The sequence below is a fragment of the Mytilus trossulus genome, chromosome 3, assembly GCF_036588685.1.
Source record: "Mytilus trossulus isolate FHL-02 chromosome 3, PNRI_Mtr1.1.1.hap1, whole genome shotgun sequence".
Lineage (NCBI taxonomy): Eukaryota > Metazoa > Mollusca > Bivalvia > Mytilida > Mytilidae > Mytilus > Mytilus trossulus.
Window position 1 is genome coordinate 77,721,678 of NC_086375.1, and position 64,207 is coordinate 77,785,884.

General features: G+C 32.0%; 4 protein-coding genes across 6 annotated transcripts; 3 read left to right on the forward strand and 1 right to left on the reverse strand.

Moving 5' to 3' along the window:
• The first annotated feature begins 7,890 nt into the window (after positions 1–7,890).
• LOC134712494 (uncharacterized) lies at positions 7,891–28,542 on the forward strand. 3 transcript variants are annotated; one of them, XM_063574099.1, is made up of 4 exons: positions 7,891–8,025; positions 13,372–13,475; positions 19,666–19,738; positions 25,032–28,542. In XM_063574099.1, the coding sequence occupies exons 3-4, from the start codon at positions 19,669–19,671 to the stop codon at positions 26,225–26,227; spliced, it is 1,266 nt and encodes a 421-aa protein (XP_063430169.1). In that variant the 5' UTR covers positions 7,891–8,025; positions 13,372–13,475; positions 19,666–19,668; the 3' UTR covers positions 26,228–28,542. The 3 variants fall into 3 exon arrangements, with proteins under 3 accessions (XP_063430169.1, XP_063430168.1, XP_063430167.1); XM_063574098.1 differs by having other exon boundaries at positions 13,415–13,475; XM_063574097.1 differs by lacking the exon at positions 13,372–13,475.
• Positions 28,543–30,086: 1,544 nt separating this feature from the next.
• Positions 30,087–42,000, reverse strand: LOC134709743 (mannose-P-dolichol utilization defect 1 protein homolog). The gene is made up of 6 exons (XM_063569891.1): positions 41,929–42,000; positions 35,344–35,462; positions 33,839–33,904; positions 31,857–31,989; positions 31,050–31,254; positions 30,087–30,323 (listed from the first exon to the last, which is right to left on the reverse strand). The coding sequence occupies exons 2-6, from the start codon at positions 35,441–35,443 to the stop codon at positions 30,102–30,104; spliced, it is 726 nt and encodes a 241-aa protein (XP_063425961.1). The 5' UTR covers positions 35,444–35,462; positions 41,929–42,000; the 3' UTR covers positions 30,087–30,101.
• Positions 42,001–42,746: 746 nt separating this feature from the next.
• Positions 42,747–48,328, forward strand: LOC134709744 (galactose mutarotase-like). The gene is made up of 8 exons (XM_063569892.1): positions 42,747–42,895; positions 42,993–43,123; positions 43,565–43,722; positions 44,765–44,974; positions 45,332–45,413; positions 46,474–46,618; positions 47,719–47,890; positions 48,154–48,328. The coding sequence occupies exons 1-8, from the start codon at positions 42,831–42,833 to the stop codon at positions 48,229–48,231; spliced, it is 1,041 nt and encodes a 346-aa protein (XP_063425962.1). The 5' UTR covers positions 42,747–42,830; the 3' UTR covers positions 48,232–48,328.
• Positions 48,329–59,998: 11,670 nt separating this feature from the next.
• On the forward strand, positions 59,999–60,664 carry LOC134709746 (uncharacterized). The gene is made up of 2 exons (XM_063569893.1): positions 59,999–60,379; positions 60,528–60,664. The coding sequence occupies exons 1-2, from the start codon at positions 60,133–60,135 to the stop codon at positions 60,623–60,625; spliced, it is 345 nt and encodes a 114-aa protein (XP_063425963.1). The 5' UTR covers positions 59,999–60,132; the 3' UTR covers positions 60,626–60,664.
• Positions 60,665–64,207: the final 3,543 nt, after the last annotated feature.

The following is a 64,207-nucleotide window of genomic DNA, read 5'->3' on the forward strand; positions in this document are numbered from 1 at the left end:
CAAAAGTGATGATTTCCATTTCTAAGTAGCAACATTCCGGCAGCACCTGCATGCGGGGTGTATATCTCCCAATTGATACGATATTCCCGTGCTTGCATTTCCTATCATGATTTTCTTGATAGAGGGTTACTGCTCACAAGGAAGCTATTAAACCAAGAGTTCCAAATGGTGAAGTTGAAATCATTCCTTCGTAAATTTTACGGACGCCATCACGAGTTGGTTGACCGTTATGGAATAACCGTTTCACAAATGATATCGGATATGTTCCTTACGTCGTAACTACAATCCCCTTCCCTTTCATGAATTTGACCTACCGAATTAGACTATTTACCGGATTTGTAATCACATAAGCAACACGACGGGTGGCGCATGTGGAGCAGGATCTGCTTACCCTTCCGGAGCACCTGAGATCACCCCTAGTTTTTGGTGGGGTTCGTGTTGTTTATTCTTTAGTTTTTTTATGTTGTGTCATGTTTACTATTGTTTTTCTGTTTGTCTTTTTCATTTTAAGCCATGGCGTTGTCAGTTTGTTTCAGATTTATGAGTTTGACTGTCCCTTTGATATCTTTCGCCCCTCTTCTAATCGCGCTTTTAAACACTGAACGATGTTTTTGACCTTGATTATCTAGCTAGACATTCTAACTATTTGTAACACATTTTCTTCATAGAGTGAACTAACCTACATAAAATAATAAACTTCAAGGGCACTACCGTCAAACTCAAACTTGTGTAAGGCAAAATAAAGTTCGGAATTAACATGAAGATATATTAACCGGCGTGTGGAAGCAGACAGATTTGAGAAGATGTTTTGCTTTCATTCGTGTTCTGAAATTTTATTAATGTTGTTATGTTTCCTTTTTCTATGTAGATTGTAGAGGATATTTGTTATATTCCTTTATCCTCTGTAGACTAAAGAAGATCTTTGTTATGTTTTTATCCTCTGTATTTATTTGAGATTTTTTTCATATTCATTTATCTTATTTGGATTTAAGGTGGTACCAAACACCTTAACTAAAATTAATTTGAGTCGTTATATTTTTCATAAACGGTCCTCTAAAATCTAAAGTATTCTAGAGAATGTTTGTTATGTTTCGTAATGCCCGGTAAATTTTAAATTATCGTTCTAATCCTAATTAGAGATTCTAGTGTATCTTTGAGATATTTAATTGAGCTCTGCATAATCTTGTACCTTTATTGTAAAATGCTCTGTAGATTCTAAAGGTTGTCTTTCGTATTTCTCCTCAGATGATGCTAGTGTATTTTCTATATATTACACTAGGCTCTGTATCTTGTTTAATATCATTATGCTCGGTAAATTGTAAAGGATATTTTTTGCATTTCTTCATCCTCGGTAGATGCTAGTATATTTTTGAAAAAATTACATTAAGCTCTGAATATCTAGTTTATCTTTGTTTTTTATCGTTGTGTTCTGCAGATTCTTAATGACCTTTTTTTGGAATTTCTTCATCATCATTAGATGCTATTGTATTTTTGTTATATAACATTTAGCTCCACATATTCTAGTTTATCTTTGTTTAATATCAGTATGCTCTGAAGATTCTTAAGGATTGTTTTTCGTATTTCTTCATCCTCAGTAGATGCTAGTGTATTTTTGATATATTACACTTAGCTCTTTAGATTCTAGTGTATCTTTGGTAAATATTATTATGCTTTGTAGATTCTAAACTATTTTGTTTTTGTATTTTTTTCATCCTCGGTAAGTGTCAGTGTATTTTTTTTTTTTATATTTTACACTTAGCTCTATAGATTCTAGTGTAATTTTGTTTTATATCATTATTTTTTATAGATTCTAAAGGATTTTTTTTGTATTTTTCATCCTCGATAGGTGCTAGTGTATTTTTAATAAATTGCATTACGCTCTGCATATTCTAGTTTATATTTGTTTTATATCATAACGCTCTGTAGATTCTAAAGGATATTGTTTATTGTAATTCTTCATCCTCAGTAGATGCTAGTGTATTTTAATTTTATATATTACACTTAATTCTGTAGATTCTAGAGTATCTTTTATTTATATAAGTATTCTCTGTATATTTCTATTGATCTCTTTGATATTTATTCATCCTCAGTAGATTCTAACGGTTAATTTTTATATTTCTACCGTGTCTGTAGATTCTAAAGATCCTTGTTTAATAAAACGGTGTCTTCCCGATTGTCCCACTTTTTGAAATTACAGGTAAAAAGGTAGTAAAATTGTGTGGGACAATCGGGAAGAGTTGTGTGGGACAATTGGGAAGTTTATTTGTGGGACAATCGGGAATTGTTTTGATTGTGATTAATCTGTTTTTTATAAACTGCACTAGGAAATTACAGGTAACTAATCATTTTTCTTGTAAAATATGAAAAAAAAAAGAAAATAAATTGATATTTACGTAATTTTATATCTTCATTAAAGAATGATAGTGGGTTTCAATCAAGCATTTTAAAACACAATGACAAAATAAGCATAGATATATTGTAGAAGGTACAACAACAAAGCACATATAAAAGATCATAATACATAAGTACAATAATATAGCATACACAATACATAAGAATACCATCAAAGTATAATCATACATAGCACTAACATCATACAACTGCAACTTTAGTCCAAATGTAACAAATAGGAGGCAGTGTCAGCAAACTGAAATACAATAATTTCACCATTCTGACGTTGATCTTTACGTTGCTGTAGGCGTTGGTTGAGTTGGGCGTATTCCTTCTCTTTGTTGGTCGTACTCCCCCGGTGTTGTACTGGATATGAGTAATCCCGTTAAATGCCTGCTCTTCTTTTTAACGTTTAGATGTTTTGGTGTGGCATTCGGATCATCTTTTTAAAGCTGCTGTGCCATCCTTCTAAGTGGTTTGTTGGCATTGGTCCTCCTGTTTGGTAATGTACGTTGTAACGTAATCTGTAAACGGTGTTGGTCAATGTTTAGTAGAGATGATGATAGATGGGGTATAATGTACTCTCGCTGACGATAAAGACTGGACTTCAGATAAGGGAAAGTTGGTAGCTGTTCAACCATCCGTTGAGTATCATCATTCCATTCTGGTGTATGAAACTTGGCTATTTCCTGTTTATGAATTGCTGGTACAGGAGTAGTCTCTATCTTTTCTCTATGTATTCACTGTGTATCATCGCCACCGGAAATTGGGTACTAACGAAGCGGAGAGAAATAGAAAAAACAGTAAACAAGTTAAGAATTCATTCAATTTAAAGCATTTCCATGTATTTGATGAGAGTGTCGATTAAGAAATGATTTTCTGATATATAATTCTTTAAAGTATTAGGCCGATAAGTACAAAATTAATAGAAGAATTTGTGTAATACTCCAAAACTTGCCACTTAGTACCGGAAAATTTCGAGGTCGATCGTCCTCTGTCGCCCCATTCTCAAGATATTGAACTGTTTTTCATTATTTTTTCAGACACGTTTTTAGATAATAATAGTGTGTCATATTTACTGAAATTTGTTGTCAAAAACATGTTTTTAAAAGAATATGGACAAAAACATTGTTTGTTTGTTGTACGGCGAATTGCAGGACGTTGTACGGCGAATTGCAAAATAACAACTTTTGTCCGTACGGCGTCTTGCAATTTATTATAATGAAATTAATCACTGTTTAGATAATATCAAGTGACGATATTTTGTTGATATTAAAGCTTTATAGGCTTACAAATATACAAAATGAACTTATCAAATATTATTAAATATATGCCGTTAATTTAGTTCAGAAGTCCTCGTTGCGTACCTCTTTTCGATTTTCAACAACGAAAACTCGTACCTTATACATGTTATAGTCGGCTATGAAAAGCACCGACCGAAAAATGTGGAAGGACTCAACAAGAAAAACTAACGGCCTAACTCATAACAAAACAATTTATGAAAACAACAAATTAGATAGAGATGAAGCAACGACAACCACCGAGGGTCCGTTAATATGTTAACAACACCTCGATTTTGACCCCAACAAAATAAAAAAAATTAAATACTGATAAGAGTTAACAGTAACTTTAATTAACCCTTTTTCCAAACGAACACAAAAGCAATGAAAAGGGAAAGTGCATATCTTCAATGTATTCAAACATTTGAAAACCACTGTACAAAGTCGCAGAAATGCCAGGCTCCATAAGGAATCTTGTATAAAGCTGACCAATTTTCAGGATACACACGTAAGTACCATATTTTTTTTATTGACACATGGACAGACAATTGAACGGACGGAAAAGCAGACGGAGTGATTGACTTCAAGTAAAAGGACACTACATGAATAATCGAAAATGCTCCAAACAGCAAAAGGGATTCTTCTTCTGGTTATAAATATTGTTGAGTAAATGTTTTATGTCAATCAGTCGTAGCAAACTTGGGTTATCGTCAAGACGTAGGAAAGGGTTGTAACAAACAGATAAAATGAGTGAATACTATAGGGCGCGAACATTATTTTTTTTTATGGCGGGGGCTCTTATAGATCATGGTTACATCTCAGTCAGGGTATTCATACGACTCATTGCTTACATAATTTTATTAAAAGGAATTGCGAAGGTTTCCTATTTTTTATTTTAACTCATCAAAACCAGTGTATAAAACAGAAAGTAGCATGTAAGGTGTCACAAGTTGAAGCACTCTTTCATCTCCAAGTCCTAATTAACAACTCTGAGTTGATATATAAAAAGCCTAGGCCCATTATTTACATTTCTGAAGTCTTAGACTAGCAAATTTGACATCAATTTGAGAACCAAGTCCTCATTTTTCGGCCTCTTCTACCAGGCCAAACTGTTCAGTTATTTTACGAATGGTAAATTAAAAAGGTACTTTATTTTTTCACAATTCCGTCTAGGTACTCTGGGTCAATATAACTTATCAAACATTCCATATACATCTTAATTATTTTCATCATAGGACTGACCAGGATTTTAGCTGGATAAGAAGTGGCCTTTCCTTTTAAAGTTTTGGATACATTACAAATAGAAGTCAGAAATAACTCATTGGTAAGACATATAAAGAAGGGCATGAGGCCTACGTGTTAAACACTGCCGCATTTGTTGCACCTGCGTGACCCAACTTGAGTCCGTAACCTTTGTATTTATTTCATTTTTTAAATTTTGGTGAATTTATATATTTCAAGAAACAAAAATTGAACTTCTACCCCATTTTTGTAGTTAAATGATTGCTCACTTGGGAGACAGCTTCAGGTATACCAATACACAGTTACAAGTTTAGTTTCGCATTATAGTCATGGTAAATTTTCTAAATATAAAAGTTTTTGTACAATTGAATTGATTTTTAGAAAGTTGAATATTAATACAATAGCCTTCCTAGTGGGTTAATATGAACATTTAGATTGTTTTTAGCGTGTTTTATACGTCATTGTGTATTGTTTTTCAACAAAGATTTGACGCTCGATCTTTTCAATTCTATTTTATGAAAAAAACAGCAGTAATGCATATGATTTTTTTTCATCTCTTGATAGATATATGTCTATGGTTTCAGGAAAGGTATCACTCTTATTGATTGAAATTTTCCTTTGGACCAAGTTTTTGAGATCTTTGTGACATGTTCAACCCCCTATTTTGCAATATTTGGTATCAAATATATGCTGATTGTTGCCATGGTTTCACAAACAAATAGAGATTATATTTCACCATTATTACTATTGAAATCAAATCTATGGACGATTCTCTTTCCATAAAAATGACAAAAACAGTTTAACATAAAAAGGTACCCCCACCTTAGATATTTGAACTTAATACTTTATTTTCTTTGAAAGTACGGTAAATAACTATTCTAAAATTAGCAAGTTGCCATACAGTTGAAAACAAGTTGCCATACAGTAAATTTGTCAACACGAGCAAGTTGCCGTACCCTAGACTTTATTGTTTATGGTCTATATTCTTTAAAATACATCTTTTTGACAACAAATTTCAGTAAATATGATGCCTTACTATAATAATCTAAAAATTAGTCTGGAAAAATAATGAAAAACAGTTCAATATCTTCAGAATGGGGCGACAGAGGACGATAGACCACGAAATTTCCGGTACTAAGTGGCAAGTTTTGGAGTATTACACAAAATCTTGTATTAAATTTGTACTTATCGGCCTAATACTTTAAAGAATTATATATCAGAAAATCATTTCTTAAGCGGCACCCTCATCAAATGAGTGGAAATGCTTTAAATTGAATGCATTCTTAACTTGTTTACTTTTTTTTCTATTATTCTCCGCTTCGTTAGTACCCAATTTCCGGTGGCGATGATACACAGTACTTTGGTCAGCTCTAGTTTGGCTGGGTTTGGTGGATGATTGCAACTTAATTAATTGTATGCATTATTCTAATATTTATTTAGAATTTATATTTCATAAACATTTTAGTTATATATTATAAATAAGAAATATTATCTTATTTAATGAAAAGTACAGAAATCTGATGTTTTAATCACTCAGAAATATGATACTTTTATCATTGAAAAGTGCACTAATTTCATAATTTAAAATAAATAATCATATTTTATAAATAAATAATAGTTATCAAAAGTACCAGGATATAATCTAAAACTTTGAACAGGAAATAATTAATTCTTGTTTTTTAACAAAACAAACATCAAGTCTATTGTTTATTTAGAACATTTCACACCACTAAATAATGTGGGACAATCAGAACTTTCCATGTGGGACACTCAGAACTCTAAAATTTTAAAAAGTGGGACAATCGGGAATAAACCGTTAAAACTTTAGTATATTCTTTCAGGCTCTGATGATTCTAAATGATCTTGGTTAAATTCTTATATGATTTAAAGGGTCTTCAAAGTAAATCACAAAAAATACCGAATTCCAAGAAAAATACAAAAAAGGAAAGTCCCTAATCAAATGGCAAAATCAAAAGCTCAAACGCATCAAACGAATGGATAATAATACTAATATTCCTATATGCTTTGTAGATTCTTTGTTAAATTCCTTAATGCATCTTAGATTTTAAAGAGGGTTTTTGTTATGGATTCATTCCTACCAGCTCTAGATTTAAGAGGATTTTTGTTATATTCCGAAATGCTCTGTAAATTCTAAATGAGTTTTATTTTATTATTTTATTCCGGGTTGTTTTTAGAGAGGGCTTTTGTTATATTCCTCCCAACTCTTGGTTTTAGAGGATTTTTTGGTATATTCCGACATGCTCCGTAGATTCTAAAAGAGTTTTATTTTATTATTTCATTTTTAATTGTTTTTGGAGAAGGCTTTTGTTATATTCCTCCCGGCTCTTGATTTTAGAGGATTTTTTGGTGTATTCCGTCAAGCTCTGTAAATTCTAAAGGATTTTTGTTATGTTCCTTCATGCGTAATAGATTTAAGAAAGGCTAATCCTCCCGGCTCTCCATTTTAGAGTGGTTTTGGTATATCCCGACAGGCTCTTTATATTCTATAGGGTCTTTGTTACATTCATTTATACACTATATTTAAGTGACTTGACTTTTTGATACTCAAGATCTTTGTTATTTTCTTTTACATATTGTATCGCCAAACTGGCTACTTTATTTATTAATTTTTCACAACTTGCACCACACAAATGGTCATTAAAAATTAAAGTATCTCCTAAATCTCATCTCGTAAAAGTTCTTACAGGATAAAAGATGATAGATAAAAAGATTAAAAAAATGAAAAATTAATGGCATTGCTGTACCTATATCATCCATTTGTTTGCTCCTATAAAATATAGAAAAATATTTTTAGTTTTGACAAAAGACCACATCGCATCGTTGAATAATTATTCTTTTCAATTTTCATCTTGATGGATATTTAAATTTTTCAGTAAAACAAATTTGTCGATGTTCAAACGGTGTTAATTGTCATTATAAATTGACATCATTTATAATTAATACCGTCATTGGAGATGTCACTGTGGAAACAAGTATAACAAGTTTACCTGGATTTCCTGGGATTATATCTACCACAATAAATTTAGTCATCCAGAATGGGCCTATGATACTGATGGATATAACATAACAGTGAATAAATTGTCCAATATTTGTAAGTATATATACTTTTAATTAACGAATGGAATGTTTACATTGACATGCATTGATCTCTTTTTATTATTGTCTTTTTTAAAGGTTTTTCCACAGAAATCAGACTATTTTCAAATATATTGATATAAAGAGTAATGGTCTTCTAATACATTTTCCCTTGTAATTGTAATATATCGAAGTAGAGAATTGCACAGAATTGTCAAAGTAACACTTAGTGTTTGTTAGGAACAAAAATGATAACCATTTCCAAATAAGTTGCTGTCAGAGACATTATAATTTAACTTTTCCTCATTTAAACATTTTATGGACGTTCATCAAATACATCTTTTGTGAATTAAATAGTCGTTTATACTTTGCCTTCCAATATTTTTTTTTTATTCGAGCGTCACTGACGAGTCCTTTGAAGACGCAACGCGTGCCTGGCGTCTCAGATTGTTAGCCAGGTATAAATGAGGATTTTTTTTACATTAAGAAAATTACCACTTTTTTCAAACATTTGAAGTCCTATTATTCGTAAATGGATTGAATAAAACTATATTTTATTTTATTCATTTTATTATTTTTGTAATTATCAGTTTAAAAATTAGAGCCGCTCTTGTCCTTTTGCTTACATCAAACTAAATTTACCATTAAAAAACGATGCAAATATATGAATAAAGTTGCCACAACGTAGTAATATTAAACGGAAGTTTTGAATTCACAACGTTTTCATACCGATTCACTGCGACTGAAAGGTTTTCAACTACACGTACACTGTTTTTTATTCAGCATTGTATATTAACACGGGTTCTGAAGTTTACAATTCCATTCTGCACTAAATAACTGTGATGAATTGTGCATTTTATGTATTGCGAGATACGACGTTTATGTCATGCATTGTTTCCTGTACGTACTGTACTTAATGACTGATTAATGATGGATACAAAGCAGTGTTTATATCCACTTTAATCTGTTGTTTTGATAAGTGTTTTGTTTTTGTTATATTGACGTTTTTTATTTGTTTTGTTTCGTTTTGTTTGTAATCCGGATTTGTTTTTTTCTCAACCGATTTATGAATTTCGAACAGTGGTATACTACTGTTGCCTTTATTTGTACATCCGTTTTTAATGTATTTTTATGTGTATGACGTTTTTCTTTGGGCATATAAGTACTATTTTGACTAGTGCAGTGAATATCAAATATATAAGAACGTATTTCTCAATCATAACTTTATATAAATTGTCCAACAAAGGGAAGGAGAATGGTACTTACTTGGATGATGAAATGAGTATATCTGGTTATGGTTGTGGTTGTGGTTAATATAAAGTTCACATCTATTCATAAAAAGTAAAATACGAAAATAACAAAATAGGAGGAAAATTCAAAACGTAAAGATCCTAAGAAAATGGAGAGATCAAAAGCTCAAACACATATGCTTATCGTTGAAAGTTGTTTCATTGTCAGTCACAAAACATCTTCTTATTTTGATTTTGGAGGTTTCAGACAAAAAAATGTGAATTTAGTTAAAAGTAATATGCAGTACTACTATAAAGCTCTAATGCAGTAATATAACATACTAAGACAAATTAAGCACTGATTATAAAAATAGTAACGCAAATTTAACACAAATACGAATAAGTTGCTCTTCTATAGTCCTCAAATTGTTAAATAAAACATAAAAAAACACAACAAAGCACATGTATAACTAGCATTTTTAATTTAGTTAAAGATGTTCTAAAATGAGCCAGCAACTCATTCCATAGTTTGGCTGCAGAATATCTGAATGATTTCAAACCATTCCTTGTAGTTCTATCTATAGGCATTTCAGATATATAAATTTTGTTATAAAAACCAATAGTTTGTTTTATAAATTGTTTTTGGTAGTAAGCTATACTGAATTTTTCTTACTTATCATTTTCTGAACTAACAGAAAACCCTGACCGTTTTTGGGACAGCTTTTTTATCTTTTGGTCCTCGATGCTGTTCAACTTTGTACTTGTTTCGGCTTTCAAACTTTTGTATCTGGGTGTCACTAGTAGGTCTTGTGTGGAAAAAAAGTACTTCTGGCGTATTATGAATTTTGAACTTGTTGCCTTTTGTTGGCTGTTGTTCGCGTGTTTTTTTTGTCAATTTGTGTTCTCCAATTTATTTATATTGTAGTCCTGTGGTGTTGAGTTGTCATTTTGATGTTATATTTCACATGGCTATAAAAGAGGGAGGTTTGGCATGCCACAAAACCAGGTTCAACCCACCATTTTTTCCTTTTAAAATGTCCTGTACCAAGTCAGGAATATGACCATTGCTATATTATAGTTCGTTTCTGTGTGTGTTACATTTTAACGTTGCGTCGTTTGTTAGTGTAAATTCACATTGCGAAAAGACGTGTTTTGATGTTATATTTGTTATTCTCGTGGGATTTTGTCTCTGATGCTTGGTCCGTTTCTGTGTGTGTTACATTGTAGTGTTGTGTCTTTGTTCTCCTCTTATATTTAATGCGTTTCCCTCAGTTTTAGTTAGTTATCCCGATTTTGTTTTTTGTCCATGGATTTATGAGTTTGAACAGTGTTATACTACTGTTGCCTTTATTTAACAACCTAAACAGCGCATCACATCTTAGCATACATATTATAGGTTCTTATGTTGCTACATATGTGGAGAAACAAAGCATAACCTTGAAATTAACAAAGACTTTACAGATAAATATTCGTTTTGTCATCGAAACTTCTATTGTCGCAATGTTTATTCCAATCGCAAAAGTAAGCTAAAAAATCCAAAAGTATTCAAAACGCATTCAATTAAGATAATGATAGTCACGATCATGTACTTTTTATACGCAATATAATTTTTCTCCCAAACAAATGGAGTTGGTGCTCTACTTTTGTTGTTGAGTACAGTTCTAAGGCCATCTATTTTGAGTAATATTTTTTTTTTATCAATAGTGAATCCTCATAGGTGACGTTGTAATATTTGTAATCAGAAAGTAGTATTGCCTTGGTTTAGAAATACACGAAAAGGGAGCAGTAATTTAAACTAGACATTATTAAAGAGTAGTTTATTGTTAATTTTCACAGTTTGTTTATATATTTTCAATGTGGTTTTGAGACATTAAGTTGTTTGATATTATAAATGAAAAAAAACACAATGATTGGCTTATCAAAATATCATTTCAATTAGTACCATTTTTTTTAAATATTGTGCTTTATTCTCTTTTATTGTTAAGTTTTATGTATTAGTGACCAGGAAAATAGGAAGACCCATATTATATGTGACAAAACACATTCATTATTCTACATTTGTAAATATCTATCACGAACTTTATTATGCTCCTTTTCTGGAGTCTAGCTTACATTGACTATTACCAAGTTCAACATATACGATATTAAGTATAAATGCATTAGCTTAAATGTATGTGATATCATGTCAGCAACAGTCCTGAAAATCTGTAAAAGTTGTAAATTACGAGACATCTGCACTTAACTATAACACTGTACACTGGCTTAGACATGTTACATCGGGTTTTCCTTAGTAACCTTATCATAGTATTAGATATGTATCAGCAAATTTAAATTAAACCTTTTTCCTTTTGATCCAAAAATGAATGTATTACTTTTCAACTGGAATAGACACACTACGGAAATGTGCCATTAGAAAGATTAACTTAAAGTTATTTGCTTTTATTTTAATTAAGAATCATGCCAACAAAACATGCATATCACGATCAAACATTGTTAATTACTTCCTTAAATCACTTGCATTCGTCAATAATGTCATCATATTGTCTCAAATCTCTTTTTTTTTTAAATTTAGCATCTATTCAATGCGTTAATAACAACACCACGCGTTTTCGTGTGTCATATAGCACTTAAATGTAGCTCGGGATATTGGAATGAAATCTGTAAAGGTGCCATTATGTCTGTTGATTGTTTCTATCATTTTTACAATTCAAGTAAAGAAATGTTGAACGAAATACGAGAAAGCAGAACAACTTCAAGCTCCTTTAATGTGAACTGGAATTTTTACCAGTAAACTATGTTATCGTAAAAGCAAACTATCAACTATTTTTTTTATATTTTAATATTGCCTATGTTGTATATAAAAATTAGAAATATAATAATATTATATAAACATAAATTTTGAAATTTCAAATTGACATTAATAAGAATTATAAACTATTTTATAAATTTTGCTTATGTAGAGGAGAAAGGATTTAACTTTATCCTTTGCATATCTTTTTGGGTAAGTGATTGAATATAATTTCCTCCATCATTAAACATTATGTTATGTTTTCATATCTCTAATCTTCTATAATATAATTATATATATGATATCCTCCTAATGGTATGATACACTGACTCATCCATACATCGGTTAACAAAAGTTCTGTCAAACTTAACGTGTCAGTATTATGTTTGTTAAACGCATCATTAACTCAATGATTTTCAAAATCCTTTCAATGAGTCAAAAATTTGTCTGGAAAAAAATAACAGAAGAATATACCGAAGGGAAAAACACAAGGCAAATGAAAACAGACTATACAATGGCAAAAAAAATAGTTATCAAAGGTACCAGGATTATAATTAAGTACGCCAGAAGCGCGTTTCGTCTACATAAGACTCATCAGTGACGCTCATATCAAAATATTTATTAAGCCAAACAATTAAAAGTTGAGGAGCAAAAAGAAAAGAAAAGAAAACAGACGAACAGAAAACGATAATTCCACAACAAAAAAAGAAGAAAAAAGAAAAAAAAGAAAAGGCAACACAAAACTAATACAGAATCGAGGAAAATTACAGCAGAGTTACTTTAAACATAGTTATTACTCTGTAAGAAAATGTACAATATCTTTAATCTTTTCTCCCTATACAAAATAAGATTTTATTTGTCTTTATTATTGTGTATAATATGAACAGGTTATTTGCTAATCGTAATTATATTGACGGTACTTACTTTTCTGGATGCGTATTTCAACAATCCCAAGCTATTTGAAAAGACACTTACAAAAAAAATTAACAGCTTATAAACCAAATCTGTCAAAAAGAGTAGCTTTAGAAAATAAAAAAAGAGTGACTTAGGAAAATAGCAATATCATGATAACAAATCTATTTATTATAATAAGATAATAGTTCAGCTGAAAACAATGATTCATTTCAAACAAACATAGTTTTTGTTATATCCAATACTTTCAATCGAATAAGAAGTGCAAATATAAAAATGTTAACTTATAAACCGTGTTGTTTTTATAATTTCATCGACAGTTGTTACAGTAACAGCCAGTATAACATTACAAACTATATTTTTTTCTGATTCGTTACGGAATGACATTCTCATATGACTAATAAAACCTTAATGAGTTTCAAATGCATTACAGTTTCAGTGACAAATTCAATCTGCTTCTTTTAATGCACACGTAGGAAAATGAAAGCAATACCAATATTTACTTAATTCTGTTGCTCGACCCCAGTTAATATCAAGGTAAGATTATGATTCTGTTATTTAGTATGAAAGCGCTGTTTAATCTTTGTCCATAAATACGTTTTTAATGTTGAATAAAATATTCTTTAAGATAAAAGCACAATATACATGTAGCTTCAATAATGATAAAAGTGGAAAGGAAAATTGAAAAGGCAATAAAATTAAGTGACTACTAGCTTTTGTTCTGGTATTTGATAAGAGAGGCAAAAGATACTAAAGGAACCACATAAGTCGACTTAAACAAACATGACAACGCAAAAAAAAAAAGACTGGAATCCAACCAGTCTTTTAAACAATTTTATAAAACTGGTACACAACATATGAATAAGTTGTTTTTGTTATTGAATTTATATATCAATACGTAGTAGGTCCGTTACCAGTTTGATATTGGAATCAAATTTTCTTTTTACACATCATTCAATACTATCCATAAACTTAAATATATGTACAGATTATAACATGCCCTTTTCCATATTGGCCCTGGTATCATCCCGAGACTCCCATATCAGCCTCGAGGCTTTAGTCACGGGCCGATATGGGTTGAGGGATGATACCAAGGCCAATATGGAAAAGACATGTTATAATCTATTTATCACATATTAAAGGTGAAAAAAGTTCAACTACAACACCGTCATTGTTTGCCGTTGTCGTTAAGAACGCAATGACGTCACGTCATTTGGAATCAGGGCACAATATCAATATACTCTTTTGTGCCCCAGGCAATTTTAAGGTAATTGCATATGCAAAACCTAAGGTATTCATAATAAATATGTGATAAACAACTGTTCTTTGCGTTCTAAAATTAAGCCTCCTTAACTATTAATATGTATATGTAGCAGATGTAAATTTATACCGTTTAAATTTGTAACAGGTTAGGAACAAACTTGTCTTTTTGTTACCAACTATAACACTTGTTCAGTACAATACAACTATTAAAGCTTCTTCTTGTAAAAGTCCGTAAATAAAATAAAGTTTCTCAAGAACTTTAATTGTGTAAACTTTCGAATATATGATACATTATCATCACATAATGACTATTGGTCTTCTATTTTTACAGTATGATAATTGCATTTATCTTTTTTTTTGGCCAGAAAGTTTGAAGTAAAAGAATGATGTTTATTATTTCATCTTTAAAATTCGTTAACACCATTAGTAAATTGATAAATATATCAATGATAATGAATTTTTAATTGGGTTTCCACTTTTAAAGTGGAGAATATCATTTAAGATTAATTGTGACATACATTTGGTATGTGATACAGATTAATGGGAAATATGATATTGATTAGATTCTGTACATGCAATGACTGAAAAATTAAACCATCGGAGTAGGTTAATAGTGTCCTATCAAAATGTGAAACAGTATATGTTCCAGTGGATGAAATAAGGTTATCATATTCGTAATGGAAAGGCTCAGATACCTTCCTTGTTTAATCAATGTCGGAAAAGTTCGAGAGTGGTGAAGAGTACGTATCTCTTTAAAGGTTGCAAGTGTAAGCACGAGTGAAGTTCATCAGAATTGGTGTAGATAGAAATAGAAAAATAACCAAGTTTCAAATCATGTTTATAATGTTGATTTATATGTATATGAAAGAAGAAAATACACAGTTGACAAAAAAAAGAAGTAAAATCACAAAAATACTGAACTCCGAGGAAAATTCAAAAAGGAAAGTCCCTAATGAAATGGCAATACGAAATGATAAAACACATCAAACGAACAGACACCAACTGTCATATTCCTGACTTAGCACAGGCATTTTCAAATGTAGAAAATGGTGGATTGACACAGACAACTATCTATTATTTGTGGTGGTTTTTGTACATTTTTACTTTATCAATCTTTCTTGCTTTACGGAGAATCATACAATTGTTTTAATAAACATGATTGAATTTAAAATCGTCTAATTTCTGATTTGAATTTATACCAGGAAAAATTTAATCTACCGCACCATTTCCAATGATTTTAAGGTTTGATGCTGATTAATTAAAAAAAAGTAATCAGTCGGAATAGTTCAAATGCACTTTTTTGAAAATGAATTATATATTTAAGGCATGAAATATAAAATTTCAGTTTGCGAAGATAAAAAAAATCGCTTTGAATTAATAATTTGTTTCAATTTCCTGTTAAACATAACGAAAATGAAATGTTTTTAATAAATCAAAAAGTGAGTTTTTTATCCGAATATAGAAGTCACTACCGAATATTGCCCAAATGATTATAAACACATTGTGCACCGCAATAATAGAAAAAACGAAAGATACCAAGTGGATATTGCAACTCATAAGTCGAAAAGAATTGGACAACACAAAATAAATCAACGAAAATATGTACAAAAAAGAATTGCGAGAAAAAAAACCCGAAAAACTACAAGTCAACAAAATTATACCTTGATGATATCAAGCCTGTAACCTAGTTTAACCAACGAAACTTCAATTTCAAACATACCAAAGAGAATATATCGTGAAACACTATATTATATCTGACAGTCGGAGTAACTCTTTTTTTTTTATTACGTCACGAGAAAATATGAAGAAATTATATGTCAATCAACTTCTTAAAATTACAGTTAGCTTCACCAAGCAAACAAATTCCGCCTTGTGGAATGGCCGTAACGACCAAATCGAGCAAATTCCAAAAACAAACCATGTAACGCTATTATACAACAATTAAAAAACAAATGCTACAAGAACCATCTTTAATAGAGAAAATAATATCACATTTTACGGGTACCCTCACGCATTGGTCTGCCGTTCTGGAATATCTGTTTCACAGTTGACGACGGATATTTTCCAATTGTCATAAGTGCAATCTCGGCCCCTATCACGAAAGTGACCTACCAAATTAGACATATGACAGGAGTTGTACTGCCGGAGCACCTGAAATTAATACCAGGTTTTGATGGGTTCGAGATGATCAGTCTTTCGTGTTCCATGTTTGTTTTGTTTTATGTAGATTGTGTGTCTTTTTCTTTTTATCCATGGCGTTGTCAGCTTATTTCGACTTATTATAAAAAAGAAGATGTGGTATGATTGCCAATGAGACAACTATCCACACAAGACCAAAATGATACAAACATTAACAACTATAGGTCACCGTACGGCCTTCAACAATGAGCAAAGCCCATACCGCATAGTCAGCTATAAAAGGTTCCGGATAAGACAATGTAAAACAATTCAAACGAGAAAACTAACGGCCTTATTTATGTAAAAAAAAAGAATAGTCAATATAAAGATCTGATCAAAATTATGGCACATAATGACCGCGAAAATATGTTGCTAGTGAGTTGAGACACAATTAAAATAAAAATCATTTACTTAAATCAAATAATATATATTTTTTAACATGAGTAGTTTTGAAACATGCAGAAAAATGAACTCTGCGTGGAACTGCTGTTAGTCAAAACATTAATCTAGACTTTATACCGAATATTTTCTAATAACATAAATTGTTCATTTCTGTAACATAGGTCATCTTTATTATATAGAAGCAAATCACTAAAAATGAAAAAGATGGCACCTCCCCTTTTCGTTTATCAAGAAATTAGATAAAAGTTTGAAGACTAGAACGAAATATTCGGAAGACGAATCGACTGAATTAATAACTAAAGCCAGCTCTTTAAATCAACTACAGAAGAGATTAAAAATGTAGAATTATACAGATAATTTCCACAGACAATTCATGTATTGAAAATGATACATTTAAACATCAATAAAAAGACAATAACTAAATAATATCGCACTTTAGATGAATTCAAATAATCACGAATTTCCCACAGGATCATTTATAAACCAAAATACGACTTAAATCTAAATCAAAACAGGACAAATGGTTTCAATAAAAATGAAGATTGTGATGATATGATAGTTAAAATGTTTGATCTATGCTTCACGTTGGTTAAGTATATTTTCTTAACACAAACCTAAAAATCACGCAATAAATGGATTTGAAAACAATACAGTATAGTCAGTTTATAACTGTACTATAACGTATTATATTTGATGATTATTTACACATGTAACATGTGCTTTTAATAAAAATATATATTTAATTTTTATTTACGCAATATAAATTTTGATCTTATTAAATTGAATACTGACAGGTTCATTGACAAAAGAAATGCGAGAGAACTAGTTCATAGTTTCGATATTTTCAAATAAAAATCTATTCGATACATAAACTGTCTCCCTAATTGGTATACATATTGATCAGATCAGAACATTTAAACAATAAACTTTGATTGATTTAAATGTAAAACTTCATTAAAAACATGTTAGTCATTGTCGTGTTGGAACTGAAATTAAATTCACGTATGAAAAAAATAGAATAACAAAAAATACCGAACTCCAAAACAATTCAAAACGACAGTCCTTTATCTAATGTCAACATCAAAAGCTGAAACATCCAACGAATGGAAAACAACTGAGAGAGAGAGAGAGAGCGTTGTTGGTTATTTTTATTGATACTTACGTTGGTGGCCTTGATCTGAGAAAGAGAGAGATTGGTTATATTAATTGATACTTACGTTGGTGGCCATTAGAAATTTGTCGCCCATCTGTACCTGTGCAATCTGTAGATAAGTTTGATCAGGTACTGTAGGATTAATAGCAAACCGTTTGTTCTAGACCATATAGGTATTTGGACTGGTCGCGTACGGTAGAATTATACGAGTATTCTAATACGGTCTAAAACAATCTGCACCATATATGCATTTGTACAATATGGGCTATTTTTAAACAAACATTTAGCCCATTCTTTTATTGAGTTTTAAAAGTTAATATTTTTACCAAAAAAATATTAGAGTGAAATAGAAACATTTTGCGTGTCAAAAGCGTTTTTGTCACCCATAAACTAATAAAAGTTTAATATGCCAAATTCTCATGATGACAGTTTGTATACCGATCAGTGTATATCTATTGTTCGGTAGATTACCAAAGAGATTTATAAAATAAAACAGCTACGTTTTGGATGATGTGATTAGAAGAAAGCATTATTGCCCTTTTCCTTCTATTGGCTTTCAAATATCCATACATTGTTTTTGCAAAACTAACGTTACTTAATTTAAGACAAATACAACTTTGTTTGAAACACGTTTTATGAAAAAATAACCCGGCAATTAGATATCTGGTTGAACCAAAAAAAAAATAAAGCCAACAAAGAGAGTATATAGCTTTTCACCACCCTTACTAATCCCAATTTTATCATGAACATCTCACTCTTAGAATAAATCACTCAGACTGATTTATGTTAAACAGCCCACTTTCTAAACAAGAATAAACTGAAAAACAACGTGCCACTTATTAAACTAGAATAAAGGACAGTGCTCCACATATTTTATTTGCCTATGGGCAATAACTTAAAATAATCTATTTACTATCAAATGAACATTTTTCAGAACAGTTAGTCGGCACTCTTCCCAGACCGTGCTGATATCAGCCTTTGATTTAAACTTCATAAAAATCGACAGGAAATGTATGTGGAAAGGTGCTAACAATGCAATGTTCAATATAATCAATGTGTCTCTAGCATGTCAATACTGTAGTTTTTATTGGAATGAGTTTTCATAAAAATCTGGCAAGAATTGTACACACCAACGCTTTCCAGCCCTGACGGTTTATTTTTATGTACCACAAAAGCGACGCGCGCGAAAGACAAAACACATGTGTACGCATATTCATAGCAAATTCCATTGATATTCGGAACCATTTGTATAGCTATTCCAGAAAATATGACTATTTTGACCGTATGCGTATTTTTATTATTTAGGGTCAAGTTGATATTAATGTTAACCAGCTACGAGATGTTACTTGCACCCGACAATCCAGACCAAACACAACTGCTACTTTCTATCAATATATTAGAAAACTATCAAAGCTTATCACATCACTGAAGTTGTCTGTCGGATATACACGTGCGGTCTATTGTTTTCTGTCGCGGTACAATGAAGAGTAGTTATAATAAAAGCGCTTTTTGTTAAGAGAATTATTTATTTCGTAGTATTTCAGCGACGCAAAAGCAGATTTGTTTGGAAGAAGTTGGTATTTACAGTTTTCATTTAAAACTCAGTATTTTACGTCAATTAAGAATAGATATTTTTGTCATAGATTTAAATGTTTACAATCATTGAAATCTTTATAATGAGATTGAACGGGGATTGTTAATTTTTAACTAATATATGTGTTTTCCTTTTAGCTGATGAAAAGAAGAGAGTTAATAGCAGCGGTCATGGAACTTAAAATTTTTATAGTATTTAGTGTTTTGTTTTGTAAGTATTAGTTTTATATCTATACGTATCATAACGAGTGAGAATTAAATATCGATAGGTATTTTATTTCGATATAATGATAAAAGAGCCTTGTCGTTTGAAGTTATTTTAATAAAATAACTTGCGTATTTTCAGAAATTCATAATAATTATAGATGTAATTTTGTCATAAAAATTGTGTATACTGTTGTCTATGTTTTACGTTGTAGCACTGAAAGTGCAATTGTGTACTTTACCAAGGCTCTGAAATCTGAAACCATACCGATAGAATCAATTTTGTTATTTTAAATCCATCAACATAACACGTTCAAATGTTTGAATGGAGTAAGCATAACATGCACTATAAATTAAGAATTAAATATTGATGAGAAATATTAGTTTTAAAATAAAATATATATGGAATTAATAAAAAATACCATTTTAGTTTTCAGAGAGAGGAAAAAAAAAATATTCTTTATTAGCTAAATCGATTTAGTCGTAGGGTTAAAAAGCTAAGATAAACGTTCTTGACGTCATTTGTCCTATGTATAAAATGTTATTGAAGTAATACCAACAACATAATACCTTATTAAAATGTCATTTATAAGAAAAACACTATCTTCTTTATTGCTGCATTTTGCAGCATAGAATGAAAATGACCCCATTTAAATAGATAACTGATAACAAAATAAGGAAAAAGAAAAGAAATAGATGTAAAAGACAAGTGTTTCCGATAAGTCAGATTTTAGAATACCTTGTACATGGGGGAATTTTGCAGCACATAAAAAAAACTCTCATTTCAATTTCAAAATGAATTATTCAAAAACAAATTAAAAAAAAATCGTTGTAAAAGACTTTTTAAAAGATTTGAATTTTAATTGAAACGCAGTCCTTATATGTATTTTTCATTTAAAATATATTAACGAGGAGATATTCTGACCAATCTTTGTAAGATTTTGATAAATTTGATATATATACGTATACAAACATTGCCGGTAACTTTAAGAGCTTCCTAATTTTCAGATTTTTTTTCTTATTCTACGTTTTTAACCCCCAAAAATAAAAATGTTAACGTTTGGAGGCCACTTACCTAAAGAATGAATCTCTATTTAATTAAGGTTAATGAAAAGTCAGACAATTAGAACATACTCACCCTTCTCGTCCAATGAAAAGTCAGTTTTTTGCCCTCTAATTTTCATAGTACATGGTTTTCCATGCACTATGAAATGCTATACATGAATGACTTTTCATTGTCAATCAATTATGAAAGTGAACTCTTAATAGCTGCACTAACAAAGCGTACGATCCCTATAGGCATTTTCCTTGGGAAATGGCTTACTGATTAAACATTAAAGAGCAAAGATTAAAATTGAAAAAAATGAATTTTGCAAAATTTCATGCATTTTCTAGTGGTACACATATATATATAGAATACACCCAAAAAATGGCAAGGATAAATAAAATGATAAATATTTAATTTATATACCTTACATTTGAGGGAATTATTTTACTTTCAAAAAACACAATTCCAGACTGCTGATATATAAAACAAACGATTGTTTTCGGAGAAACACAATACATTTAAATTTATCAATAAAAAGTAAGCATTTAATGTTGAGTATTCTGAATTCAAATATTCATGCAGAGAGTTATATATTTATAAAACAAAATCAAATTTCAAAAAGAGGATTTATATAACATTGTGTTGCTTTTTAAAATAAAAAAAATCTAAAGATGTATGAGTGTTAAATTTTACCTAAAGCAGAAGAAAAACAATTTATCCTTCACAAACTATGTCATGTCATCCATTGAAATGATCATTACCTATGTTTTATATTTGGTTCATTATAAAAAGTGAACTCTTATTTAGGTTTGAATATTACAATGGAAAGGATAATTTTGTAAGGTCACTCGAAAATGTGAATATGTTCTAAATTGGTCAGACAATACCTGGTCATGCTTTATGAAGATTTAAGCCCTCGGCTTCGCCTTGGGCTTAAATCTTCATAAAACATGACCAAGTATTGTTTAACCTATAAATAAATAATTTTCATATTCATTTGGTCTTCTTTAATCCCAATTATCAAATTTGTGAGTTTTTATTCAAAAGGTTGAACGAAGTTCAGGAAAAGTCACTAAATAATCTACAGCATATACCGGTTTTAAAGCAAATCATATTTTGTCTATTAGGGTAATTTAAATTTAAAAAAATCAAACTCTTCAAAGGTTACTGTGAATGACATAATGATTTATATCATGACAACAAAGAATTTAATACATCATATTCGTATGTTGTATACGTCTAATACTTGCAAGAATAAGAGTGATTGTTTAGACAATAAATAAATTGACTTTGTTCCCACTGAGACCGAAGATGAAATGATTATCTCAGATCTAATGATATTGTATCAGCATGTTTGAAAAAACATATGAATATTTTATGAATGTAAAATTTAAATTGCATAGTAATTATCATGTCAATTGTCTTCAATGAATTGCAACACATTTAGCCATTATTTTGTTTTGCATCTTTTTCTTTTTTTGCAACTATTCTATGCATGTAATAATAGAAGCATGTTAACATGAATATTTTATTTAACATCTGTCTGTCTGTACTAGATTGCAGCGGTATTTATCTTTTATTCTTAAAATTTTTTATAAAAAAAAAGGCAGAAGATACCAGGGAATAATAAAAAATAGACTAATATATGTTTACTTTTTAAATGAATTTGAAAAAAAACCGCATCTAACTTCGAGCTGTAATTTATACAACAGTTATTGTTTTCAATTTAAATTACAATTTTAGATTATCACCTCTTATTTCGTCTTATCTGAATATATAAAATACACGAATTTTGACATCTAAGCGAATTGAGACTTCGCTAAAAATATCGATTTGATGGCCTAACAAAGTCATTTGAATGAAACACATAATTATCATATATCCTAATGAATTGTTCTTTCGGTGTTCGCTTTTCTGCCTATCATACATTCACTTAACAGTTTAAATGAAAGAAATTTTGTTTTCCCATCGTACTCATACTGCGGTTGCAAGTGGTTTTTTTTTATAACTTCTTGCTATAATTGATTTATAGCAAAGAAGTTAAAACCATTCTTGTTGCCAAAAACTTATACTCGAAAATGGATTTTTTTTAAGTTTTAGTAGAATCCTGATTTTTTTGTGTCTTTATATATATATCTATGAATACAAGAATGAATAATTTATAGCAACGAAATACCATAAGATCATTTCAATCTAGAGGCTTTGTAGAAGAACAGAAGTATATTTCCAAGAAAATACGTCATTAATTGATAATTGCGACATTCTTTATGTCTTCACTGATGAAAATAAGCAACAAAAACAACTAATCAATTCAAAATAATGTCCGATTTCTACTTGAAATCACTTTTATATGGGAGCATTAATCTGATACAATGCATCTTTTCTGACAGTAACTTGTTAATGAGAAAGTAGATATTTGTAAATATCACGGCGATCTGCGTCGATTTTCATGTCAGGTAATTTACAGGTTAATAAAATATCATCGATTTAAATGTAAATACAATAATGGAATAGAAACAATAACACTTCACTAACCATGACGAAAAAAAAAAGAAAAACAATGATTTCCATCAATTAGCCTATCAGGGTATGCAACTTTTTAAAACTTAATATACTGAGTGCCAATGAAAACGCAACACTTGGTTTTCCAAAAATAAAATTTGTATTAGATATGATAATCTTTCAAAATAATTTGTTCGTGAAAATTAACAGTTTTAACAATAGATCGATATCAAACAAAAATGTTTCATTGTCATCTTTTGGGCGCAATAGGTAAAAGAAACATCCAATGTCGAACCATCTTTATACAATATTTACCATTGACTGATCAAGAATTGAAATTTTGTTTCATTGTTTTCTGACCTAAACACTGTCCGTATTTTCTTCTTTTCTTCCTTTTTTTAATAGAAAAAGTAATCAAGGATACCAGCCTCTTTATTTGAAATGAGACAGTTGAAAAGTTTGAAGAAAAAAAACATTAAAAAAATAAAAAAATCATAAAATGAGTCTCATCTGGTCATTTATGATTTGGAATACAAATTGTCATTGTTTTGAATAATTTGGGCAATTTTGTGGTGAAAATTTTTACAGACCTTATAAATGATAAATTATGTTACACCATCCTCTGAAAGGATTCCATAGTACCTGTATATGCATGGTGTATTAATAGTAAATGTAAGCATCTAAATAGGTTTTCATATAAAGTAAGCAGAAAATTTTTCGTCTATAGAATCGACACAACCGATGTAGAAATTATGATATTGAAATACCACGCGGAATTAATGTGATGCATACGTTACAAATGATATTTAACAGGACTACCTAATTCATCTATTTTGCAAACTTAATATATCATTGAAATTCATTAAGAATTTATAATATTCACAAAAAGTTACAATACTGAACAACACGCGTCTGGCTAACCAACATAAAAGCCTACCAAGTGTCTTTAATGACGTTTTGTTATATTGATATTGTGCCATAGACTCGGAAGCATTCCGTGAAGTTGAAAATATTGCTAAAGTTCCATCAATTGAAATAAAAAAAACTCATAAAATAACTAAAGACTACGAAAACTTCAATCAGATGAAGATATTAAAAACGTCATGAAAGATGACTCAAAAATAAAATCAAATGATCCTCAGTTGAGTTAGAACTTTAATATAACTGTATGTAAATGAAAATTGAAATATAACTGTGAAAGTGTCGCAGCTTGCAAGATTTATAACATAGCCTTCTTATAATTCCTCGTTGATTAAATTTCAAATTATTTATAAAAATGAGATTATATCTCATTCAGGCAAAGTTAGCAATTGTAAGTCCATATTGCTCATATAGTTCAGAAAGTTGATAAGCATACATGCATTTTATTTTGTTTTGTTTTAAGCGCTAGTGAATGTAAATTAAAAAAAGCCCCCTGGGTTCTTCAGATTGATAAAGTGTTTCCCCCATCGGTTCTGTTCTATTTGTTCGAATGTGTCATCAAGTCAGAAATAATTTTCAAATACGAAACTATATGGTATATTTGATGAGTTTATTTCCAAAGTCTTTGGCTTCGAGTTTACAATACATAGAAGCCTGGTATCTAAGATGCATTTTTTCAAGAAATCATGCAAATTGCAATTCAAATTAAGTATTATAAGTGTCAATGTAAATCACTGTATCATCTAGTTTTAGATTCACATATAATTTGTCAACTATCTAATACTGTTTGTAATAGCAAAATTAGTTTATATTCATATATTTTTTTTAGGTTTTGTCAGATGTTTTCCCATGATGGCTGACGCATCTTTTATCGAAAACAATACCTCTGAACAATATAACAAAGATGCATTACTCCACGTATTATTACGTCATAAGAGATCGGCCAATAATACTTCGTCAGATGACGGGAGGAGTGCGATCGAAAAATTCTATGATGATCCAAATAATAAAGCCATGTATTTAGTGTTTCCACTGTTCGTCCTTATAATCAGCACATGTTGTGGTCTTTACTTTTGTGATAGATGTAGGAAGCATTTAAAAAAGAAAAAAGCCGAAGAAAGAAAAAAAGAAAATGAGCTACTTGATAACCTGGAAGAAAACGAAGAAAACAAAGCTTCAACATCAAACAGTGTTAATGGAAAAAGTAGTGATGTGAACAATTCAGTGAAAGATAATGGAGTTGCAAACAGCCCAATTGCATTGGAAATGTCAGGCGATATAAACCGAAATGATACACCACTAGAAGATGTAGAAAATAGTCCTGAGGTTAAAGCGGTAAACGCCGTTCCTATCAAACACAGGGAAACTAGTTTTATGACAGATGTACAAAATGCGAATAAGTATGATGTAGAACCGCAATCCAAAAATTCATCAAGCTCTACCTTTGCCGATGACGTCAAATCAAATAATAGCAGTGTTCCAAATGCTGTTGCCGATGACACATTAAATTCGGATACAAATGGTTATACTATAAAACATGATTCGGTAATAGCTAATAAAGAAAATCTGAAAAAAGAACATGTCGCAAAGAAAATAAAAATGAACGAAAATCTAAAGGAAAACAGGGTCGTTCCGGAAGTATCAAAAAACAATAACTCTGATCAGCAACCTGAAGTGATAAAACCATTACCAACGAAAAGAGAAATAGAAGTAAAGAATACACAGAGACGAGACAGTTTTAAATCAACATCAACTGTACGAAGCAATAAGAGTTTAGATAGAAAATCGAATGGTAAACGATCTAGTGCTGCATTTCATAAGAAAACGACTTTGCCTGATGTTACGAAAAGATATTCAAAAATGGACAGAAAATTCACTGCATTATCAGCTGAAGCTATTGGAGAAATACTGCAATATTATAAAGACAAAAAACATATGCCAGATATTATTCCAGACGAAGATGAAAATGCAGCTCCTATAAGGAAAAGATTTAAAAAGGCAAAATACAAAGTTTTTAATGGCTAGCACTAAATCTTTTATATTGTACAGTTTACACAAGAAAATGATATTCCTTACAATATTGCTTCAGTGCCTTCTGATGCAACTTCGAGTTACCATTAGTTCTGAATTTCAGTATTTGGTACATAATAAACACTCAATAAAATTAAGCAGATATAATGTATCAGTGGCAATCCCATATCCATATGGCGTTTAAGAGTTGGAAGGAATACAAAGTCAGTAATAAGAAGATGTCCATGAAGTCGCCAAAACTGTTATAGGGTATAATATTTTCTGCATGCATTAAATTACAAATTTATTTTTGTATTTAAAAACAAAACTACTTTAAGTATTCATTATTGTTTAATCTTCGATGCTTAATCTTAATTTGTAACTATGTAATGAGTATTGAACATCATCAAACTGTAATTGCGTATTTTTTCACAAAGTATTCTAGGGTCGAATAATACATGTTTCACATTTATATGCATGCTTGTTCGACATATTTGATCAGGATAATTCATGCTTACACTTAAAGAAGTCACTTCTTCTGAGGTTTGACAATTATTTAGTAAGTTTCCACAAAACATTTACCTATTTGTGATTGACTACAAACAAAATCATTATATTAAAAACCCTCAAACTACTTTTTTTTACATTTCAGTATTTTAGTATTAAGGCACATATGAATAGAGGCAATAGTAGTTTATAAAGTAATAAATCCATATTTAGTGTAAAAACGTTTAGAAACCCATTGTAAATAACTCCAAACTGAACATTTTCACAAGTCTATTTAAATACTTTCGTAGCCCGAAATTATAAATTTTGTTTTACATGTTTGGAATAGAGCTAGAAACTACTAGCATTTCGGGAAAAACGGAAAAACAGCCGTATTCATTATTGTTTCATTTTAACATTTTAATTCTTATATTGTATATGAACAACAGCCTTTCCCACAAGTAAATTCCAAATATAAATGTCAATTTATATCTAGCTCTTCTGTTTATATCAAATGTTACCAAAATTGCTAGATGTTATGTAGTCTAATAATAGCATTTACTTATATATTTGAATGAATTAAAGAATGTTTCTAATTTTGCATTTATTTTGTCCAATCTTATTATTTATGTTGCTTCCTTTTGTTTTGCAGATTCTAAAAATTAACGAGCATTTAACATCTTGTATGTTTAAAACTGTTCTAAATATCATATCATGTCATTGATATTACAATCTAGGAGTAAAATATAGTAACAGGACAATTAAACTATTAAGTCAAAAATCGATTACCAACACCATACCAAAAAACCCACCAGAAGACCACAAAAGACACACCAGTATACAATACACAACTGAAAAACTTCATCAAAACCCCACAAAATAAAGCAAGAAATCAAAAAGTTTGTTTAAAATCCACTTACAAATATCGTTCTAGTGAGGTACTGTTATTTGATCATACAGTATCAAAGATAACATATCAATATAACACTTGATGTCATGGCCAGACAACATGTGTCACAAATCATAAACAAAGAAAAAAACAATTCAAACAATGATAATAATTTTTGGTTGTTCTAAATCTTCTATTTGTTTGTTTTTTTGCGTTAATGTTCATTTACAGAAGGCAAAAATCTCTCTTAGATGGAAATAACGCTTAAATATTCATTTATGTTCGTCTGTTTTGTTCTATTTTGTTTACTGTATACATGTGTGTTAACACAGTAAATACTCATAATATTGTACACTTATTTGAATTTGAGCTTGTTGTTTTTGTTATATTGCAATCTCAACCTGTTAAACACTAGAATAATGAACTTTTTCAACTTGTAGGTAACTCTCTTTTAATGTAATGCGGGTGTGTGAGTTTGTTTCACTTATCCCATCTGAAAATTTTACTCATTCCAGCCACGCGCAATTCTTGAAGATAGCTCTATTTTTAAAGATAATATCACGATTATAACAATTTTACTGATAATGATATAAATGGTAATAGTAAGTATTACTTAAGTTTCATGAAAGATAGTTAGATAAATTGTGAATATTAAAACTGAATAGTTAGTCCAAACCTTTGCCATATTACGTATACCATTCTGGATAGTCCAAAATCCAATAAGATTAATGGAAGAATTTTGTCTAAATAAGAGGTCATATTAAGGCACATGATTATTACAATATCTTTACAGTCATCTCTGTTGACGCCTGTAAATAAGTATGGATAGAATATGCAAATTAATGTATACTTTTATTTTATTGCCTCCTATTATAAATCTGCACTTAAGTCTAAAGTGGTAAGAAATTATAAGACACATACACACGGAATGCACAATATGTAAGCATACAATATACCAGTAGCAATTGCTGTGATACATTATTATTGTTTTGTTTCTATAATAAACAAATTCGATATGGTTTAGTTTTATTTTAGCCAGGCTGTGTTCATGTCAAAGTCTGCTGATACCATTTGAAATAGGTGTTTTTCTGTTAGTCTGGGTTTCATTCCAGTGATCACCATGTCTGTTTCTAAAATTTACAATTAGAGCCTAAACTAAAACTTTTTCCAGATAAAATATCGTCTATGGATGTGATGTACATATATTGAAAGTCAAGAACACGGAAACCCTTACCATAAGAAAGAAAGAATAAATCTTCAATGGCCATCAAATATGAACCATTCATACTTATCTTTCGATACTTTTAGTGTTTGTGTCAGTATTTAAAAATTCAGTTTCACAAAGCTACAATAGATAACATATAGTTCCTTTCTTCCACGAATACAAATGTTACCAATCTCGTGGTTAATAATAAAATATCTAGTTAAAGAGGAAAACCCTGTTGACTTTAAGCCAAGTTCAAAGGTCTATGCTATAACATTTCTAAATGACATTAAATAATGTGTGACTAAAGAATTTGGTGCCCAACTTATCAATTTCACGAGTCTATTCACTGGAACAAAGCATAAGAGTTTCCAAATTGAAAAAAAATACACAGTTCACTCCTTTTATTCCTTAAATATTTTAAAGCCACATATACAAATAAAATACAGACATACTTTATGATAGTGCATTCCATACCTTTTAAGAACAGTTACAATTATTCACTGTTATATTCATATTTGTTGTGGTTACAGGTAGAATGATCGTGTATAATATATGTGTAATAAAGTTACAGATAATTGGGAATCGCCAAACCATTAACAACACAAAATAATAACATGGCTTCGATTTTAAGCATTCTACATTATATGCATTGTAATGATTTCTATTTCTGTTTTCCCTGTGGTCAGTTGATGTTTTCAGTGGCATCGATGGCATCCTAAATAGCTTAACATGTAAACTTACATGTTGTTATAGTATAAAGTGCTAGTCATAATGTGGTTTGCAAAAACTGATACTGTTGTTTTTGAAATATTGTAAAGATTCAGTTTCTCCATTAGCGATGAACAAAGTTCACTATTTAGGTTCATTTTCTAGGAAACAAAATTATGTCATTTTTAAAGAGTATTAACAACAATATCAAACTCCAAGGGGAACTAAAAAGCGGAGAAGTCCATAAAACCTGACAAAACAAACATCCGATTGTATTAATAAACAGAACAAATTGAAAACAACCGCCATATACCAGACTTGTATCAGAAATGTCCCGATGAAAATGATGAGTCAACATAACCTTAAAAAGGAAATGCCATCGGATGAATATTGGGTTTTATTTGTCCAATAGAACAATTGAAATATTTGACATTATTTGTGTCAGCAGCTGCGTGAAAAAATCTCCAAATAAGGCAAAAATATTTTAAAACAAATATTACTTTTTTTTTATTTAAAAAAGCATAACAAAGAAAAGAAGATTAACAAGAATATATCAAAGGAACACATTAGTATTATTTTATCAAGTTCAAAAGTAAATATCACTTTAATTTTCTGTTTTTCCTTCTGTAATATATTACTTGCAATGTCAAAATCAAGTTCGATATCAATAACTGAACAAAAGTTAATATAAGAATCCAGTCACGTGTCAATAAAATAGATGTTGATATTCTTCCAAAACTTTGGAAAACACAAAGAACTGACGATGTCCCAGATAACTGTCCCGTGTCATGGTTTTTGTGATTGGTGTATATCTGAATTATCTATAAAAAAAAAATCAACAATTGTTATTAATTATGCATCCAAATATAGCTAAACAAAAATCAAATATATTCAAGTAAAAAATAAAGTCAACAAACGTATACTGCTGTTCAAAAGTAATAAATCAATTGAGAGAAAACAAAGCCAGGTTAAAAACTTAAGCCTAGGGAAACACATCAAACTTATGTGTCCTTTCAATAACCTTCGTATATAGCCTTGTATTAATTAATTCTAAAATTATGATCGTTTCCTGTGTTCTCGGCATGTATTGGTTTATTGGTTTTATATTCATTATTTGGGAAAAAATAGGGTTTAATGTCATTTGTGTCTTTTGTTTTCTGTGTTTTGTTTTGTAAACATCTGATTGTCTTCTTTGTATTCATGCTGTAAGTACTTTTGTCATTTTTCATCTAGTGCCTCTGTATTGGCAAGTTTCAAATGATACATTTTGCTGTACATATTCTTATAGATTTTTCCTACAGCTAAGGTTGCATCTACGCAGGCTTTGACAAATGGTTTAAGTTTTTTTTTTAATATCATACTGTTTGTTATGCTTTACAAAACGTTTATTTTATTTTTCAAGTTCATTGAATTTTCTTCAGACACATATGATGCATATAAGGTAAACCAAATTAAGTTTAAGTTTTGGACAAAACCTTTGCTTCTTGCAGTTTTTCCTTCATTTGATAATATAATAGTACTAATAACAAATGACTTATTATACATACCCTGCTTATACTTAAAACAGGTATACTGCAAATGTTTAAATACGTTATGAATTTCGTTGGCACCAATGGTATAATAAGTGTTAACATTATGATAGTGTAGAATAGCATAAAACACACTGCGCTGATAGGTCTGTCATTGTAACTGAGTAGAAGCAGGACCAATACAACCATTTCCACCATTAGAACTAGATTTTCTCCCCACGCACTAAAAAAACCATAACACAATAGAAACATTACCTTTTGGTTTTAGTCAAAAAATTAAATAATTTTGTTATATTTCAAATGGCTAAAATGAAATCGATAATGATTTAATTATTAAATTGATAGAACTTTGGTACTGTCAGGCTTAACTGGAAATATTATATATTCCAAATTGAAATTAAAGGCTTATGAATTTTGCAATATGATATATGGTTCAAATTCCTTCTGGGAAATCTACAATTGCTAAATGTCAAGTGAAGTATATACTTATATTTATGTTCAATATAAACATAGATTTCCTATGTAATAAACTGTGATAAAACTGTATAGATTTTATATATTCTTTCGTTTTTTCTTGCTTGTTTGCCTTTTTTGTTTGATTAGTCCCCACAAGATATGGTTAAAAATACAAACAATGTAGTTGAAGTTGGAACTGCTGTAGGTGTCCCTACATTGCCATTCGTAAATTCGATAGTAAATGTTCTCCGATGACTTGCCAATTTAAAAAACAAAAAAAATGTAAAAAATGAAAATCCATTTTTTTAATTAATAACAACACTTCATATATGCATTATACATAATGACCTGTCTGAACAATATGTATACCTGAATGTGAAGTTCTCCTGAACGCAATATGCAACTTTCGATGAGGATGCTTGCAACATCAAAATTATACTAACAAAGCTGACACCACTCGCGTTCCTTCTTCGGAGTATTTTAAGTATTTGTGGAATCTGACCTGTAAACAAGATATAAGTTTTAAATAGGATAACTCAAGAAGATGATTTTAATTGTTTTTCTTTTAATTAAGCAATGCAAATTTTTGGTGATCGGTCCTCGATTTGGAATGGGGTATTTACAATCTTATTTGTAGTTGACAACTGGTTGTCTTCATCTTTTCAATGATCAACTCTTGTTGGTCTACCGCAACGGATGTTATATATATTAGGAGAATCCTTGTCATAATGTAAATAAAATGAAATTTTTTGTCATAGAACATGCATGCCAAAACTAGCTCATAATTCTTTTAAGCGAGTACTTTTGTCTCATTTACTAGAACCCTTGTGGACATTAAACTTAAAATATAAAAGATGCAACAAGATTGTTACGTGTTCTGAAATTGGTTCAGGCAACTGTGATTTATAATAAACGCTTTCATTTTGATTTCCCTTTTGTCCGCTGCAATGCATAAGTATTAAATGCCATCTACCCACGCCTTATGTGATAGCATATCACAGGTATGCTAAAACACCCCCTGTTTTGGTGATTTTAAACTCCACTCAATAATATCAAGAATAAAATGAACGAAAGGAAAATCAAACACTTTAATCTGAAAGACACTTAGTCGCAACCATGAGTTGGTTTCCCTTTTCATAGTGTCTCAGTTTTCAAAACTAACGGAAAAGATCTCTCATGTCAACTGATTACATTCTGACATCATATCCGGCGTTATGATGTTTATGGCACTAACCCTTACAACTGGATGCGATTTTGGAATCATGTGGAAGAGTGTTTGCTTGCTTGTTTGTTTGATTGATTTTTGTTTGCTTATAGTCAGGTATCAACGTCCATTATATTATACTATTATTGTAACTTTATATTGTATTATGGAGAAGACTTCATAAGTATGATTTACTTGTGTCTAATCCATTTTGCTTTAACTCAGCAAATAAGATATGTTTAAACTAAACTATCAACGTAACTGTTCTCATTGCGTTTTAGAGTTAATGCTCACTGCCGTTTTTGACTGATCTATACCTACACTTGTTTGTTATTAGATTCACATCCATAACTGATTTTTTTTGTATATAAAATAGTATATTGCTGTGTCACATTTAAACGTATTTTAATATGATATAAACAGATAATCATTTAACGCTTCATTTAAGCGTAACGAAAATAATCAAGTTCAATGGTTTGGACGACTTATATGCCGTTTTCTTGTTTCTCCTACGAAGGTTTCATAGTTTTATTTAGTTATGGTGCTATTGTGCTTGAAATTTATCCTTTTTGTATAAAAATTAATGTATATTACCAGTGAGCGAAAAAATTATGCTTCAATTCTAATAAGGTAAAATGAATTATAAATGAAGGAACCTTGGAACAGTTAAAAATAAGAAGTCAACAATTTATTACATTCTGAAAATGAAATGTCACTAAATATTCATTTAGCAAATTGACCGAAATAAACGAATTACAGTTGAAGATTTGCATTTATGAATATATAAAAAAAAATAGTTAACGTCACTGCATTTTCTATATTTTCAAATTTGCAAAGTGGTAAATATGTGAAGTCTAATTTACTCGAGATGTCGTCAGTCCGGTCGATCAATTTTTGACTAGAATTTCCTTTTTATTCATAAGGCAGATCACAATAGAAGTATATCATACGTACTCATAGGGTATGCATGAATATGAATCATCCTCTTGAGACAAAATAAATATTATTTATTAAAAAAATAGATGGTATTTTAATTACATAATTCATAATCGAAGTAATAAAAACCCAGAGTTTCCAGTAGCAAAGACGTCACGCATAATCAGGAAGAGTACAAATTAATAAATGATGTTTAGTTATTGTTACTTACTGATCGTAACTGTTCCAATGAGGAAATATCCAAAAAATGTCGTCACAAGAGTCAGCATACATTGCCCTGTAATAGTATCGTCAGTATGAATATCTGTTGACATTATATACGAAATATTAAATGAAATGACTTCTAAACAAGAAAGTTCATTTCAATATTAGTTTAAGTATATAGGAAATAGTTTTGACCTACTCATTAGCCTGGTGAATCTATTTATAAGTTAAGTGTAAAAAATTTTGTACATTAACCCTTGTATTTTGTTATAGTCATTTTAGTTGGTTTACAATACTTCCAATGTTACAGAAATATTTGATGTATTATACTGAAGTTGCTTAATGGTTCCTTCTATATAAGTTTAAGTTTTCAAATAAAAGTTTTAGATGCATATGAATATATTTAATGTTCCTGCAATACAATGAAAGGTGGTAAGATCATATTTGACAAAAATGGCAACTTTGATACATTCATATATATATAATCATCTGATGAGTAGAGCCTTTTTCATCTAATTTTTATAGTTCGTCCTTATGTTGTTTCGTTTCACCTCTGTCCCAGATAAGGGGAAGGGCTCAAATCACGCTAACATGTTTAACTGGTAACATTCTTTTTTTTGTACATTAAATAGGCCGTTTGTTTTCTAGTTTGAATTGATTATATAGTTGACTATGCGGTATTGGCCATGGTTATTGCTGAAGGACGTACGGTAACCGATAGATTTAATTTGTGTCATTTTGTCTCTAGTGGAGAGTTGTCTCATTGGCAATCACATCATCTTTTTTATAATTAATACATATAATGAAGTGAGCGCAATTCCCTTTAATCGTGTCTGGTATTGTTACTTTTGGAAAGAAATAATTCTTAAAATTCATGTTATGGGCTATATTCTACATATTTAGAGTAAATGAAACGTTTGTGGCCTATCATTATTATGGCTCCAAACAATACTGAAAAACTGAAAGAAAAAATCAAATAAACCCAACTCAAATTCAACCAAATTGTGACAATTTAAAAAAAATGGTTGAAAATTTTATTTACATCAGAATGACAGAAATGTCACTAAAATGCATATTAGATTTTTTGTAATCTGTAAAATCCCGCTATGTAGAATTGATACTAATTTCATTATTTCAGGGAAAAGAACAGTTTATAAAAACCTTTTGGAAAATGTTATAAATAGTCAGACATGAACGACTCTATGATGTCGTTGAAATATTTTTCTTTTAAAAAAATTTGAACATCACGATTCTTCTTAAAAAACATTTTATACTTGAGGATACACATAAAAGCAAGATTAACGATAAAGTTCTTTAGTTCTAAAAAGAATAGATTAGTATGTTTATGATTTATGCATTTTTCAATATTAATAAATTGTCCCCCGTTTCGATGGGATTGTATAAAACTCAAATAAAACATTGCGATATTTATCTTGTCATGATAATATAGCTATGTTTCACCTGAATTCAGAATTTAAAATGGTTTTAAATATTTAAAACCTATCTACTCACGTTGTGGAAGTCGATGACGTTCAACCAACTCTTGAAAGCATTGAAAATAATGATCAGGATTCCCAGATGGTAAAGTTGTTGTTAAATCCCATCCACCCATTTCTTATGATGTTTCTCAACTGAATCAAGTTATAATGAATTATCTTATATATAATATCATATGTATATTTATAATGAATAAACAGGGACAATGTAAACAATGATAATATTAATCACGCCATCATTAATCGACGCTATCACCGAGTGCATCTTTTTTGATAAAACCGTCTGACCATGTATAAAACATGCAAGTCAACATAAATGTCAGAGGTAAATAAAAACAAAACTTTCACCACCTAATAATATATTTTTGAACATTATCACATTAAATAATAACATAGTATAATAAATAACATCGTTTTCTAACAATATCGCATTACAAATGTACATAATAAAATAATATTACAAATAATATATTTTGTAACTATATCGATTTAATTAATAACATAATATAAATTGGCATAACGTTACTCAATAATTCAAATGTAATAATTTGCTGAAAACAAAAGAAAATAAGAGAAGCAGCATCTATGCGAAATTCTTTAGTTACAACCCCCGATATCTTTTAAAATTATCTTTTAGTTTTTGAAGAGTAGCAGAAGGGAAATTTAGGTCAAATGGTAGAAAATTTGCGAAAATAATTTCCTTATCAAAGAGTTATTGAACGTTTCTGAACATCGTGGACAATAAACATTATTAGTGGGGTTCCTGTTGCTGCGTCTTAAGTTTTCTATGTTGTGTTTTGTGTACTTCTGCGGGTCTTGTTTTTTTTTAGCCATGACGTTGTCTGTGGTTTTTTTTTCGACATATGAGTTTGAACGTCCATAAAATCATCATAGATATCAGGATAACTTGCACCAGACGCGCGTTTCGTCTACATCAGACTCACCAGTGACGCTCGAATAAACAAAATCGTCTGGTATCTTTCACCCCTCTCTTGAGAATTTAATTTTGATTTAAAATATAGTATACTATAACTTCAAATCCCTTACTTAGGACACAAATGAGCATCAAATGATAAAAAAAAAAACAAGAAAATAATTCAAATTTGTTAAATTAATGGCTTAATATTCAGTTGCAAATGCATCATTCCTATTTAGGAGGCAACCACATTAATAGGAATTTAAAACTTTTTAGAATAACTGTGTTATAGCACTAGCTCGATATTACACGCAATGACCGTGCCAATTTTCAGACATAGATCATTGAATATAACCATCCAAAACCCCCATCGGATGTGGCTACCTATTTACACATCCCAAAAACGAAAATATGTCTCAATCATCCATTAAATTAATTGCTTCTGTAAATTACACCTATGGCCGAGCCTCAATTTAAATTTTTTTTTTCTTAAAGGCGCATTATGTACCAAAGTTTGAGGAGAGATATAATTTATGACTTAAAAGACATTTTTCCAAAAATTCCAAAATATTTTCAATAAAACTGATAGATACCGTGTGAGCTTGAGATTTAATCTACTGATCAAGGTTTTGTTCTTACCAATGGCAATTTTCAAACTGAGTTTGGTGAAGCTTTGGTCGAAAAAAATAATCGTGAAACAGAAAATATGTCAAAATTTCAGTCCACCAATTGCTGTTGTTATCAGAAAACCTATTGAGATTTTTTCATCCGAAGCACATCCTTATATATTATTGTTTTTGTTTTGTTTTTGCTGAACAGAAATCGTCAGAAAACAAAAGCAACATTTAAAAAAAAATCAGTTGATTTTGGCACTCTGATATTGAACTATGACCTAGTTGCAAAACAATTATTAGGGATCTTGTTATTTCAATATATATATAGTTAATTCTCAAGATTCTAAATAATAATGTTCTTATCCCAGGCAGACGGTCCGTATTGGGCACAACTTTTTGGAACTTTTGGTCACCAATCTTCAACTTTGTACTTGTTTTGGCTTTCGAACTTTTTTCATCTGAGCTTCACTGGATTGTCTGTCTTGTGTGGATGAAACGTACGTCTGGCGTATAAAATTTTAAACCTGGTACCTTTTGTTAGCTATTATTCGTGTGTTTCTCTGTCCTATATGTTCTCCCATTTATTTGTATATTAGTCTTGCCATGTAATGGTGTCATTTTGATGTTATATTTAAAATTGCCATAAAAGCGGGATATTTTGCATGCCCAAAAACCAAGTTCAATCCACCATTTTTTTTCTTAAAATGTCCTGTTCCAAGTCAGGAAAATGGCCATTGTTAGACTATAGTTCGTTTCGGTGTGTATTGCATCTTTTAAAATGTTGTTTTTCTGTTGTGTCGTTGTTCTCCTCTTATATTTGATGCGTTTTCCTCAGTTTTAGTTTGTAACCGTTTTTCTCAATCAATATATGAGTTTCGAATAGCGGTATACTACTGTTGCCTTTATTTGAAGGTTTGACATATAATCTAAAATGGTATCATCCTGAAACAAAATAATTTTTGTATGTTTGTTCTATCAATTAGTGTAACCTTAACTTTTGACCATCATGTGACCTTCATTCGGTTGCAGTTACTATCCCAGGCGAATTGGGATGAAAGTCAAGAAATAAGTCGCGAACTGTTAATTTATATTTTCTTGTCATGTAACTTTTGGTCATGAAGCTTTTGACGTACTCATACATTTATAGATCCTTGGTTTTTATATTCTTTGTTAATAAATCCAGAAATTAAAGCGCTTCCAAACTATCAAGTGTTATTTTCATGAAAGATACGAAGTAAGGATTACAGGCATATGCTTAATATATAGTACTAGTAATATACATACTTTAGTAAAATTTATGATATTCGCCCGAGATAACTATTATTTACTTGAATGTGAGTATCTAATGAATGAGATGTTTAAATTAGGAAGTCCAAAGTTCAATTTTGCTTTATGAAGTTTTAATAGTGATGTATAATCGTATGATATACATTGTACATGTTTTGTCAACCTTGAACATTGTAATGCCACTTTATATAGCTAACAAATAAAATAAACTCGCCTAGTATCAGGTCTAGACGGACGACAAGATAAACATCACAACCTTGGTCTCTGAAACTTCTCAGGATAAATTGTACTTGAACGTATACTATGAAAACATGTTTATTTGGATTGTTCTTGTTTCTCCAACTTTGATTACGTTGTGTCTACTCTACAATAATTAATGTTTGATTGTTGCGTATAGAATGTAAAGGAGAAAACAGTATATACGTGTAACAAGGGTCTATATGGAATATGTATAAACGGACTGTATGAAGTGCTTGCAAGATTTGCTTGATCTATAACAGTTTGTTGATTTTTTCTATTTAAATAAAAATACGCAAAATTGTTCACCTCTACGGCAGCTATTTTTTTATATGCAGAGTTTCCTTCAATATACTTTCGAATTTATTTTTTTCGAAGAATTCATTTCTTATTTTATAACATGTACAACCTGTGTCACAGATTAACCCTGATGATCATTGCACATCGCAAACTCTAAAGTATACAGAAGAGATATTTTATGCCCAAAAAATGCTACAAGAGAAATAGGGTTTGCGTTAGTGCAATGAAAGTACTAGTCTATACATTTCTAAATATTTAATCAAAATATAAATAAGCTTTACATGGTTTGTGATATACTATCCGATACATGAATAATACATAAATTATGTTCCAATTAAAGGATGAGGATACCGGGGTACCTCTGCACTACATGTCGGGTCAAATCAAAGGCATATTATATTTGTTTTTTTTCTACACAAACAGCGCGTTAAAGAAATTCAAGACATACAAACACAATTTCGAATAAAAGGTCCACTGGAAAATATGTTTTCCTGCAGGGTTTCTGCCTATTCGGGATAGTACGTTAAAAATCCTTACTACGTTTTTCCGTTTGATACAAAGCAGGGTTCGTGTCATGATTAATGTAACCTTGTTATTGCTAACAAGTAAGCTCAATACAAAAAGATAATAGATTGATACATAGTCTAGATAGTCAAGGTGCAGTATCACAGATATGTGTGATTGCTAATGTTATTTAACCGATGTCTGCCTTTTCTCATGCAAGTTCGCTTTTTTTTTGTGTTCACAACATAGAATTCTACTATTGCAGCCTTAGACGAATTGAGCATTGTTCATATCAAATCAGAGTTTTAATGTGGAAAATGATATAACCAGCAAGTTTTACAAGTTATCATAAATGAACCACCTCGTTGATCCAGTGAGGAGTGTATTGCTCGCATCGAGTGCTTAATATCGAAAGTTCCGTCCCCAGCGGGAAAGATAAGCGCTTTTCGTATTGATAATATATAAAATTGAGAATGGAAATGAAGAATGTGTCAAAGAGACAACAATCCGACCATAGAACAGACAACAGCAGGAGGTCACCAACAGGTCTTCAATGCAGCGAGAAATTCCCGCACCCGGATGCATCCTTCATCTGGCCCCTAAACAAATATACTAGTTCAGTGATAATGAACGCCATACTAAACTCCAAAGTATTATATACATACTCATCATGGACACTCAAAGCAAAACCTTCAATGGCTCTCATTTATCATATATTATAATGCTTTTCTTTAGGAAGATTAAATTTGATAGTCTCTTATAAATGTAGTAACCGCTTTTCTTAGACTTTGAGCGATTTATATATTGTTTAGACCAAGTCGATTTTTGAAAACTGTTTATTAACCTCTAGATATCTTTTCGTTGACATCTATTTCATACCTCTTTTCATTAATATACATCCAAGTGAAAATTAAAATAAAAGATCAGTGATAAGTTATAAAATAAATTGGTAAATGGTGCATATAGTTTTGTTTGATTTTTAACAATTATTCATAAGAACTCAAACATTACAAATTTCTTCGGAAAAGGACCAAACATTTAATTTGTGAGATTTTGTGATTTCGGAGGGACAGAGTTAGACGGAAAATGTGATAGTAATAATGATTTTGACCGTAATTTCAATGATATCTTATTTTATTTCATATCGGTTTATAATTACCTTCTCTGATTGGATAAAAACGGGCTACATGACATTCTTCAGTAATAAATTCGAACAAAACAAGAAAATCGGTCGTTAACTTTGACGCGTTAACGACCGATGGGGAGTGGTTTCTCTGTAAATGACCGATAGGACGTGGTTTCTCTGTTAATGACCAATGAAGCGTGGTTTCTCTTTTTAGGGAGATATCCCTATTTTATATTTTATATTTAAGTTGTTTACCATATGTTTTCGTAAATTATAAAATAATAGAAAACTTACTTTAGAATTCATAATGATATACTGAAAAATGCAGTTAAATGAATGGCAGTGACTTAGGCAGCAACCATTTGATTTTCTGGGGGAGGGGCTATGGATTTTTTTCCCAGACAAACTTTATTTTTCGCCTTCTTCTATTTTTTTTCGCGACAAGTCGAAAACCATTTTTTTCTTTCAATTTTAGCATTACATATAGTGGCAGCTAAGGGTGAAACAAACAATATGTTTTTTCTCAGGGTCAAGAACAAATTATTTTTTTCTCCAAAAACTGGAAACAAACTTTTTTCCAAAAAAATCCATATCCCCTGCCTTATGTATGTATTACTACGTCTGTTCGTCACTCTTTGCTATAGAAATCGTTCAATAACTCGAGTTTGCTATGAACATTTTTAATTTATAAGAATTTGTAAAAACATGCTTCCTCAATAAAATAAACATAATAGTTATTGAAGAATTTGTCATTATCGTGATACATGGAGTGCCCGTAGAACAATGGTATAACCTTATTCACTGTAACTGCGGTCCTGAATCTCACGCCTACGACTCAGTCATTATCACTTTCTCAGTCAATACCACTGACTATCCTGTGGGCAGTCCATATTATAGTATACATGAATTTTTTATAATGGCCCTGTTATATGTCCAAAGTCTGTATTAATGGCCGAGGAAGTCTGTAATGGCCCAAGGCAACAAGTTTTCAAATTCCTGCTGTCACTTCCCTTTAAAATCACATGGTCTTCCCTATAGTATATATATGTTAAACATGTATATTGAATTATTGTTTTCATTAAATATTATCTCTTGCTAAGTGCCTCTCTGGATCACTAGAATGGATAATAGTATAATGCACTGTTCAAAGGGAGATAATCTCAGCTCAGCTAAGATTGATGTTAAAATTATTTCAAAATTCGTATATTCCGAAACTCTGAAATGACGGTGGTATATACTGGTTAACGTCTGTCCGTGTTTCCGTCAGAACGTCTGTCTGACCATTACCGGTTTCTCGGAATCAACGTTGTCGTAGTTTGCCGTTATTCACTGTACAGAACTGATATAATGTATTTGAGTACATTCTAACAGTTTGAAAATTTCTACTGGAGATAAAATAGTAGATAAACTTGATTTAACAATTGTCAAACATCAAGCTGCAACTGAACACTGAAATATTCCCCCTTATGTTGTTTTGTAGCTTATAAGTTTCGTTTCATATCTACATTATGTAAATACTCAGCTAAACATATAATGGGTTATTTTGACTTGTGCTCTATAGGTCTTACAACCCTAATTGAACTTAAATGATCTTAAATATATTGAAACAGAGCTTACGGTAGTATTAACTGTTTCTGTTGTGATTTAAATGTCCATGAAAAGCTACTCTCTGTTAAAGTTCATATGGTGTCACTGACAATTATATGATTTCTATACTTAGTAAATATTATTGCATACACTTCGACACGAACTTAGATAAGAGATATTTCTTGTTGAATTAAATGGTCTTTCAATATATCTTGTGAAACTATATTTCTGTCAGTCGAAACGGTTATTCCCTTTCATCATTTTAAAACACTTAAATACATTTTAGAAAATACTTAAAACTGGACATGCACAGAAATGGTTCAAACCATTAGTTTTTGACTGATAATATGCTTTTTTAGTTTTTCTTTATTGGAGAGACGAATTCGAAGTATACTAGTCTATTAGTGATAAGTGTACCGTTTGAGAACATTTTATACTATAATAAAGATAAAACAAATATTCACAATTAATAGACGATTTTTGCTTTTCCTGCTTGTGTATATACAATATATTTTGTAAACAAAATGCAAAAAAAATATTTTCGCCTTTTCGACTTCGCCTTTTCACGATTTCGGGTTTTCGCCTTATAGAATAGGAAAGGCGAAAACGTGAAAAAGCAAAATGGCCTTAACTGGCCACCATACATTACCATGTCCATTCACAGACACTTATCTCTGAAGAAAAATCCTGTCTCTGAAGAAAATAAGAGTACCTAAAAGGATTTTTTTCTTCTGAGACAAGTGTCTGTGAATTGACATGGTAATGTGTTTAAAGTTTAAAACTTTTAGAATGCGGAAAGAATGAACGAGTTTTATACTGGTATATGGTTGTCTACCGGAAAAGATAATAGGTCAATTTGATTAGATAATGAATTCACACAACTTTTATCATACTGTCGTACACTTATTACTATCCTTTTGAATACACACAAAATGTCTACTGTGAATATCTTAGAGGAAGATTTTGGGAAAACAAAGGACGGCTTGTCTGTAAAAAGGCAAGTTTAAAAATATACTAATTACTTTCAACTATGCACAAACGCATTTTAGTGATCACTTTTAAAATATATTGACGTCCTGTCCTATATTTTTCAGGTTTACACTGAAGAATCAAAATAATGTTACAATAAGAATAATCAGTTATGGAGCCATAGTGACTGACATCCTAGTCCCAGACAGAAAAGGCGATGTAAAAGACATTAACCTAGGGTTTGATGATATCAAAGGTATACCTTAAATAGCTTATAAGGTATGATAAAAGACATTGTCAATTTTATCACATCTTCTAACTTTTATTAACATTTACATTGGCAACATTTGGTGGCACATCCAGAGCTTATATACAAAGATGGTTCATATCAGTGATTTTTATTTTAATCGGGTGTTTTAAGTTTATTCCTTTAAACATTATTACCTATACAACAAAATCTGGCTTATCCAGCCTCTTGATCCATTGTAACTTTTACAACAAAATCTAGGTGACCATAGATGGTAAGGCCAACAATCCCCAATCTCGTTTATATTGCATTGTTCCCTCCCACAATATTGACAAACATCCCTTCAGTCAAACTGTTTAATCAGGTTTTGAAATCTTTATTTTTTAAAGTATAGCCCTGCCAAATTGCAAACACCAACATGTTGAATACGTTTTCTGTTTTTTTGCTTAGGATACGAGAGTCCACGTCAGAGATATTTTGGTGCTTTGTGTGGTAGAGTTGCAAATAGAATCGCTGATGGGAAGTTTACATTAGATGGAACTGACTATAAACTTGCGATTAATAATGGTCCAAACCATCTTCATGGAGGTTTAAAAGGTTTTGATAAGGTATTCTAATATGACGTCCTTATTACGCTTTGAAAACAAAGTCGTGTTCTAATGAGCATAAAAAATATGTTTGACACATGCGCACGAACTTACTGTGTATATAAGTGTTATTTCCATCGTTATCTTTAAAATGCAGCAGCTAGCATACAATTTTATTATATCATTTTTATATAACAACATATATTTACCCTGCTCGTGGTTTTTAAACTTATCAAATATGAATTGTAATGCACAGACTCCTCGGGGAGGAAACGGGAAAAGCCAAACGTTTTTATGGTATTTTTCTACGCTCCGATCTATAAAAATACTGCATTTGTCCTATTAGAATCGAAATAATTCCTTCATGTCATGTTCTTTGCTCATTTTAACATGGGTAGGCATTATATTTGACCACATTTTACACGCTCAATGTAAAATATCGACAAATATAATGCCTACCCATGTTAAAATGAGCATAGAGCATGACATGAAGGAATTATTTCTTAATTTTATGCTAATTTTTATGTTATTATATCGGAAAAGACTTCTACGCTTATCAATAACACAATATAAAGACTTTTTAGTCAGCTTTATTATGAAAAATAAATCAAATATCTTAAAAAAAAAGAAAAAGACGATGTTTTATTTCCATTAATACTCACACAGGGAGCATAAAACAACATAAGACATTAATAAGGCAATAACAAAAAGAAACAACAATACATTAGTATACATACAAAGAAAAACCTTTAAAAGGAGGAAAAACCAGTTTAAACATCATGAAGAACACACAGATATAAATACACGTTTACCTCCTTTTACTATCCTCTACTCTGATATGAAAAAAATGCTTTGTACATCAAAAATTTAAATAACCCAATATTATAGTACCATCAATCTACAGTAAGTTTGAGATTCCAACGAACAATTTTATTCTAAATATATATGGTAACACTGTCTCAATGATGAACTTACTGAAATTTTCACAGCTGATAATACATTAGGATTATAATTTTAAATTGATAGAAACGATCTTCATTATAGTAAAAGTATATTCCAACAGGTTGTATGGAAAGCTGATGTCAAAGATTCAAAAGTAGTGATGTCGTACACAAGTCCAGATGGTGAGGAGAATTACCCCGGGGAACTAACTACAACTGTTACATACGAACTGACCAATGATAACGAGTTAATCATAGATTATACAGCCACTACTACTAAAGCCACGCCCATTAATGTAACCAATCATTCCTATTTTAACCTTGCGGGACAAGTAAGTTTAGTAAAGCTCCGTACGCGTGTATCTATTTTATTTTTTCTCTCTCCAGGAATAAATTAAAACAATATTTAAAAGAAGTGGTTATTACAAATTGAAAATAAAAGGTGTATTTCTTGCCAACAAAACAAATAAACAATCAAGCAGGTCAAATCACTGTGATTTCTACTCTGATCTACTCTGTTGGACATATTTTTGTCATTAGATGCATTGCAATTTGTTTTCTGGACACTGAGTAATCATTCTTAAAACGATGTAATCTTAATTCTAGTTGAATTATGTCGATCTACGTCTTTCTTAAGTACGCTGTGTGTCCTTAATTTATTGTTAGTACAACTTTTTATTTTTTTACAGGGTTCTGTTAATATAGATGATCATGTTATCAAAGTAAATGCTGACTATTATACTCCTTTGAACGAAAACGTCATTCCAACAGGTGCGTAATGCTAGCACATATCGCATCGTAAGTACGAGTTATGTGGCAGTATCACTGTAAGCAATGCATTTTGCAGATCTTTGTAAAAGATTAGACAATTTGTTAGTTTTCCTCAATATAAAATTTGAAGCGGGGCGCAGACAAATACATGAACGTTTCCATGAAAAATTAAAAATTAAAAATAACAAAAATAAACTCCGAGGAAAATTCAAAACGGAAAGTCCCAAAGCAAATGGCAAAATCAAAAGCTCAAACACATCAAACGAATGGACAACAACTGCCATATTCCTGACTTGGTACAGGCATTTTTCTTATGCAGAAAATGGTGCTATAGCTAGATAAACTTCTCACTTTCATGACAATCTCAGAAAGTTCCATTACATAGACAATGATGTGTGAACAAAACAAACAGACATGTTATGTAAAAATGGGTAAAAAAATGGGTAAAGCAGTCATCAGCGTGTAATCGATTTCTATTCGGAAGTAGATTGCACAAAGTTTGAATAAATAAAGCAATTACAATAGGGATTATGTAACTATAAAGAATCCTACCAATTTAACATCTTTTATATCATGTTGTTATGTATTTAGATATATATGTTTTAGATATGTGTCATTCAGTTTTATATGTTTTACGGAATTGTACAAGTGATGTCCGGAAACGCCTTTGTATTTACTCTCTCTTTAATTAAATGTCGTCAACGTCAGACGTGTCTTTATTGCTTGAGCTAGTCCCAACCTAAAACTTATAACGAAGACGAGGCGATATCGTTTCATGGTGGGGGACCCGGGCTGTCTATGTGAAAACCAGAAATCCTGTGTCCGGAAACGCCTTTGTATTTACTCTCTCTTTTATTAAATGTCGTCAACGTCAGACGTGTCATTATTGCTCGAGCTAGTACCAACCCAAAACTTATAATAATACGATGCGATATCGTTATAATGTCCTTTCATGTTACCAACCACGCTCTCGATTTAGATATCGCGATACAATTATTAATTTATTAGTCATAATTAAATGATCGTTTATGTGATTTCCCCCCTTATTCTACCTTTTCAGGTGAAATTGCTCCCGTAGAAGGAACCCCATACGATATTCGGACAGCAGTACGCCTAGGAGATCAGATAAAAAAAGTCAACAATGGAAAGGGGTTTGACATAAACTTTTGTGTAGGAAAAACTGGCGAAATGAAAAAATGTGGCAGGTATAATTATATTTTGCTTTGGTTGTTGTTTTAAAAGCAATACACAATCTAGTGGAATACCGAAACATTTTGAATTTAAAAAAAAACTAAGAATCTTCTTGTCCCAGGAATAGATTACCTTAGCCGTATTTGGATCCTCAATGCTATTTAACTTTGTACTTGTTTAGCTTTTTAACTTTTTTATATGAGCGTCACTGATGAGTCTTATGTAGACGAAACGCGCGTCTGGGGTACTAAATTATATTCCAGGTACTTTTGATAACTGATCCAATATAACACCGAATAGAAAACTAAGTTTTAACACAGCAAGCATTATCTAAAATCGTTGCTTCAGTAAAGTAAGCAGTTCATGCTGTATAGTGACACCCATCGTGTTGCTCATAGATAGTAAAATCTGATGACAAGTGTCATTTGGTGGCGTTATATTGGAGGAAAAGAGATTTTGTATGATTTTCAATTTTAGTTCATTTTTATATATTTCGGAGTAGTATGACGTCCACTATTGCTGAACTAGTACCCATTTTCTATTCAGGAGCCAGCTGAAGCAAGCCTCCGGTTGCGAGATTTTCTCGCTGTGTTGAAAACATATTGGTGTCTTTTGGCTGTTTTCTGCTCTTCGGTCGTATTGTTGTCTCTTTGACACATTCCCCATTTCGATTCTCGATTTTACCATGTTAGTCATTACACACCCCAAAGTGTTGATGTCTATAACACGTACGAAATGACAAGTGGGCGTTACAGAACATAACCTGATTAAGTCAGTTGATAACCAGTTACATGAGCGCGCCAAGGAAAGGTCTTGTCCACGCTGTTATACAATGATTCTAAGCGTATATGGAAAATCGTCGAGGAAATAAAATATTTAAAACTTTTCAAAATATTATGAAACATAATTGCCCAATTTAAAAACAGGACAATATTCATTGTAAATATGTCACCTATGTCTACAAATCTGGCAAAAATGATATCAATTGATGACATTAAGTCACCAAAAGAGTTACTCCACTAATTCCTTCGTGAATGTTTTTTGACAATCTAATTTATACTTTTATAAAGTCATGGTTCTTTTTTTAACTTTAGTGTCTCACATAATTTTGTAGAGTAGAACATCCACCCTCAGGACGAGTTCTGGAAGTATCAAGCACAGAGCCTGGTTTACAGGTATACACATCGTACTATCTAGACAATGTCCAGGGAAAAGCAGGTGCTACATACGGACAGTTTAGTGCCTTCTGTTTAGAAACACAACATTATGCTGATAGTGTCAATCATGTAAGTAGTCTAGAATTATTTTTCGTAATCAACTTAATAAATTCAGTCATTTGCCTCAGCTTAGTTTTTCAATTAATTTCCTTCAGTTTACTTATTTTGTTTGCGTCATACTAGATGGCAGAATTTTTATGATGATTTTTTTAGTTTGAATTCTATTTAAAGAAATGAATTGCTCTCATAATTTACCGCCTACAAAATGAAGTTAAGAATAAAGATATCTATATTAGAATATTTTTATTTTTATTTCTTTTTATTTACTTCAGGATAATTTTCCAAGTACGATCCTTAGACCTGGTGAAACGTACAGACATACTACACATTATAAATTCAGCACTATATGAGAGAAACGGTGAAATCGGTACCACATTTGGAATCACTTTTGAAGAGAAATCCAAAATTGTTGTTATTGTAACAAATAAAGAAATTTATGTCAATGGAATTAACCAATTTCCCTGAATTCACCTTTGCACTTTTAATATTATAGAATGTTTCGTAAGCTTCAATTTTATAGCTGGAAGTATAAAAAAAAATTAACTCAACTTGCCTATTCTTGTGTTTGTCGTTTAATGTTACATCAACCCCTCCTCATTGGAGAACTTAAAGTTGATGGAAGTACTTTGATAAGGTTTGTTACATATATTCAATGTTTTAATGTTAATCGGGACGATTAAGAGCTTGACATATTGAATGTTAACCTATCTATAATGGAATACCATTTGTTTACGTCAAGTTATCTGCGGATTGTTTCTGTTGTGTGGTGATGTCTGCAAAGACTTATCATTCATATTAACTAAATATTCGTGTTCCTAGGAACTGCATGAAGGCCGTTATAGTAATCAATCGTCGATTAACCAGAAGTAAAATTCAGTCACTGATTGCTGCTGTGACTTTACCATGACACCAAATGTTCTCAAAATCACAGGGATTTACATTATCCCATAATTTATTATCAAAACAAGCTTGGTATCAGATGAAACTGCATGGAGTTCAAAAGTTATCATCTGGAAACTACTGCTTTGATCCCGAAACCCAATTTTTACTTCCGGACGACACTCATAACGTTAGTCAGATAGCCTATTTTCTACCATTACTTACCTTCTATAAACAATCGTAACTACTTGGCCATTCTCGCTATGCAGTACAACATTTCTTCGTGCAACCAGAAAGGCCGAGTAGTTCCAAACTGATTATTTTGCAAATTTGGGATGCGCATGTAAATATATCGAAAAGAAAAGAAGGGGTCGAAATTACAAATACGAGTTGTGGGATCAAAAATTATATTGTTTTGATAATCCATCGCTTAATTGGTTTTAAAAAAGAGGCGAAAGATTTCAGAGGGCCATTCAAACTCTTTAGTCGAAAATAAATAGACAACGCCATGGAAATAAAAAGAACGCGATCAAATTATTATTATTATTTTTTTAACGATAACAAAATAACAAATATTTTTATTAAATTATTTCCTGTTATGTAAATATCTAAGAAACCCAGGTCGCATACTTAGGGACGGACCCCTGTTTTTTAACAGCCTCATTTGACCAGGGAAAATATCATATGAGTTTAAGCTTCACACAGTTTTCATAATTATACATTTATAGCTAACCAATACAATTGATTTTATGTCAATAAATACGTTACCATCATAAATTCTGAGTGCATCCATCTGCGCAAGTCTGACAGGCGGAAAACCCCAAATAAAAATATCATCCAATGAGAAGAGGGATGACCAGTGCCCGTATAACCATGCCTTTATATCATCCATTTAATTTCCGCCTGCGCATCGAGACGCACGTATTTTTGTATTTTACACAACTTACAAAGAAGACTAAAAGTTTTTGTTTTTACTATATTGAATATCGTAGGTATCGCCATACCATTATTTATTTGACATTTTTTTGTTATTATATTGTTGTTATAAGTGTTTAACTTCATACTTATTTAATTATGGAGTTTAATGCTCCCAGTCCTTACGAGGCCATTACAGGTGGTGATGTTTTCTTAGACGGTTCGTTACCTTTTCCTGTGACCGTTACAGCGGTAGGGCAGGGAACCCCTCCTAATAGTAGTCAACTAACCGACGTTTTGACTTCTTTACTTCGGTGACTACTAAGACCTGTCAACAGACCCAGCATGCAGGTTCTGTCGGTTATGATGGAGGTGTCCCTACCACTACCACTGTTACACACACCCTTTCTAGATTGTTTCGCAACCTTCTGTTCCTGTGTCTTTATCTTCATCTGTAATTGGTCAGTCTTCTACCAATTCTGGTAAAGAACCGGAGACTGAAGATGCTCCTTCCTTCTTGAAGGATCTCAGAGATTCTGTCTATACAATCATGAGAGATGTCAACAAGGTGCCTTTTCAGTCACTTCCCAGATCCAAGAAACTAACCTCCACTTTTGAGGCTTCATGTGGTCTGTCTGTAGATGATAATAAATAGTAGTTTTCCACAGTCTAATCATATGTCCAACTCTTTGCAGATCATTAATGATGGGATTGTGGCTAATGAGTCCCAATTTTCCCAGGTTAGTGGTTTCGGTCTTCACTTCACTTTATTCACTGAGCAATTCCGCTCTAATGATTATGAACTGTTTTACTCTATTTTGGGTAAACTAGTACCCAAATGTGACAAGGTGTTTTCATCTACTATTTCTTCTAAACCCGCCGATGGACTGCGTCTTATGCAGTCTGTTTGGTCTAAAACAGAGAATCTTCTTAGAAACGCTTCTCATGTTCTAGGCACTGCTGAACATTTCTTATCAGCAGTTGCCCCAGTTCTTAAAGACTCTTCTCTTCCACCAGAGGTCAAACCTTTCCTATTACAGGTAGACAAGGCAAGGCAAAGGTGTCCGATAATCTTAAGGATGCTTTAATCAAGTCTCATTTGGATGAGAAGATATTTGGGATATCACTTGATGAGGTACAGAAGCATCTCAATCAAACTCCAGCCCCAGTGAAGGTAAATGTATTTCTTACGGGAAATAATTCTAAACGAGGTAGTTATTCTTCTGCTGGAGGCTCATTTTATAATTCTCAGGAAAAGAGGAGGAAAATCACTAATGATGGAGGTAATAAACCTAAAAATTCTTCAATCCCTAGGTCTAAACCTAACAGTTTTAAAAGAGGTGGCAAGAGGACCAACCCCTCTTCCTAGGAAGTTGCCCCTTCGTACGTGACTGTCCGAACCCAATCCAAAGATGTACTACAAAGCTCCTCTCTCTCAATTTCCAGTAGGGGGGAGATTAACTCATTTTCTAAAAACATGGATAAGTATTACCTCAGATTGTTGGGTTCTGTCAGTAATTCGAGGGGGATTGACTCTTCAATTCAAATAACAACCACCTCTTTCACCTGTTCCTATTCCACTGTCCAATACTCAAGATCCACAGAAGTTTATTCTTCTGTCAACAGAAGTAGAGACTCTTTTGACAAAGAGGGCAGTGGAGGAAGTCCCTGTACCTTCAATATATCCAGGTTTCTATTCTCGTCTCTTCCTTGTATCGAAGAAGACCGGAGGAATGAGACCAGTCATCGATTTGTCTATCCTCAACTCTTACATGATTATTCCCCATTTCAAAATGGAGACCAATCGTTCATTAAGAGCTTCTATTCTTCCAGGTATGTGGACAACATCCCTGGACCTGACGGACGCTTATTTTCATGTTCCAGTTTGCCATTCATACCGCAAATTCCTTCGGTTTGTTTGGAACAAAATGGTTTACCAATTCAGGGCTCTCCCTTTTGGTCTGTCAACTGCACCACTAGCTTTTACCAAACTTATGCAGGTAGCAATTGCTCACTTTCATTTACAGGCTATTCATATTCATTCTTACCTGGACGACTCACTGATCAAGGAATTTTCTCCCGAGAAACTCTATCTGAATACCGATGTAGTCATCAGATTGCTGCTCTCTCTGAGGTTTCTCATTTTGTGGAAAAAGTCGGACCTCATGCCGTCTCAGGACTTTATTTTTCTAGGCGAACATTACCTTACTCATCAGTGCATAGTTCGACCTCCTCAGGAAAAGTTTCAGAATCTTTGTTAAAAAATTCATCTGTTTCTATCTCAAAAAACAGTCACTGCTCGCCAGTTTTCACAACTGGTAGGTCTCTTGAATTCTCTAGCCGATGTTGTTCCACTTGGTCGCCTTCACATTCGACCTCTTCAATTTTATCTACACCAACTTTGGCTCACAGCTACACAGAGTTGGGAGTTTCCAGTTCCAATCATTCATCAGGAATTGTTTCCTCATTATTTTGGTAGACTTCTCAAGCAAACGTTTTGAGAGGCCAACTTCTGTCCTCTCCAGTTCCAAATCAGACTCTGTTCACAGATGCCTCCAACCTCGGTTGGGGGGCTTATCTGGAAGGTCTTTCAGTGTCAGGAGTGTGGACTCCAGATCTTTTGAAGGAACACATCAACATACTAGAAATGAAGGCAGTGCGTCTTGCCCTGTCTCATTTTCAGCCCCAACTGCAGAACAAATCTCTGGTTCTAGCAACGGACAACACCACTGTGGTGGCTTATTTGCGAAACCAAGGGGGAACTCATTGTTACGAGCTGTATCTTTTAGCAAGAGAAATCCTTCTTCTTTGCAATCATCTTCATCTACAGATTGTAGTTCGTCAAGTCCCAGGGAAACTCAATGTGTTAGCAGATGCTCTGTCAAGAACACTTACCCCAGTCAATACAGAGTGGGAACTTCTACAATCAGTATTTCAGGCAATAACACTTCAGTGGGGGTTTCCCCGTGTAGACCTGTTTGCAACAAGCATCAATTACAAAGTTCAAGTGTTCATGTCTCCTGTACCAGATCCGAAAGCTTACGCAGTAGACTGCATGAGTGTTCCTTGGGACGGGATGTTCGCTTACGTTTTCCCACCGTTCAGATTTCTGTCACAAGTTCTTCGGAAGATCTCATTAGAGCAAGGTTTGATCATTCTTATTGCTCCAGCTTGGCCAAACAAGCCTGGTTTCCAGATCTTCTTCATCATCCTGTGCTCGTCCACTGGTTCTACCAGTACAACACAATCTTCTGTCCCAGTTCAAGGGCAAGATACTTCATCCCAATCCAGAGAAGCTACATCTGTTTGCGTGGCTTCTCTCAGCGATAGCTTCAAGGAGAGAGGTTTTTCTGAATGCGCAGACAGACATCTCTCCAGGGCAGTCAGAGATTCCACTAACATCGTCTATGATGCCAAGTGGACTATCTTCAATAGTTTGTGTATTGAGAAGGAAATTGATCCTTTCCACATTTCTGTACAACAACTAGCAGACTTTCTGATCCACCTTTTTGAAGAGAAAGGATTATCTCCCTCTTCTATTAAAGGCTATAGATCAGCTATTTCTAGGACGATTCAACTGTCTGGAGGTCCAGACTTTGGTAATGGTGAATATTCATTTCTCTTTTAGTTAAGAATTTCACTCTTGAACGCCCTAGACAGAGAGTTTTAATCCCGTCTTGGAATTTGAGTCTTGTTTTATCAGCTTTAAAAAAAACATCCTTTTAAACCTGCGGAAAAGGTTGAAATCAAGTTTTTGTCGTATAAGTGTTGTTTCCTTCTTGCCTTGGCCTCTGGTAGAAGAAGAAGTGAAATGCATGCTTTTTCCATTGCTGACTACTGCCTTCGTTTTAATAGGGATAAGTCATCTGTTACCCTTTTAACGGATCCAGCTTTTTTTAGCCAAAAATCAAATTCCTGGTAGAGGTTCAGAACCGATAGTGATTCCAGCCCTTCCTGATGATTCAAGTTCTAAAGTACTCTGTGCTATCCGAGTCTTACTTTTATATCTTCAGAGAACTCGAAGTTTCCGCACCTCCTCAAATTCCAGGTTATTTATTCCTATTAACCAAGGAAAACAAGATTTGTCTGTTAAAACCATTTCAACTTGGATCTGTAAAACTATTCAATTAGCTTACAGTTTTTCTAATGAAGAACTTCTGAATAGTATGCATGTTAAAGCCCATGATGTTAGAGCTATTTCTACCTCCTGGGCCCTGTTTAATAATGCTTCTTTATGCCCGCGTCACACTGTCCCGATTTTTACGCCGATGGCAACACGATTATGGAAATTTCAAAATCGGGACTGATCGTATCCAGATCGGGCTATTCGTAGTGCCATCTTTAACAATCGTAGAACCATCGGCCATTGTTTTAGCGTTCGGGTACAAATTCGGGAAGGGTTCTAAATTTTTTAACATGTTAAAAAATCCCCGAAGGTGCGTCCGATGTTGAGGGTTCGTATTGAGTTCGTATCACCATCCTCACCATCGTAATGTCACCGGGAATATATCTTTGAACATCGTATTGCATTCGTGTTTCCATCGTTTCCATCGGGCAGTTTTGACTCTACGATGTCTACACGAATGAATCACGAAGCTACCCGAAGGTCTTACGATGGCAACACGACTTCGTGAAGACCTCGTAATCCCGTCTTGTTGCCATCGAATAAAAGTACGAAGGCGACTAGATGGAACTACGACGGCAATAAATCCAGCTATATGTAAGTTAATTTTCGCGCTAAAATACATTTAAAGTGCCATGCGCGATATGCAGTAGTCAGTGTAATACAACAGTTAAGAAAGACGTTCACAAAACATGGAGCTCATATCATATGATTCTATGAGAACAAGAAAGGCGACAGCGTTGTTTCTATAGTTCAAATGGAACAAGAAGAGCAGCTATTACAGGCTTAGGATTTACTTTTACAAATAAAATATTATTTTTTGTCAATTTTTCATATCAAGTAACACAATGAAAATCATAAACGCGCGTCGTACACCAACACTGCAGGTACACGTACATAGGGAAACCAACTTTTTCTTCATTATTCTGATTTTTTATGTACCGTCTGAATTGTTGTCACACGAATGTTTACTCCATAATCATTTTGTTTTCTATATTTCATATTTTGCTGCATTTGTTGCTTTCCCCACATCCTTCCTTTTGTCTATATTATTATAATCTTCTCCTGGAAAGAGCTCTTTTTGAATAAAAGGGATCAACGAACCCATTACCTTACCTTTAAGAGAGTTCAGTAAACATGCATATAATTATGGGTGATTATTCAGACTAGTGCACACATTTTACCGTCGTTCAAACAAGGCAATGCCGAGCGTTGAATCCCCTCGTATGTAACATATTGGGGACAAATATGGACACTATATTTGTATATGATACATGCAGAAAAAGGTAAATTGAATATGCATGTTTGATACATAAACTACTTTTTTTAAGAAATCAACCAAAACATTCAGTAACTGGAAATACCTTTAATATTTTCTTTAGAACCAGCAAGTAAACTAGAGGCTCTAAAGAGCCTATGTCGCTCACCTTGGTATATGTGAATTAAACAAAGGAAGCAGACAGTTCATGACAAAATTGTGTTTAGGTGATTGTGATGTGTTTGTACATCTTACTTTACTGAACAGTCTTGCTGCTTACAATTATCTCTATCTATAATGAACTTTTCGTGTAGTTTCAGTGGAAAATGTTAGTAAAAATTTACAAATTTTATGAAAATTGTTAAAAATTTATTATAAAGGACAATAACTTCTTAGGGGGTCAATTGACCATTTTGGTCATTTTGACTTATGTTTTAGTCTTAAATTGCTGTACATTATTGCTGTTTACAGTTTATCTCTATCTATAACAATATTCAAGATAATAACCCAAAACAGCAAAATTTCTGTGAAATTACCAATTTAGGGGCAGCAACCTAACAACAAGTTGTCGGATTCATCTAAAAATGTATGGGCAGATAGATCTTGACCAGATAAATAATTTTACCCCCATGTCAGATTTGCTCTAAATCCTTTGGTTTTTGAGTTATAAGCCAAAAACTGCATTTTACCCCTATGTTCTATTTTTAGCCGTAGCGGCCATCTTGGTTGGTTTGCCGGGTCACAAAACACAGTTTTTAAACTAAATAGCCTAATAATGATTCTGGCTATGTTTGGTAAAATTTGGCCCAGTATTTTCAGAGGAGAAGATTTTTGTAAAACATTACTAAGATTTACGAAAAATGGTTAAAAATGACTATAAAGGACAATAACTCATAAAGGGGTCAACTGACCATTTTGGTCATGTTGACTTATTTGTAAATCTTACTTTGCTGAACATTATTGCTGTTAACAGTTTATTTCCATCTAAAACAATATTCAAGATAATAACCCAGTTTATCTCTATCTATAACAATATTCAAGATAATAACCCAAAACAGCAAAATTTCTGTGAAATTACCAATTTAGGGGCAGCAACCTAACAACAAGTTGTCGGATTCATCTAAAAATTTCAGGGCAGATAGATCTTGACCAGATAAACAATTTCACCCCCATGTCAGATTTGCTCTAAATCCTTTGGTTTTTGAGTTATAAGCCAAAAACTGCATTTTACCCCTATGTTCTATTTTTAGCCGTAGCGGCCATCTTGGTTGGTTTGCCGGGTCACAAAACACAGTTTTTAAACTAAATAGCCTAATAATGATTCTGGCTATGTTTGGTAAAATTTGGCCCAGTAGTTTCAGAGGAGAAGATTTTTGTAAAACATTACTAAGATTTACGAAAAATGGTTAAAAATGACTATAAAGGGCAATAACTCATTAAGGGGTCAACTGACCATTTTGGTCATGTTGACTTATTTGTAAATCTTACTTTGCTGAACATTATTGCTATTAACAGTTTATTTCCATCTAAAACAATATTCAAGATAATAACCAAAACAGTAACATTTCCTTAGAATTACCAATTTAGAGGCAGCAACCCAACAACGGGTTGTCTGATTCATCTGAATATTTCAGGGCAGATAGATCTTGACCTGATAAACAAATAAACCCCATGTCAGATTTGCTCTAAATGCTTTGGTTTTTGAGTTATAAGCCAAAAACTGCATTTTACCCCTATGGTCTATTTTAAGCCATGGCGGCCATCTTGGTTGGTCGGCCGGAGCGAAAAACACATTTTTTGAAGCAAGATAAATCAATGATGATTGTGGCCAAGTTTGGTTTAATTTGGCCTAGTAGTTTCAGAGGAGAAGATTTTTGTAAAAGTTAACGACGACGGACGACGACAGACGACGGACGACGGACGCCAAGTGATGAGAAAAGCTCACTCGGCCTTTTAGGCCAGGTGAGCTAAAAAATGATCAACCAATTTCCTGTGTATTATGCTATTTCAAGGAGAAAAAACAAGTTCATCTGCATGATCTTGACCTTTGGCCTTGAACGTAAAATCTGTCCGATCATTACAAGGAGGAACAATATACCAAATGTGGTTAAAATCTTTTGAAGCATATTGGTTTTAGAGTGTCCACAACCTGGTGATATTGCCTTGTATTACAACTGCCACTGTGACATTGACCTTTGAACTTTAAAGTCAATAGCGCTCAAGAGTACATACCAAGTTTTGAGCATTTTGGCACTAGAGTATCCATAACAATTTTATCTACACGCAACTTACATGTAGTGTGCGAGGGGATAATAAACTAAGTTTTATAAGAATTAGACAAAAAGATCGATTTATCGTAAGCTGCACACGACGTCTTTTAGACATCGTATGGCCATCGCGCCATCATCGTAATCCATCATGTAGCCTTCGTAATCCATCGCGAAGCCTTCGTAATCCATCGTGTAGCCTTCGTGATCCATCGTGTAGGCTTCGGCTGAGATATGAAGCTTAAATACCAGTCTTCGGTTAACCTTCGTATGTCCATCTTTTGCTATCGTATATAATTTCGGCACCATCATATAGACTTCGTTATTCATCGTACTTGCTTCGGTCACTTTTTGGTATTTTAACGAGATCGGGACCAACTTCGTACGAACTTACAATTTTCGCATTCGGGTGTCCATCGTATATAAAAATCGGGACAGTGTGACGCGGGCATTAGAGGAAGTCTTATCTGCAGGTTTCTGGAGAACTGAAAATTCTTTCATTTCTCATTATCTGCAGTCTTTAGCTACTCAAGCTCAGAGTTTGTACTCCTTAGGACCTTTAGTTTCCACACAAAGAGTTGTGTTCCTCCTGCATCTTCTGGTTCAGGGGATTCAGCTTTGTGTTAGATTCTATATTTCACTCAGAATTTATGATGGTAACGTATTTATTGACATAAAATTGTACATGTTTAAAGTAAAATGAGATTGTATTAAATAAATACTTACCATCATAAATTAAAGGTCCCTCTCCTTCCTCCCCTGTTTTTTCCTATGTCTTCTTGTTTACGTTGGAAAATTAAATGGATGATATAAAGGCATGGTTATACGGGCACTGGTCATCCCTCTTCTCATTGGATGATATTTTTGTTTGGGGTTTTCCGCCTGTCAGACTTGCGCAGATGGATGCACTCAGAATTTATGATGGTAAGTATTTATTTAATAAAATCTCATTTTACTTTAAAAATGTACAATTTTACCTCATACGCATCACTGGCACTGAAATACATTATAATTAATGTATATATATACCCGGGGTGGTGTTCTCGAAGCTATCTTAGGATTAGGACGTGTCCTAAGTCTATCTTATGACAAGTCTTTGTCCTTAGTCGTGTTCTCGGAGCTCTCTTAACTTATGATATATCTCATTTTTCGTCCTAACTTTAGGACACCCAATAAGGTGTCTTAAAAGCATCCTTTCTTCATCCTAGTGTAATAATGTTTGGATTTCGCTTTTGGCTCATTATTTTACGTGAAAATGAACATGAAATGAAACGCACCATCGGTCATAAACTCGTATATAAAGAAATTGTGCATGATTTTAAACTTTGAACTTCGTGTTTCACGATACGATTACACTACAAATTTAATTCTCATTTCAAAACAAATTGTTTTCGAGTTTAAATAACACTCCTTTTTGATATACTTACATTGGTAATCATGCATTTAATTCTGTACATGTTATTATAAAATTCGTAAACAATTTTGTTAAATAATTTCGTCATTAATAAATGTTTTATCAAAAAATTACTTTAACGATTTAAAATTTCGACTTAGGAAATGTTTAGGACGTCCTAACATAAGATTCGTCTGAGAGAGCTTCGAGACACAACTTAAGAGTGTCCTAAGTCGATCTTAAGTCTATCCTAAAATCGGTCTTATCTATGACTTAGGACGAATCTTAGGATACCTTCGAGAACACCGCCCCCGGTTCACTGACTTACATTATACATGTGTTGATTTAAACGTAAAAACTATATATTTGATTACAAAACAATAATAGTTAAAGCTAAAATTTGAAATTATTGAATAATGTGAATGAACAAAAGTTGAAATGATTATGTGACTTACGTATGGATTATAAAAGTATAAAGCACATGTGGTGAGTACTGGGGCCGTATGCATAAAACATCTTAACTTAAGTATTCCTTAAACTTAGATTTCACTAAGAATTTCCTTAGTTAAGTCAAATTCTTAAATGGTATGCAAAAACTTACTTTAAAAGTCTTCACTAAAGCCTCAGTCACACTGTCACGTTTCGACAGCTAGGTTTTAGTACGTGTAGAAATGCTACGTTTCATGGCTTTTTTTTTGTCATTATTAACGGTCCGTACGTTTAACTAGGTTTACGCCACGTTTTGATACGTTCTTCTACGTATTGTTTCGTTTTGTTACGATTTGCTAGGTTATTTTATAACTACAAAGTGTACGTTCTACTAGGTTTTAATACGCTTCAGTACGTATAAACTACGTTTTACTACGGTTTACTACGTTTCACTACGTATTACTAGGGTTTAGTACGTTTCTAAATCGGTTCAAGTGCGCTTTTGCACGATTTCCTACGATTTAGCAAGTTTATTGCACGCAGTATCACGTGTCACTACGCTGTGATCACTTATCATGAAACGGCATCATTATTCAATAAAATTTAGAAAGGACAGAGATTCAAAGAGGGAGCAGAGGAACTAAAACAAATCTGGAGACATTAATAGAGGTACACTTTATAATTATTAATACATCTGTCATTGTAATTAAATTATTTTGTTCCCATTTTATGGTCTAAAAATTTAGATTTTTTGTACTCAAAAGAAAGATTTTATTGTTTTTTCTTTCAGATAAGATTTTTGTTGAGTGGATACATGAATCACGAAAAAACATTTAAAGCTTTGGTTAGAACATTGTCAATGCTTTCCCTTTTATAATAATTGCTCTTTTGAAATATTCTACGTTGCACATTGTCCGTTTTAAATCCAATTTTCCTCTTACCGGTATTTGATTTATCTTTTAGTGTGTTTCAAACCAGACCGTTCTGATGAGGACCAGAGGCAGAGGAAGGGGTCGTGGTTGGCGTGGCAGAGGCCGCATAGTTAGTGTGGCGCCTGAGACTGAAACAACTAATACACAAGAAACAAATGAGCAAACACAAAATAGTGATACTGAACAGCCAGCTAATACCAATAAAGAGAAGCGCAAAAGAAGCAAGCCATTAGAAATACCACAAGAAAAGCAGGATGAGGTGGCAGATTGGTATAGAGAAAACGAACCTCTATACAACAAAGGTACATGTATTTATTTGCTATAATTTAAAATATTAATACGGAGAATAAATGTCAAAAGATGTTAACCCCACCAGTAGACATAGATAAACTTACAGCATGGTCTTTATATTTAAAAATCAATGTGACCGATTTTTTTCTTCTCTTTCAGCTCATTATCAGTACAAAGATACTGCTCTCAAAAATACACGATGGCAAGCAAAAGCTAATGAGCTAGGGGTAGAGGATTGGAAGACTCTCAGGACATGAGTTGAGTCAATGAGATCTCAGCTCGGAAGACTGACACGAGAAGGCAATAAATCTGGTTCAGGGAGAAAAGATGATACTCAAAGAGACAAATGGATCAAAGAAAAATTGGGCTTCTTGGGTCCACATATTGCCAGAATAGAAACCAGAGGAGGAATAAACGTGTGCAATACAGTTGTCTATTACTTAATATTTCAGTTCACTTTTTTTTTACCTTTTATTGTTATTTCCTTTGTTGAATTCCCGTACCTTTTTTCTTTTTCTAAATGGTACTTAATGTTCTGTTTCTACGAAATTCATTTTACAGCTGTTTCATTTCAAAAGTTTGACTTTATCTCGATATATCTTGTATATATACACAAATAATGTTCCGATTATGTCTGAATATTTCAGCTGAAAGAGAAACTCTAGGCAAAATACGGAACAGAAGAAGGTAATCATGCGTAGTAATACGCATCGATACGTAATAATGCCTAGAATAACGTGATGAAACCTATTAATGCGTACCATGAAGCGTAATATACCGTACAAAAACCTAATGCAACGTGGCAGATACGTACTTAAACGTAATAAAACCTAGTGATTATAATCAAATACGTTTTAGAACGTATCAGGTGCGTTTCTAATACGCATTTCTACGTTCCTTCTACGTTTTACTGCGCTTTTCTACGTTAGTACTACGTTTTCATTTTTAGTCACGTTTGTATTGTGCAGACCAATACAAACGGCACCGATCACGTATCAATCTACGCATAACTACGTATATAGCCGTTTTAAGTACGGATCGATACGATTCACTACGGATATTGCCGTTTCGCTACGTTTTGAAAACGTAGCAAAACGGGATAGCCGAAACGTGACAGTGTGACTGGGGCTTTAACTAAGGAATACTTAAATCGGAACCTTTCTCTAGTTACCGTATGATATATATTAGCTCATCACATGTACTCATGCGTCTTAAAGTTTGTTATGATTATTTAAATTTAATGATCAATGCATGCTTTTATTTTAAAGAGCTTGGGTTACATTGATATAGGTATGTGAAACAATTCAATCATGATAATGTAACATAGTATCATGATGAACAATTGGCGTATATATGACAACGATTTTTATGGTTGATGTTTTGACGGATGAGCATTGGAAGAAAAATATTTCGGTAATCCAAAATTTTCCTCTACTTAATCTTTAATTATCTTTCATGGGTGTATTTTTTTTCTGGAGACAACACTATGTCTTATAAAACATTATCAAGGTTTCAGTGGCGTAGCACAAGACTGAGTGTAGCATTGTAAGCATATGCTAACAAATAATTTTACAAAGCATTTTTTTTAATAAAATGTTCACTTAATCGTTCAGCTTATTATGCTCTGCCATCTCCCTTCCCAGACCTCTTGTTTACATATGCTTATGGTTTAAAAAAATCTATTTTGATGTGAAATTAAAATTTCTATCACTTGTCTTTTACAACAAAAAAAGGGGGAGGGTAGATTTTTTTTCTCCAGAAATCCATATACCAACTTGGATAATTTTCAAAAGTCCTACGATCTTTACTAAAACAAATTATTACAGGAAACATATTCTCCACATCTTAGCGTACTTAGCAATATTTTCAAAATTGCAATATATTTCACTGAATACTATATAAGGTTATATGAAAAAATAATTCAATACGAGTAAGGTATCATACATACCTTTTTATAACCGATGAATTTCATGGGGACTTCTGACTGCCGTAACAGTGATTCTAAACAATTAATCTAATTGTTTCAACAAAATTGAGGCCCATGCCCCCCCCCTTTATGAAAGTCTTAAAACTTTTCAATTTGTCCCTGTAAGTGATTTTCTTTAAGGGCCCTTCATCTTTAGAATAAAACTGAATTGAAAATTAAAATGACACCCCCCCCTCCATACACATACAAAAGAAACCCCACACTCATACATAAAATTGGGTTTTGCATGCTCTCTCCTCATTCCTTGATTCGGGTTTAACTAACGGTTACAATTGATACCCTGCGGTGTATTTTAACCATTTAAAAAACGTGCACGTACAGAGTAAACAAAAGAAAAATAGTAACATGAATTACATGTGTGTAAAAACTGAGTACTTTTCGGTATACACAAGAACCAGATCGGGAAGTAGAATATATATATATATATACCCACTGTTATCTCTTGATTTAGTGAGTATACATGATTTGAAGAGAATAACGATGATCTTTAATATTTACTTATTTTTTAGCAATAAATAAACGAAAAAATTAGTATTATTACTGATATATACATTAATCAATCAAAAACGCAAACTTTCGACTGATTTTTAACTATTTTTGAAAATTTAAGGTAACTCTATAGGTAACTTAGACTTAAGTGTTATCTTATGCGTTTCCTATGTATAAGGAGTTTTATGCATTCCACTTAAGTTTTGTGGGCGTGCCTTAAAACAACTAAGATTTTTCTTAGGAAATACTTAGTTTAAGATTTTTTATGCATACCACTTAGATAAAAAGGGCGGAGTTTCCTTAACTTAAGTGTTTACTAAGGAAAATCTTAACTTAAGTAGCTTTATGCATACGGGCCCAGATGTATAAGAAACGTGATGCGTGAATTTACTTATATACATATCAATATGCACAGACATAGATTCAAATAGCAATTACAGTACAAATATTTCTTTCTGTAAAAAAAACCCAAAAACAGTACCAAACAAACATATTGTTCCCTGCGTTCTTCCTAAGATATAGTATCATTATAACATATGGAATTAAACACACCTTTAGTTTAGTGCAGTTGAACTAAAAATATCTACCTGCATATATCCGATAAAGAGTTCAATTTTTAATCTACATATATATTTTATTTCTTACCGTAGTAAAAGTAGTTTTAATTCATTTTTCATATGCAATTTTAAACAAAGCCTGTATAGACTGCATACTCAGTTTATTTTTTTCGAATTTGCATGTATTACGTATTTCCCAAATAGTCCATTTAAAATAAAGAATTATTGCGTAAACAATTATATTATTCGAATTGTCTAAACAGATTCCTTTTAGAATATCTTTTTTCAACGAGTGCATCTTTATTTATTAAGTTACACAGATCAAAAGATTAACGCGATCAAATTAAAGACAAGCATAAGTACACAAGACATAATTAGAAAACTTAAGACTGAGCACCACCACGAACCAGACCAAAAACCGGGGTAACATATTTTACGAAAAAAAAGCTCGAATGTGGTTAAATAGTTATAAGAAGATGTGGTCCGACCAAGTTAAAATTTGTAAAAATAAACCATTCAAGTACGGTCTTCAACACGAAGCCTTGGCTCATATCGAAAAGCAAGATGTAAAGGGCACAAACAAATAAGTGCAAACCCATTCTTCTTCTTCTTCCAAATCTTCACATCCTTTGTAGGACAACCACACCGTTAAGGCATGTAAAACAAAACCCACCACCATACAAGTAGGAATATATATACACTATAATTCGGATAGTTCCATCCTCCACCGCTATATACAGGATCACTTTTGTAGTTTCGCATATATCTTGTTGTATGTATTCTTAGTTGCGTTTAAAATTGTTAGG

Coding starts and splice junctions, on each gene's coding strand:
- LOC134712494 (XM_063574099.1), top strand. CDS start 19,669: ATGAAAAGAAGAGAGTTAATAGCAGCGGTCATGGAACTTAAAATTTTT. Junction 19,739..25,031: donor AGTATTTAGTGTTTTGTTTT/GTAAGTATTAGT, acceptor TATTTTTTTTAG/GTTTTGTCAGATGTTTTCCC.
- LOC134709744 (XM_063569892.1), top strand. CDS start 42,831: ATGTCTACTGTGAATATCTTAGAGGAAGATTTTGGGAAAACAAAGGAC. Junction 44,975..45,331: donor ATTTTAACCTTGCGGGACAA/GTAAGTTTAGTA, acceptor ATTTTTTTACAG/GGTTCTGTTAATATAGATGA. Junction 46,619..47,718: donor GAAATGAAAAAATGTGGCAG/GTATAATTATAT, acceptor ATAATTTTGTAG/AGTAGAACATCCACCCTCAG.
- LOC134709743 (XM_063569891.1), bottom strand. CDS start 35,443: ATGGGTGGATGGGATTTAACAACAACTTTACCATCTGGGAATCCTGAT. Junction 33,905..35,343: donor ACGTCATCGACTTCCACAAC/GTGAGTAGATAG, acceptor ATACTATTACAG/GGCAATGTATGCTGACTCTT. Junction 30,324..31,049: donor CTGTTTTAAGTATAAGCAGG/GTATGTATAATA, acceptor TTTTTTTTATAG/ATAATTCAGATATACACCAA.
- LOC134709746 (XM_063569893.1), top strand. CDS start 60,133: ATGAGGACCAGAGGCAGAGGAAGGGGTCGTGGTTGGCGTGGCAGAGGC. Junction 60,380..60,527: donor CGAACCTCTATACAACAAAG/GTACATGTATTT, acceptor CTTCTCTTTCAG/CTCATTATCAGTACAAAGAT.